Consider the following 72,089-nt stretch of genomic DNA (forward strand, 5'->3'; position numbering starts at 1 on the left):
CTAAACAAATGGTTCCAGTTTACTATTTAGGTATTGAAATAGAGGAACCAGATGCTAAATTTCAATTTATTGCAACCAAAGAAGGTCTTAAGATTTATAAATGTAATATAATTGATATATCATACGATTAAATAAATAAACAAATTTATATACCTCAACTTAAGTTTTTGTGTGTTCTCCACCCAGACCTCCGCTCAAATCCAGACCTACGCCCAACCCTCCACAACAGCCCCCCGCCGCCAGCACACAAACACGCGCACACGCGCCACTCGCGACTTTGCGGGGTTAAACACACACACACACACACACACAAGAAAAAATGAACTGATTAAAAGTAGTATTACACATTTAAATGTAATATTACTATAGTATTACTCATGATCTTGCCCGGCGTAATGACGTTGCGATTGCTAGAAAATCAACTGACTAAAACTACTATTACTATAGTATTACTCATTTAAATGTAGTATTACTATACTATTACTATAGTAGTACTCACAATCTTTTGACCGGCGAAATGACCGACGTAGTAAAGCCGTAGTAACCTTGAACTGATAACATTACTCATGCTCATGACCGGCGTAGTAACCTTGAACGCGTAGTAAACTTGAACTGATAACAGATTAGTCACGGTTTCGAGAGCTGATTTTTTTTTTTGATGAGTCACGATTTTGAGCTCAAAATGTGCCCCCGGAAGCCCCATGATTTTTTGATGAATCATCATTTAGAGCAGAAAAAGTGGCCTGGAACTCCCATATCCTACCTACTTTCGCATCTGGCCAGCCCATGGCTTATAACCACGTCAGCGAGGAGGAATCAGAGGAGGAAGAGACCTACGAGGCGGACGAAGCTTACGAGGAGGAAGAGAGCAGCGAGGCAGAGGAGCCTCGGTCTCCACCCGGCGCCTGGTCACCCCGGCCTGGACAACGTCGCGACCCACGGCAAGGACGCGGACGAACCAATTTACGTCCATCAGGTGGGCCGTTCCGTGACGTACGAGCCGGCCATCCGACCGTTTGCGGGTAACGCGCGTTGACCGGGCCGTGGTCGACGTCATCCTCCCTTCAGGGGAAACCCCCACCACATACTTCGACCTACCAGAGCAATGGAATTACCATGGACCAGCCATTGTCGACCGCCCAGTCCATCGTTTCCGCCGGCAGTACGCCAGGATTCCCCCCCACAAACGAAGAGGCAGACGCCCTCTCAGACCTGCTGGAAGCTCTGGGGCAAGCTATGGTGTCAATGGAGGAGCGCGAGGACAATGAACTAATGTCAGAGGTAGCCCGCGGAAGCGAGTTGGTGGAGGCTCCCATAAGCTGGACAGTGGAAACACCCCACCGTCAACTACCCCGGGGCCTAGTTGAGGAGGTCCGTTGTAGTGAGGGACGAGGTACGCAAACCCGTTTTACTCACACTTATCTGCATACCACCTATCAGGTGAATCGAGCAAAAACAGGACGTATCCGGGAGTGTGACGCACCATACTGCCCCCTCAAATAAATCTACAACAAAAACATATACCAGAGCTTTCTTTTCTCTCAGCCAACTCGAAAAAAACATACGGTCACTCAAGAAAAGCCAGCTGTGCCGAGTTAACAGCGCATGAGCAAACGTATGCAGAGCCAATCGAGTTAACAGCGCATGTGCAGCGCAAATAGCGCCAATCGAGTTAACAGCGCATGTGCAACACAAACAGAGCCAATCGAGTTAACAGCGCATGCTCAACGCAAGTAGTGCCAATCGAGTTAACAGCGCATGTGTAAATTTAGGCAAAAGAAAAACAAAGCGAGTTAGCAGAACCAAGACCTTGACCTACATAAAAGCGAGAGTAGGAGGGCAACCTCTCTCTCTCCTGATTTAGAATCTAGTCGTGCGTAGACCTTTACTCGCGAGTGCTAAGAGAAGTGAAGTATTCTTGTACCAAAACTACATGTGCACATAACAACTACAAATTCACCACGCAGCCAAGGCATTCTCTGCAGGTATGTTCAAGCTTGATGCTTGGTACTCGCTTTATTCATTGATTTATCCCCGCAGCGCTAGTTACCCCGGCGTTGTGACGGTTCGTTACACGGGCTAAACGACAAGGTGTTTCTACAAAAAAAAAAAAAAAAATTTCGGCACATTAAGCACATCCGCACATTTTTAAATTAAATACTATTAACTTTTCGAACAACAAATTATAAATTATTTTAAACAAGTTTTTCTTTTAATTCATGTTCATTTCACGTTATATCTTTTGAATATCTTTCTAATTTTCGATACTTATTATTGTTATTGCTTTAAACAAATATAAATTTCTTTTCTTTTTTTACAATTTATCTAATAAAATGATTTTTAAGATTCGCAAACTATTTTTTTGTTGTTTTGTATGTAGCACTCTTGTTTTCATATTTTTACAATTTCATTTTTTTTTTCATCGCACTTTTACTAATTGTTTTAATTTATTATATTTGCGATTGTATGAGAACTTGATTTTATAGATGTTAGCGCTTTTAATTTGATTCAATTAATCTAAACTTTGATTTGTGTTGCAATTGTTTTTAATTTGTTTGCAGACACAAGCGCTAATAGGTTTAACTTTAACTTTTAATTTTGTTGCGTACTTTCACATTTTTTTATTCTTTGTGTACAACAGAACTGCACTTTCGTTTTCGTTTGTTTTTAATTTTAAATTTGTTTTAAAATTTTAAATTTTTCTTTTGGTGCGAAAGCGCTACACTTTTTATCGATTGTTTAATTTTTTTTCAAAGACTTGTAAATTAGATTGCAAAGCTTTTTTTTTTATATAAATTATATGATTTGATTCAAATCATTTTTTTTTCTCACATCACTTTTAAACGAATGAAGATTGGAATCCTTAGAGATTCCACTGAGAGGTTGATACGTTGGTGGAGATTAGAGTTGGCGCCTAAAGGCGCTCCGTTGGCCAGGCGGTAGCCTGTAGAGGCGCTTCGCTGGCCACAAAGTGTCCGGAAGAGGAGCTCCGCTGGCCGAAAGACCAGTGAGGGTGCTGCGCTGGCCGAAAGGGCCGGTGAGGGTGCTTCACTGACCGAAAAGAGCCTGCAAGGGTGATCCGCTGGCCGAAAGGGTCTGCAGGGGTGCTCCGCTGCCCGAAACTAACCAGTGGTTCTTTAAAGCACTTCAAAAGGCCAAGAAACAAGGTCTAAAAAAAAAGGTAGACACAAGCCTGCAAAAATAACTATTGTCAAAATCGAAGCCTATAGCCGAGTTAATTAAACTTTTCTCTTACCAATGAAAAGAAATGGCAATGGAAAAATATCCACTAGAGCTTTATGCCCTCAGATTTAAAATTTTTTACAATTATGCGTCTCTGTAAAACCGGAACCGGCTTAAGATAAGTTGGCCGCGCTCAAGCTGGTGCACCTGGCGCAAACGTTAAATCTGAGCTTTCCAATGCAACCGATGTACAACTGCAACTTTACAACACTACTTAAAGATCAGCTTAACAGCAGCTTAAGCTAAACTTTTAAAAAGCATGCACTTTTAGTCACTGAATACAACAAAACGTGTCGTTGCTTAAATGTAGCATGCTTTTAGGCCCTGAGTAAAACAAAACATAATTTGTCGTAAATCTAGCATACTTTTAGGAACTATCTGCAACAAGATCAACCTTGGCTTAAACCTAGCAAACTTTTAGGCCGAATTCAATGCCTGTTGCTGTAGGCGCCGTTACAGGAACCACCCACTATGGAAATGCCAGCGCTTTCTCAGGCTGACAGCTGAGAAACGATTGAGAGCAGTACTGATTAACAAGTACTGCTCTAACTGTTTGGCCCACAAACATTACGGGCAATCTTGCTGCAGCGCGGAAAGCTGCAGGGTGTCAGAAGGACCACCACACGCTTCTGCACTTCAAGGAGGCACGCAGCGCTCGCCCCAGTCGTCAGCGACGACGCGACGACCAACCGGAACCGACTCGGTCTTCAACTCCAGCACGGCCACGTTCCCGCTCGCCATCCCCCCATCGGATAGGATAAGGCTGTGAACATCCTCCCGACGGCCAACATCCTGATCGACACCGGGTGTAAAACCTTCGAGATGCGAGCCTTCGACCCGTGGACCGCGACCAGCCGTATCAGCGCTGCAAGTTGAACGCACCCTCCTCCGACCTGTCGAAGGTGAGAATTCGGAGCAGTTCCGCAGCATTACGCTTGCCGACGAACGCTGGTTCCAGCCATCGATGGTGTTCCTGGTGCTCGGTACTGATGTGTATCCTCAATGGCCAATGGCCCAGAACGCCACATTGGGTTGGATTCTGTCCGGTCCATGTGGACAATAAAACCGTTTGCAACTTACTATATTGCAAGGGGGGAGAATGTTGATGCCAGATGATGGCCGTTGTGACCACTCAAAACAGCTGACAGTGTGGTCGCGATCGATTGATATCGATAGTGACGCGCAGTCACACTGATCTAGTTTCTCTCCATGTTGGTCACCCTGCCCACTTTTAGTGCTTTTTCTACATATCATGTGTTTTACTTTTTTTATTGTGCGCACTACAAGTGTTTTTTCCTACAAGTTTTAAATAATTAATAAATGTGTTACACAAAGTGCAATACTCAGTGAGAGTGTTTTGTATTCTACTTATCAACACTCCCCTACAAACAATCACCATGTCACCAATTAGGAGGTCACGTGAGGGTGACTGCCACTTATTCCGCTTATGCAACTCCTTCAAATACTCATTCTTCTATCAAACACAGAAACGCTGATGGAGAGCCTTGAGCCGTTGCCAGCGATTGCGGATAGATTCCACATCTTCCCTGGATTCTGGCTCCGCTATGGAGAATAGCGGACCCCCGATCAGTAAATGACCGGGACTGAGGGCCACCAAGTCGCGTACATCCTCTGACATGGGAGACAGAGGCCGTGATTTGAGGCACGCTTCAATCTTCGCCAGGAGGGTTGAGAGTTCCTCGTACATTACGGAGGAAAACGTTTTGTAGAAATGCGTCTTGAAACTCTTGAGGCCTGCTTCCCACAGACCCCCATGTGAGGGGCACCAGGTGGGTTGAAATGATATGCAAGATCTTGATGACTGTGTTTTGGTGAGGACCAGATTGCCGGTGCTCTCCACAAGATCTTTGGACATGATTGAGGAGGCTCCGACGAACTTTTTCCCGTTGTCAACCGGGAACCGGGGAAAAGCTTCCAAGAACTTCTCCGTTGTCAGATCCGTGGTCGCCTCATGATGGATTGCCTTGGTGCTGAAGCACACGAAGACACATACATAACCCTTCGTAATCTTGCAGCCCCGTTCGACGTAGCTCTTGACGTCGAAGGGACCGTCGAAGTCTACTACGGTGTTAGTAAATGGTCTCGAAAATGTCGATCGAGCAATTGGAAGGTCGCCCATCAGCTGCGACTGCAGCCGTCGATGTATCACACAGGTCTTGCATGCTCCAATTACTGTCTTCACTAAACTCCTTAGCTTGGGAGTCCAGTACTTAGTTCGGACCAGCCGCATCACCAATTGGTTGCCTCCATGGAGGGAAAACACGCAGTTGAACATAAGTATTATGGGATGCCGTTCATCGTACGATAAGGAGGTGGACGCTCTTACCCGTCCATAGGAACGCAGGACCCCTTACTTGTCAAGGAACGTATTCAAGCTCAGAATATCACTTGACCCGTATAAGCGATTATGGCTCCGGAGGAAACACACTCTTTCGTGTATACCCGATTCTGATCCTGTACTATCAGCTTCTCCGGAGCTTCTGAAAGCTCATGAGAGCTGAGCCTCTCTGGAAGCGAGTCTTTGGGATGGCGGCAACGCTGGGCAAACCTCCGCACATACGCAAATACCCTGATGTGGATTCCGACACAGGGCCAGTCATGATCCAACCGAAAATTGTCTCTTGACGAAGGAGGGTCCCACAAACGTTAGGATGAGAGCCGCCGAGAAGAATGGGCGGGAGGATATCAGTTCCTAGTAGCACATCAATCTCCGAACTCTCAAAGAACTTGGGGTCTGCCAACTGGATGCTTGGCAGATTATCGAGGAGTGTTTGTGGGACTGTGCATGAGGGCAGATTCCCCGCTTACTGGGGAAGGACGTACGCCGACGAGTAAAGCAGTTGTGCGCACTTGTGCACTCGGCCAAGATATGGCCTCGTGCGAAACAATTCAAACACAACTTTTGTTGCTTAATGTAGTTGACGCTATCTGAAGAAAGCGAGGGCACAAGCGAATCGGATGATTCTACTGGGAACACAATTCGCAGAACTGGGTTTTCGAAGTCACCCTACTCTCAAAGGAGTTGACCTGCTTGGTCAAAGGAGGCTTTGAATAAGTTCCGGAAGGTGGGCCAGCGAGTGTAATCGCCTCCGAAAACTTCGGTGTCGCACGGAGGTAAGCGACACGGCTTGTGGTTGTACGGGTGTAAAGGGAGTGAGCGCCTGGGATGCGTTGGCTATTTGCTCACCTAACTGAGCTGCATACTGCTCGTAGACAGCATAGCAGTAGTCGTATCTGACCTGAATAGTAGGGAGCTCTTCTGTGGTCATCTCCTCAGACATGACGCAAGAGCAAGCCTCATACTCTTTCTCGACCTTTTCCCACAACGGACTTGGCACGTATATAGGGAAGAGCTATCAGCCGAAGGAAGCTTTGTTTTAGGATCGGACGGAGGCTGAGTAACTAAGGGGACCTCCCTTTTCGATGACGAATGAATCGGCGATGTGCTGGATGTACGAAGAGCCGACTCCTTCTTGGATCTATGTAAAGGGGAGCTGATAGAGGTTCTAGCGGCGCTAGTAGAGGGCATGGACAGTCGAGCTTTACTTTTGTCGGGTTTGTCCCATAACATGCTACGCAAAGTGGATGAAAAACTAACATGGTTTTTACAGTCGGACTAGAATACGGAAGAAAATCAAGAAAATATATCAAACAAATACCAAATGGAAATTGGTTTCTTTTGCCTGAAATTGACCCAGTTAGTGAAAATGATACGGAAAGAGCGTAGCAAACAAAAAAATAAAAATTAAAAAATAACAATAAATACTGGAAAAAATACTAAATGCAGTGCTGTGGTATGGGTACGGAAGTAGCTAAGCGAACACAGACCAAGAACGCAAAAGGAAGGGGGCGGGGAAATAGGAAAAAATAGGAAAAAACGTTCGTCAAAAAACAATAAAAAAACAAACAGCAATCGTACAAAAAAATACCAGAGAGCACAAAGCTGGAAACAAAAAATGTATATATTGATATTTGGAAAAGACCGACAATAGTTTTCAATGGTTTTTAATTGCTGTTGAATCAGAAAAAAATAAAATAAAATAAAAATATTATGTGTGTATGTATGTGTGTGTGTTTTTTTTTTTTTTTTATTCGTAGTGTAGGTCAGCGAGAAGCAAGGTGTAAAAAAGTGAAAGTTTGAATTATACAAAGAGAAGAAAATGAAACTGTAGAAAACAGAGTTAGTGAAGCCGGGGTCTTGTGGGACGGCCGCGAAGCAATGCTTCAAAAGGGCATCGGCGCCGCTTACTCCCTCGTTCTTTGTCTAGACTTCGCAGCCATTCTTTCATCGATCATGGCCGTTGCCACAAATTCACTGAACAGTGTCCAGTTTGCGGACGATACCAGCATCAGTGGTACCGTCATACTTGCGCCAATTACGTCCTCAGCTCTTGCCTGAGAGTAGCGTATCTGCTGCACTGAAAAATGACGTGCTCGGCATCCTCCACAGCACTCGGAAAACATGCGGGGCACTCTTCAGCTGTGTCATGTCCAACCCGAAACAAGTAGCTCCTGAAGCACCCGTGACCACTAATGGCCTGGGTCGGGTTCATCTGACGTGTCTCCTTGTCGTCCATTCTTTTATGCACGAATTGACCCGGTGAGTCCACCGTCCTTTGGACGACTCGTTCCACCGGGACTGCTACCTGTCGAGAGCCGTCGTGCTCTCTGTTTGGCCATTTTTTCTCGGCGCTGGTTGAGGAGGTATGCCGGCAATGGCAAATGGGTAATTCTCTGGTAAATGTCGCGTGCGAACACCTTTACAGTGACAAAAAAAAACATAAACTAGAACAATTTTAAAATTAAGTGAAGGTTTTTCTTAAAGCTTTGGATTAGCACTATTTTTACAGCTAAGATTGATTTTAATAACTTATTCTGTTTTACGATAAAAATATATAAATTCGTTCATTTTTTGGTTTTGCGTACGAATTTGTTAATTTTTGCAATTATCAGAACAGAAAACAAAACAAAAAAAATCCAAAACCATTCTTAGCTCTAATTAAAGTACTAATCTAGAGCTATAAAAATAACCTTTACTTATTTTTAAAATTGTTTCAGAATATGTTTTTTTTTGTAACTGAAAAGCTGGTCGCACGCGACATCCCACAGAGAATTACCCATATGCAGTCTCATCGGAAACAGTCCTGAATCCGCTTATGATTCTAATGGCGCTCAGCGGAAATGTTGACGTCAAGCCGCCGATGTAGGAGCTTTTCAATACGGCGATTGCCCAGATAGGAGCAGCATAGAGGGCTATGGACCTTGTCACACTTGATAGTAATGCTCGACGACTCTGTTTGGGACATCAGACGAGATAACGCCCTGTTGGTGACTGCAGCCTTGCAGCTAACCTCCTGAAAATGTTCTCTAAAACAAAGCCTTGAGTCGATCATCACTCCCAGATACTTGAGTGATCGCTTGGAGGCAATCTGAGTAGCTCCGTCCTTTACAATCGCCGTTTCAATCTTTTCCCTGCTATTAATGAGCACCGCTTTTGTTTTCTGGGGTGCCAACTCCAGTCCAACGGAGAGCAGCCAGGCCATAAAGCATTCAATATCTTGGTTGCAATTTGTTTCGGCATCCTCCAGCTCTTTAGCGACAACAAGGAGCACAATGTCATCGGCGAAACCAATTATGTTTGGTCCTGTCGGCAGATCCAGTCGAAGGATTCCGTCGTACATCGCGTTCCACAATAGCAAGCCAAGCACAGAGCCCTGAGGTATACCTCCCGTCACAATATACTCTTCCGTTCGAGCGCTGGTATCATACTTAAGTACTCTTGACGAGAAGTAGCTTCTGATAATCTTTAAAAGCTGCCGTGTGACCTTGAAAAAGTCTAGCGCCCGTAAGATGCAGCTCCAGCGGGCCGAGTTGAAGGCATTCCTGATGTCCAATGTTACCATCAGACAATACTTCTTCTGGCCTTCTTTTCCAGCGAGTACCAGCAATTGCATTGGAAGCAATATCTACTACCTTATCGATGTTGTCGACTGTTGACCTGGCCTTCCGTGACAGTTTGAACCATCTGCTCTGCGCTGCCTGAAACTTCCAACACTCTCAGTGAGCTACAAAGCGCTCGACGTTTAGTTTGCTGGCTGAGAAAGTCCTCCAACGAGTTGCGGAAGAGATGCACCTGTGGCTCCGAGTTCCAATTTTGCAGTATATGGCCAGATGGTCACTCCCTGTATAGAAGTCACTAACTCCCCCCACTCGGCTGTATTAGTGAGTGAACTGCTGCAGAATGTCAAGTCAACAATTGAGCCGGTGCCGGCTGAATGTCCATTGCGAGCCTTGATTGAGAAGAACCAGATCCAGTGAAGCAAAAGCTTCGACCACTAATCGCCCTCGACTGCCCAAGCGTTGAAATCGCCTGTGACGAATACCGGTCAGTGGCCTCTCGCGTCCGCAGCTAGTTTATCCAAGATGCCAAACTGGGGTGGGTTTCTGCCAGAGGACCTGAGCCGCTGCACAGTGGTTAAGGTTCAACTGCATAACCTTCATAGGCGTAGGCTGGTCGTATGCTCTTGACTTGGCACAGCTTAGCCGGCATGCCAACTTGCTCTACCATCGCTTTAATCACCTCCTCTTTACTTACCAGTTCATCCATGCACGATGCACAGTCTCTCCCATACACTCAGCATGTGTTTAATTGACCTCTTCTCGCTGGCTGGGCCAGCAACAGACACGGTGCGTGTGACCATATCAGGCACAGCAACCGAGTTTGCTGACTCGCTACTGTCACCCGTTTGGTTATGGCATGCTACTCCTACACTACCACACGGGAACTTCGGCCTAACTGGTGTACACCAAGCGCCCTCTCCAAGTCATTTCGAAGTGACTCATACAACTTGCAGACGAACATAGTATGCTCCGCATCTTCCTGTGTGTCACACTCCGAACAGTCGCCAGAAGCTTCGTGACCAAAGCGGTGCAGGTAACTTCTGAAGCATCTGTGGCCGCTTAGCACGTGCGTCAAGTGGAAGTTGACTTGGCCGTGCTTCCTATCAGACCATTCGCCGATGTTCGGGATAAGCCGATGCGTCCAGTGGCCTTTTGGAGACCTATCCCATCGTCGCTGCCACCTCTCTAGGCATTCTTGTCGTCCTGCATTGCGAACAGAACGTGTTTCTGCGTTGCTGTTGTACCGGGATCGCAGCTGCCGATAAGTAGCAGCTCGTTCTCTAGACATTTCCACAAACATTGGTACTCCAGCGATGACAAAAGCTGCGTCATCAGAAATTGTGCGAAATCCATTAATGATGCGGATGGCACTCTTTCTCCAGCCCTTGGCAGTAGCTCCTGGTGTCCAGTGCTCGTACCCATACTGGTGCCGCAATCAAAGTTCGTCGCAATTGTTTTGGTCCTCCCGTATTCGCCATGAGCATTGAGAGAAGCCGGTTCATGCCTGCTGCTTTATTGCTCGTCGCTTCCAGGTGCTCTCGAAAGCTGAGCCTCGTATCGATCCACACTCCCAGATACTTAATCGCTCTCTTGGACGTAATAAAGGTGCATCCTACAGTAATCTTCGCAACTTCGACTCTTTTTCGGCTGCTGATCAACACGGCTGCAGTTTTGTGCGGCGCAAGTGCCAGCCCAACTGAAACAAGCCACTGCTGGATGGGCGCGATTGCTTGGTTGCACACACTCTCGGCCTGCATCAGCTCCTTCCTTACGACAAGAATAGCGATGTCGTCTGCGAAACTAATCATGTGTGTGCCCGGTGGGAGGGTTAGTCTCAGGATGCCATCATACATGGCATTCCACAGAAGAGGGCCCAAGATCGAACCTTGTGGGACACCTGCCGTCACGGCGTACTCCTCTGTTCCAGCACTTTTGTCGTACAATAGCCGCCTGCAGGATAGGTAGCTACGCACAATTTCCAGGAGATATCTCGGCACTTGGAACGCTGCCAGAGCCTTAAGAATGCAGTCCCAACATGCAGAGTTAAAGGCATTCTTGATATCCAGCGTGACCATCAAGCAATACTCCTTGGCCCCTCCAATCCACCTGCTGCCAGCTATGGCGTGTGAGGCGATCTCCACGACTCTAGTCGCTGCGTCGACTGTCGATCTGGCCTTGCGAAAGCCAAATTGGTTTGGTGATAGGTCACCTCCTGCGGCAATAGCACGCTCCAGCCAGGGTCCATATCATCTTCTCCAACATTTTTCCCGCATTGTCAATGAGGCAGATTCTTGCCTGGGTTGGGGAGCAGAACCAGTCGCTGTGATTTCTAAATATTTGGAAAAACAGCCTCCTGTAGACACTTGTTGAACATGTCGACGAAGATTTCCGGCCTCAGAGCAAAGCTCGATGGAGCATTTGCGTTTGCTCTCCTTGATGACGTGCTTCAGAGCTTTTCGCTTCTCCTTGTATTCACGCTGTCACAATGTGAAGGACGATCTAACTCGCGATCGCTGGTAACATCTTCTCACGCGGTTGCATTTCCGCCTGGCGGTGGCGATTTCCTCATTCCACCAGCACACTGGCAGATGATGGTGGGTGGATGCGGGGCATAGTATCTTTACTTTCCTGCGCTATCGAATGCAATGCTGTCATAGCCATCTGCTCGGCACATCTTACCGCTTCCATAATCTGCATGCGAGCGCTGAAGCGCAGCCCATCCATTTTGTCCGCATTGATGTTAACCCATCTTGATGGCGCGCCTGCATTGCTGGGGCGCCGCTCGCCAACTACGCACAGAATGGCGCGGTGATCGCTCGCTGTGTAGGCCAGATCAACTATGGACCCAACACCAGCTCTACTAAAACTCTGCTGCGTGCCCTCGTTCAGAAGGATTAGGTCCAGCATTTGGAATGTCTCCGTCACCATAGATCTTCTCGCATTAGTGCAGGGACTGCCCCATTCCATTGCCCATGCATTGAAGTCGCCGCCGACAATTAATGGGGAGCGGCCTATAGCATCAGCTGCGAGTTCATCCAGAATGCGCCCATACTCATCCAAAGAAAGACTGGGGGCCAGATACACGCTATAAATCCATGTACCGCCAATTTTTGCTCGCACAAATCTACGTGCAGCATGCTCGTGTCCAAATTGCAACGGTGATTTGCCACACAACCAGATTGCTGCCTTGCCAGTAGTAACCGCTTCCCAGAGTGAGCCTGTTACCGCCCTGTAGGGTTCACTTAAAATAGCTACGTCAGCGCTATTGTCTCGAACTGCTTGCTGAAGAAGGTCATGCGCAGCTGCACAGTGGTTTAGATTTAGCTGGACTACTTGCATGAGTGTGCTTTCCTTGCGCTCTTTGCTGCCAATGGGCAATTGCGGCTACCTGCCTGGTGGTTTAGCTATTTGCGCGGCAGAGGTAGCAATTCGCTGCGTTGGTGCACGTTGCGACTTTGTGACCAAGTACTCCACATTTTATACAGCAGTTACTCCTGTCAGCAGTTACTCCTGTCCTGGGCTATATGCCCAATCTCTAGGCATTTAAAGCACCTCGTCCTCTGCTCTTGCTCCACATTTCTGCAGTTTTCCTAACTCAAGGATTTTTGGAGCCCATAGCGGTGGCACCTGGAGAATTGCCAACTGTGTGCCTGCGTATGCCGCTCTCAGGCTCTTCAACTGACACAAGTTGCTAGGTACGCCCGCTTGCGCATGCAGTGCTGCCAACACCTCTGTCGAGTAAGTTCATCCAAATCACGAATTGCAATTTTCGTACGTTGAGTTATGCTGCGAACCTCTGCGCAATCTCCCAGTACATTCTTTATTGCATCCTTCAGTTTGGATGTACTGTCCAGCCCAGAGCCGCGACAGAAAATCTCCCTTGGCAGTTCTTCGCGCAATGATCACACTATCAGCGACATTTTGTAGTTTCCCATCCTGCCGTCTGGTAACCATTGAGAGCACCTCGCTGTAACTCATCTCTCCTTTCGCACTGACCACCAGTGCGTCTGGACGTGGCTAAAAGGTCCTCTTCTTCTCGGTACTCCTCGACTCCACAGTAGTCACCTCGCCTGGCGCGTGAATTACAGTTTTATTGCGATTAAGTGGAGTTTTTCTCGGCTCCGCCTCGCTATCTCTCTGTCTCTTGGGCGTTGCCGACAGTTTACTCCCGATTGCCGCCGACGGCAGCAAAGGGGACGCCTTTGCCAATGCGCCGGTGGCTGTGGCTGTGGCATGGATTCCACTTGCCTCGAGACACATCTCTGTTGCGGCTCGATGCAGTATCTGCTTTCTTATTAGCTTGCTCCTCATTTTTTCATTAATGTACCTCTGCGAGGCAAACTGCTCCAAAAGGCCATCCAGCTCCGTACCCATACGCTCCAACATATCTTTGAGCGACCTCTTCTCATTTCCACTGCCAGTAGCAGACAAAATACCTTTGTCCACCTCCGTCGCCGCTACCGAGTTTAGTGACTCATTGCTGGTGCCCACTTGTATGAGACTCGTCGCATTTGCGTTGTCGCACGGTGACCTAGGCCTCGTCGGCAATGTACGCTGCATCTTCTCCTAACCGGCAGTGCGTTTAAGATAGATTTAAGAGCAACGTATGCCACAAACGGTTTCGCATAGGATCCAAAAAACGCTCACCCTTCAAGCTTATTTCAGCTCCAAAAAGTATGCAGTATTGGATGCTTGCTGCCAGTTGATGAGAGTGGGGTCCTCGTAACCGGCTGATCTTGCACTTGTTCGAGTTAGCACTCTTATTGCAAACTATTAGAATAGTTGGGCAACAACAATTTCCCGCGCCGCCGTCAGACCGCCAGTGCTCCGAATAGAAACACAGCTCACGCACACGTCCAGCACAGATGCCCCGAACGTCCTTAAGTATCAGACGCTTAAGCGAATCTTGAACTCACTCAAGACTGCTTTTTTCCAGTGTTTCAGCGTTCTATATCCTGCACGATCGAATGGAGCGCCTTGAAAAACTGTGTGTGTATGTCTGTGTATGTTTGAACACTGGCTGGAGTAAAGCCCATATACAGACAATTGAGCTGAGAGTTGCTCTTATAGTAATCACACAGAATATATCACTTGAAAAAAAAAATTGAAAAGGGTAGGGTATGTCGTGTGCGTCTACCGCTGCCCTGCCAATTTAATACTTCACTCGCAGAAGTACTTGTGCACGCTGTTACAGCATGCAAATCAGTATGTATGTCTGCACTGCGCTGCCAAACGTTTGTGCAGGCGAAGTGCACGTATGTATGTATGTATTCAGAGAGAAAGAGCAAGCGCTGCTGCAAGCCGGTGCGCTTGCGAACAAGAGAGAATGCAAAAAAGTGTGTGTGTATGTATGTCGGCGATTATTGCGAAATACAATTGTACATACATATGTAAACGGACAAGATTAATTGAAATAAGAAATGCTTGTACACACAGCTCGGATTTGAATTATTATTATTTGAATTATATTATATTTATATACTTATGTGTGAAATATACAATATATGTTGCACTTTAGTAGCACTGTGCTTAATAGTTTTCACTTTACACTATTATGCACTTGCACTCACGAAAAACACACATGCATACGTACGCAATTGGCAGAAAAAATATAATGTGTATGTATATAATAAAGTTGCAAATCAATCCAAAAGGCAATTGAAAAGAACAGAAAAAGTAGTCCGAAGAAAAAAAGAAAGGAATTTTTCAGTAGGTATTATTTTGCAAAATATGGCGAGAAGCTTAAGGGCGGACGATCATGGAGAAGGTGACAGGAAAGAGAAAAACAAGTAAGAGGGTTACAGTCGAGTGTGCTCGACTGTGAGATACCCGCTACCCATTTGTAATAAAGGCAAAATATTGCGGTATCATTTTCAAAATACACCGAAAATACTAAAAATATACCAAATTGTATGTTTGGTATATCGATATAGTACACCATTCAAAATATACCATAGACGGCACAATGTGTCAGATTGTCGGCCAAAGCAACTCAGACCCTAGTAAATAGGCGCTTTTGCCCATACAAAAGTATTTCTTTAATAACTTCCACAATTTTTATCTGATCGCAACCAAATTTTCAGGAATCATAACTACTACAGTAATTATTGCATATACCAAAATTACCATTACCGCTACCCATAGGGTAGAAGGGTATTATAACTTTGTGCCGGCAGGAAATGTATGTAACAGGTAGAAGGAGGCATCTCTGACGCTATAAAGTATATGTCGCAGTGTGATTCCCAGTAAATGTAGCATTCTGGTAATTTGGGAATTCGGGGAATTCCCTGCTTCTGCTTTACTCGTTGATATTGAGCGAATGCACGGTAGCAGAGGCAGAGACGCTCTGCTGCTGAGTGAGGTTCGATGGTAAGATACCAAGAGTCTTGAGTAAGACAGAGATGGCTGTATACGCTCGACTTGAGTGAGTTTATGACGTGAGCGCGCAAGAGTTAATTGAGCCTGGGTATTCGAACCAAACGGAACTCGCTGTGCAGCTGCATAAATCAAAAAAAGCATCAAGATGGAAAACATACCCTTGCCGCCGACATCAGAAGTGGGATCTGCTTTGCCTACTGCTCATGCCACCGATCCGTATTTGTCAGCGTCGGAGCTACAAAACCGCAACCTTCTGGAAATCATCAAAAACATGCAGACACCAAGGGCACCGCCAGCCGATGGAAAAGCGTCATATGTGACTCTTCCAAAATTCAATCCTGACATCGCTGGAGCGGATGCTTCCTCTTGGTGTTCAACAGTTGATCTAATTTTTGCGGATAACGTGCTCGAGGGTAGCAACCTGGTGATCGCCCTAAGCAAGGCACTAGAAGGCTGCGCATCACAGTGGCTTTCCCAAATTTGCTTTGCCGGCATCACTTGGGCGCAGTTCAAGGAGCTGTTTATACAACGCTTTGTTGGAATTGAGACTTCTGCCGCCATGCTATTAAATGTTCTGAATGGTCCACCAAAGCCGGAGGAGGGCTTCGCCGAATACGGCAGCCGTATTGTGATGCTACTTATGTCAAAATGGAAAGCCAAGGATTTGGAAGAAATAGCGGTATCCGTGACTCTGGCTCACATGGCGCAAATAGACAACAAGTTGACGCGCTGGGTTTTTACAAACAACGTGAAAACTCGCAATGAGCTACAACAACAGTTACACGCACACTATCAAAAAGCGCAGTATGGACGACGATTCAACAGGCTCGGAGAGCAAGAAGTTCAAGTTTCCGACAGCGATGAAATGCAATTATTGTGGAAAGGATGGCCATAAATACGCTGAATGTCGTGCTCGCTTGGAGAAAGGCCAGAGCAAAGGCAAAATCTACAGCGGCAGCAACATGACTGGACCGAAGGATCGGTCAAGTGTTAAGTGCTTTAAGTGTGACGAAATAGGACATTTTGCATCTGCTTGTCCAAAAGGCCGAACGTATGAGAAGTGGGTAGATATCTGCACAGTAGCTCCACCGTCTGGAATAATAAGGGCATCCGGTGAGTCTATTCCATTTTGCTTTGATTCGGGTGCTGAATGCTCTTTAGTGAAGGAAAGCGCCGTGGATAAATTTAAGGGAAAAAGAATAAATAACATTGTAAAACTTAACGGTATAAGTAATGATGCCATTTGTAGTACTCAGCAAGTATTATGTAATATAAATATTGAACAATACTGCTTTGCAATTTTGTTACACGTAATTATGGATAAGTATCTGAAATACGATGTGTTGGTTGGTCGTGAAATCCTTAGCCAGGGCTTTGGAGTAACAATAGAAGCCGACAAATTCCAAATTTATAAAACAAAAAGGGTAGATGTTTTGACTGTAACTGATTACAGAGATATTATAAATGCTGATATTGATTTAGTCAAATCCGATAAAATGGCCTTAACAAATGTCCTAAAGTGTTACTCTGATTGGTTTATCAGCGGTATTCCAAAAACTCGAGCCTCGACAGGGCAGTTAGAAATCAATTTAATAGATCCACTAAAGACAGTGCAACGACGTCCTTACAGGCTAAGCGAGGAAGAAAAAAACCATGTGCGCTGTAAAATTGATGAATTATTTAAAGCAAATATTATTCGTCCAAGTTGCTCACCTTTCGCCAGCCCTATGATGTTGGTAAAGAAGAAAAACGGCACTGATCGTCTTTGTGTGGACTATAGGATATTAAATGAGAATACCGTTGCTGATAGGTATCCGTTGCCTCTTATCGCAGACCAGATTGCCAGGCTTCGCGGTGCCAAATATTTCTCGTGCTTAGATATGGCCAGTGGTTTCTATCAAATTCCAGTACATGAAAATTCAATAGAGCGAACTGCGTTTGTAATGCCAGAAGGGCAGTACGAGTTTTTGACCATGCCTTTTGGCTTGAAAAATGCATCTTCTGTGTTCCAGAGGGCCATAATAAGAGCATTAGGAACTCTAGCACACACATATGCTATCGTTTATATTGATGATGTGTTGGTTATAGCCGAAACCAAAGAAGAGGCGTTGGAACGGTTGCATACTGTACTCGAAAGATTAAGTAATGCCGGATGTTGACGTGGGGGCGCTGAAAGTATCCAAGTTCTTCCTTTTTCGAAATAATAACACTCGCGGTTTTTCTTATAATATATATAGATTTATTATGAAACTTAGCGGGTTGTTGTACACGCACAATTGGGGGGTAATTAGACCGTGTAACTAGAATCGTTGGTTTGAACTGACAAAAGAGAAAATGCCGACGGCATTTCGTCGATCTATTGCGCTGAGCCGCGCTCAGCGGTGGTGAGTTGTGGGAGAGAGAAGCTGAGAGCACTGGAGCTTGAGTGCATTCTTACGCATTGAGCGCATTGCTAGTGAGCGAAGAAGCTTTGAGTGCTTTTCGGTCGGCGGAACGGAGGTGTGCCCTCACCTACAATGCGCTCGCATCATCCCGGCCGGGAGGCACGGAAACCCTGCGAGGAGTGACCGCTGCCATCGGTGCAGAGGAAGGCTTCGTCTCCGTCCGGGATCGTTGAGCTGAAAGAGGTTTCGAGTGGGGTCCTGTCACAGGACCAATGGCGAAGTTTCGTTCGGCGGAAAGTCGAGCCGAAGGTGTCGAAAAAGTTTTTGAATTGGGGCCTAACAAAGGCTTGCGTTTAGAGGATCGTTCGACGGACAGTCGATCCGAAGAAGGATCAGAGTGGGGTCCCGTCACAGGACCATTCGAAGCTGAAATAGATGTAGAGGAGGGTCCTATCACAGGACCATTCTTAAGGGTTCGATCGACGGACAGTCGAACCGAAAAAACTGAAATAGATTTGGAGGGGGGTCCTGTCACAGGACCGATCGTAGGAGTTCGATCGACGGACAGTTGAGTCGAAAAGGACGAGATGGAGTTAGAAGTGGATCCCGACACTGGGCCGGTCAGGATCCAACCGAAAATGGTCTCTTGGCCAATTAGGGTCCCACAAGCGTTCGGACGAGAGCCGACGAGAAGAATGGATGGGAGGATATCTGCGCCTAAAAGCACGTCTATCTGCGAACTCTCATAGAACTAGGGGTCGGCCAGCGGGATGCTTGGCAGATTGTCGAGGATGGTTTGTGGGACAGAGCATGGGGGCAGTTTTCCTGCTAATTGAGGAAGGACGAAAGCCGACGCCTCAATCTGCAGATCTGGTCGCAACGGGGAGCCAATTAGGAATTGGCAATGCTTTCGGGGCTGGGCTGCTACAACTTGAGTCAGCCCAGAGACGTGGGCTTGGACGGATGTGTATGGCATCCTCAAGCGGTTGAACAATCGTTCAGAAATGAAGGTGGCCTCTGATCCAGAATCGATCAGAGCCCGAGCTGTGTGCCGAACGCCGTGATGGCAGATGTGTACAACAGCTGTACTCAGCAGAACACCTTGTGTGTTAACTGTCAGGAAAGATTGAACATTAGCTGACTAGGAAGGAGTGGACTGTATACTAGGAGAGGGATTAGTGACTGTCGGCGTCGGGTTGACTCGATGCAAGAGTGTATGATGACGACCCTTGCACGTAAAACAGTTGTGCGCACTTGTGCACTTGGCCTGGACATGGCCTCGTGCGAAACAATTTAAGCACAGCTTCTGTTGTTTGACATCCATCTGAAGAAATCGAGGGCACAATCGAATCGGATGGTTCTCCCGGGAACAGAAATTGCAGGTCTGGGTCTTAATGGTGTCCCTACTCTCAAAAGAGTTGACCTGCCTGGAGACGGGGGCCTCCTTGTGTGAGGCTTGTGGAACCGTCGGAGCGTTCGTGCTGGATGACACCTCCGCTATCGCTTCTAGGGTACGATACCGCTCTAGAAGAAAAGCGTTCATATCAACCCACGTTGGAATATCGCTCTTGTTTTGGATTGACTGTTCCCAAAGAGAAAGGGTCAACTTGGGGAGCCTCGAAGAACACAAGAAAACCAGGATGCAATCCCAATTCTCTGTGTCGATTTTCGAGTGCTCTAAGGCTGTCAGGCACTCTTGAATGGTGCTCTGCATCTCCTGAATAGAGGAACCCGACTCTTGCCCAATGGCGGGCAAATTTAACAAGATTCTCAGCTGACTGTTTACGAGCAACCGTTTGCTCTCGAATCGCTCAGTCAAGCTGGACCACGCCGACTGAAACCCCTCATTGGTCAAAGGAGACTTTGACACAATGGCATGGGCTTCACCGCTGGTCTTGGAGTTGAGATAGAAAAGTTTCTCAACTTCCGACAGTCTCGGGTTCTGTATATAGAGGGCTGTGAATAAATCCCGGAAGGTGGGCCAGCGAGTGTAATCGCCTCCGAACACTTCGGTGTCGCACGGAGGTAATCGACACCCCGTGGGCATGGATTGCACAGCTTGTGGTTGTACGGGTGTACGGGGGGTGAGCGCCTGGGATGCGTTGGCTATTTGCTCACCTAACTGAGCTGCACACTGCTCGTAGACAGCATAGCAGTACTCGTATTTGGCCTGAACAGTAGGGAGCTCTTCTGTGGTCATCTCCTCAGACATGACGCAAGAGCAAGCCTCATACTCATTCTCGACCTTTTCCCATAAGGAACGCATCTGGTCCCTTCGGACTTGGCACGTATATAGGGATGGGCTATCAGCCGAAGGATTGTTGACTCTCGTCGCAAAGTGACTGATACGATCAGTCGCGGCGATGAATTTTGTCAACGCTGTGTCGACTTTGTTTTGTGCCATCGGTGGATCGGGACGGAAGGAAACGTAGCAACTAGTAGAAAATATAGCAAAAAAATACTAGAAAAAATACCACAGGCAGTGCTGAGGTATTTTACACCCAAATGGGTACGGACTGCGGACACAGGCGACGGAAGCAATGGGACGGGGCGGGGGAAATTTCCCGCGACAATCAAACAGATGTTCGTCGAATGCAAGGACAAAAAAAAGGCACGTAAAAATACCAAAAAACACAATAGGCTGGAAAAAACACAAATGTGGTTAAAAATGTGCTGGATGGAAAAAACAATAAATAAATTGTCACAAAAAAAAACAAAAAATTATTTATATATGTTTATATGGATATGTGGTGGAAGTGTTTATATATTTATATAGGTGTGTATATAGGTGTGTATATAGGTGTGTATATGTGTGTGTGTATGTCTATGTATGTGGGACACTGGCTGGAGTAAAGCCTATACACCGACACTTGAGCTGGGAGTTGCTCTTAAAATACACACACTAAATATATCACTTGGCAAAAAAAATCAAGGAAAGGGTAGGGTATGTCGAGTGCGACTACCGCTGCCCTGCCAATCTATTACTTCACTCGCAGAAGTACTTATGCACGCTGTTAAACATGCACAACAGTGGGTACGTATGTATGTATGTATGCTTGCACTGCGCTGCTAACGTCTAAGCAAGCGAAGTGCACGTATGTTTGTATGTAAAAACTCGAGAGAGCGAGATCAAGTGCGGCTGCAAGCCGACAAGAGCGCAGTGTACAAGAGAACGTGTGTGTGCGGTGAGAGCGCGAGAGCAAGCGCGGCTGCAACCCGGTGCGCTTGCGGACAAAAGAGAGAGCACAAATATGAGTGTATGAATGTATGTCGGCGATTATCGCGACATACAAACGTACAACGGACAAGAAATAAAGAAAAAACGAAATGCTGGTACGCACAGCTGGAATTTAAGTTATTTAATTTAAATGTTTATATATGTATGGAGTATACAATATATAACATTCGCATTTTAGTATATTTCTCTCTTTGAATACTTTCCACTTATCACTGTTTGCACTTGCACTTGCACTCAGAAAAAAAAGAAAAACACACATGCATACATACGTACGTGATTGGCGGATATAATTATTTATTATATATGTATGTATATAGGCAAAAAACCATGGAAAAGGTCGTCCGAAGAAAAAAGAAGGCAATTTGGCAAAAGCTATTGGAAAAACTTTTGCGCAATATGGCGGAACTGAAGGGGCGGACGACCGTGGAAGAAGTGATAGGACGAATGGAAAAAACTTGTGATACTTATCTGCGTAGTATGCTGGAATGCCGATGATAATGATTATCCGGCTCGAAGGACCAAATGTTAACGTGGGGGCGCTGAAAGTATCCAAGTTCTTCCTTTTTCGAAATAATAACACTCGCGGTTTTTCTTATAATATATATAGATTTATTATGAAACTTAGCGGGTTGTTGTACACGCACAATTGGGGGGTAATTAGACCGTATAACTAGAATCGTTGGTTTGAACTGACAAAAGAGAAAATGCCGACGGCATTTCGCCGATCTATTGCGATGAGCCGCGCTCAGCGGTGGTGAGTTGTGGGAGAGAGAAGCTGAGAGCACTGGAGCTTGAGTGCATTCTTACGCATTGAGCGCATTGCTAGTGAGCGAAAAAGCTTTGAGTGCTTTTCGGTCGGCGGAACGGAGGTGTGCCCCTCACCTACAATGCGCTCGCATCAACACCGGATTTTCGTTTAATGTAACTAAGTGCTCCTTCCTTAAAACTCGTATAGAGTATCTGGGGTTCGAAATAAGCAACGGGGAAATTAGGCCAAACGCATGTAAGATAAAAGCATTGATTGATTTACCGCCTCCACAATCTGTGTCGCAGTTACGACAATTAGCTTCATATTTCAGACAGTTCGTTCCAAAATTTTCGGAGACACTTAAGCCTTTGTATCACATAACGTCAAAGAAAATTGCAACTTTCGCTTGGCAACCAGACCACGAGCAAATACGAGTTAAAATCATATCTGTGTTGACACAGGCACCTGTTTTGATCATATTCGACCCGCAATACGCAATTGAGTTGCACACTGCTATACTATTGCACAAATTTGATAACAAACCCCATGTCGTTAAGTATTTTAGTAAATGCAAGTCTCCTGCCGAGTCTAAATATCATTCTTATGAATTAGAGACGCTAGCGGTAGTTAACGGTATCCGGCATTTCCGCCATTACTTGCAGGGACGTAAATTTGTCGTATATACAGACTGCAATTCTTTGAAGGCTAGTCGCACAAAACTCGACTTAACGCCGAGGGTACATAGGTGGTGGGCATTTTTGCAATCGTTTGACTTTGACTTAGAGTACAGAAAGGGTGAACGAATGGCGCACGTAGATTGTCTATCTCGGAATCCAGTGCCTGAGAAAAATAATGATCAAAATAAAATACCTGAGGAAAATAGTGTTCAGAATAAAATACCTGAGAAACGAATAAATTTGACTGAGGTAACCGACAACTGGTTAATTTCGGAGCAACAGCGTGATAGTGAGATTTTAGATATATCAACTAAATTAAGAAATATTGAATTATCAGATAATTTAGATAAAACCTATGAATTGCGAAAATGTATTTTGCATAGGAAAATACAGCGAAATGGTAAAACTAAATGTCTACCGGTAATTCCAAGGTCATTTAGATGGGCAATTATCAATCATGTCCACGAATCAATAATGCATTTGGGATGGGAAAAGACATTAGATAAGTGTTGGCGCATTTGATAATTATTAGTTAAGAGCATGAAGTACCAAATGAAATTGTTAGAATTAGGGCGAAGCGAGAGCGCAATAAAGCTTTCGTTTGTTGCTCTCTGAGCGAATTCGCCTCGCTTCGCCACTCTAGTTAAGTTAGGCTTAATGTAACTTAGCATAGAATTATAAACATAGTTGAAATCGAACACTCTACAGCGCGTCATCACTCTTTTCGTTTTTCGTTGTACCAACAACAATTAGGTCCAGTCTTTGTTCGCGAATAAAGCGGAAAATATAATATTGCAAAAACTCTTGTAATTTTTCATGGCGCCCCCGGGTGGACTCTAATTGTGGTTGAACGCGAGTGCTTGATTTAAAATAGAAAACAGAAAACAAACCAAAACAAATTCGCGCCGGTCGCAAATATAATAAAATATAAACAATCAATTGTCTTGTGCCAGTGCTATGATCTCCTTGTGTTTGTCATCGGTGGATTTTTCGGCATCATCGCTGGAGGATACCCTGCACCAAGCAGAACACACAGAGGAAAGTGGCTGGGATCATTAAAGATCGCCAATTCCAGGTACTGTGCGAAAAATTGGAAGCGAAAAACTGAATTGGTTGCCAAGTTGCAAAATTCTAGTGACGCTTTCAATTCTTGGCACATACGTAATAGTAGAGCATTTGTTTTTAAATTTTATATTTTAATTTAAAAAAAAAAGTGAACCGCTTAGGCAGAATATTGTTTTTGTTTTCTAAGTGAAAGTGACTAGGGGAAATTCTTATTTCCATTGCATCGAACTTCTTCTCTTAGTTCGTTGCAATTTTCGCTTTCGTCGCCCCCTTTGTCACCAGATTCGTAGCCGCTGTAAGTTGTGTGCTGTTGCTAAGCGCACATACGTATATACATACATATATACCCGCAAGCCAACACTGCACCGGTGCATTTCGGCTCCGTGTTGTTGTTGCTTGCATTTTCGTTTCGTTTCGCGCGCTTAGAAACAGCGCACATACACACATACATACGTTAGCAAGCCAGCATCTGCACAGTGCATTGCGCTCTGTAGTCTGTGTTGTTGCTTGCACTTTTCGTTGTCGCGCGCTTTGCAGCGCTTAGAACTCGCTCCCCTACATTCGTTGGTTGAGCATATCAGTGCGATATCTCGTTTGCTCCCTCGAATTGTGTACTCCCCTATTATTGTCCGAGAAAGCTTAGTGGTTAGCTTAGGACAATTTAAAAATAATAATAATAAAAAAAAATTAAGTAAAAATAAAAGAATAGTTCAAAATAATAATTCAAAAAAAAAAAAAATAATAAATTTTTTTTTTTTTTTTTAATTTTCTTTTTCGTTGTTGTTGTTGGAAGCAACAAGATTTATTTTGTCTTTTATTTTTATATTTTTTTTGTCGTCTCCTCTAATAACCTAAATAAAAAATGAATTCGAAAGAAACTCTTGAAGGCTCTAAAAAGAAACTTGCTATTTGCGTGAAGAGCATTTGCAGAGTTAATAATCAAATTCTCGATGACACGATCGGTCGAGATTTGACAGAGCTAGAGTGCAGGCTTGAGATGTTGTCGTCGCATATTGAAAATGCTCTCAAATATCAAAGCAGAATTGAGACATTTGACGAATATGACGATTACCGGTGCGAGTTAGAAGAGATTTGCATTACTGCAAAGGCAAGGCTGAAGGCGATGGTGAAATCGTTGACCGATACTTCATCCGCCAATATATCGATTCAGCCGATTGCCGCTCCTCGTACCCGTCTGCCTAAACTCTCATTGCCAAAGTTCAGCGGAAAGTATTCCGAATTTAAGAATTTCATAAGTTTGTTTGAGACTCTTGTTGACAATGACCATTCAATTCCGCGCATTGAGAAATTCAATCATCTCATTTCTTGTCTCTCTGGTGAGGCTCTTGGAACGGTGAGAGCGTTTCAAGTCACCGAGGACAACTATGAGAAAGCAATGGCGAGTTTGAAAAGAGTGTATGACAATGATTGTCTGATATTTAATGAAAATATCACTGCTCTTTTCAATTTGCCAAAGATTTCGCAGCCCTCCGCTTCAGCGTTGCGAAACTTGATTGACACTGTCTCTGCGATATACGGATCTTTGTTGTCGATAGGTGATGATAAGAAGATTGCAAATTCAATCCTTATTCACCTGGTCATGCACAAAGTTGATGCAATGACAAAGAAGAAGTGGGATGAGCAGCTAGATTACACGAAAATTCCATTATGGAGTGAGTGTGAAACTGTGCTTAATCGTCGATATCAGCACTTGTCAGCTGAGAATTCGACAAAGTCCGATAGTCAAGCCGTTTCCACTAAACAGCTTAATAAAAGCTCGTTTTCGTGTACGACGCTCAAAGATAAGATTGATCAAAAGGCCCAAATATGCGAATATTGCAATTCCGAAGATCATTCCATCGTGAGTTGCTCGATGTTTGCTGCCTTGGCAGTTAAACAGAGATTCGACTACGCGAAAACAACTGCATTATGCATAAATTGTCTTCGGAAGGGTCACACTGTCGCCAAATGTAAGGCAAAAAAGTGTCGTGTGTGCAGCCGTTCACATCATACGTTGCTGCACATATATTCTGCGACTACAAATAGTAGAGCGTTACCACCCCCGAGTCTCTCCGCTGTTGAGCCTGATCGTCCATCCACTTCACATGCGATGCATGCGACCGTGTCGGATAAAGTGATCCTGGCCACAGCAGTCATCAAAATAAAGACGAATTCAGGCGATTTCGTCTTAGCCCGAGCTTTGCTGGACTCTGGGTCACAAATTAATTTTGTGACTGAGGAACTAGCTCAGCGGCTGCATTTGCGTAGAGAAGACTCGTGCATCAGCTTGCTTGGCATTGGTGAATCCAATTCTCAAGTTAAGAAAAAGATACACACTGTGGTGAAGTCGCGAGTTGGCTGCAATGAATACGCGATCGATTTATGGATCCTCAAATCGATCTCAGGTTATCAGCCAGATCACACTGTAAATGTCAGTGGCTGGAAGATACCTGACAATATTCAGCTAGCGGATCCCTATTTCTTTAAACCGCAGAAAATTGATCTTCTTATCGGCGCTGAAACATTCTTTGACCTATTGTCCGTTGGCCAAATCAAGCAAGGTCCAGAGTGTCCAATCCTCCAAAAGACAAGCCTTGGGTGGATTGTCTCGGGGCGGTACACTCCTGGTGAAAAATCTCACCAGAAGATGACTGTCAATCTGAGCTATCAGGAAGAAAGTTTGAGCTCGATTGACAAGACCTTGCTGAAGTTTTGGACTGTCGAAGATGTGCGCTCTCCCTCCAAAGTCCTTTCCGCTGAACAACAAAGTTGTGAAGATCATTTCACAAATAATGTGAGAAGATTGCCGTCTGGTCGTTTCGAAGTAAGACTGCCGTTTAAATCAGATTCGCACCAGCTTGGGTGCTCATTTGAAGTTGCTAAACGGCGGTTTTTGTCGCTTGAAAAACGCTTAACTCGAGATCCCGAGTTAAAGCGAATGTACTTGGAATTTATGGAAGAATATGTAGAGATGGGCCACATGTCCGAAGTGAGTCACATCCTTCCAAGTACACCACACTATGTGATTCCGCACCAATGTGTATTACGGCCCCAAAGCACTTCGACAAAGCTGAGGGTCGTATTTGATGCTTCGTGTCGCACTTCGACACATAAGGCGTTGAATGACATTCTTATGGTCGGGCCGACCATTCAAGAAGAGCTGTTTTCGACTCTGCTTCGTTTTCGATTGCATAAATACGCATTAACGGCCGACATCAAAAAGATGTACCGCCAAGTTATGGTGCACGAGGCAGATCGAAACTATCAGCTCATAGTGTGGAGAAAAGCTCCATCAGACTCGTTGAGATTATTCAGATTAAATACTGTAACATATGGCACTGCGCCAGCGTCATTCTTGGCCATACGGTGTTTGATCCAGCTGAGCGAGATTGCGAAATCCTCGCACCCCATGGCAGCTGAAGTTATCAGGCAAGACTTCTACGTTGACGATATGATGACTGGTGCCGCATGCGTCGAGGACCTGAAGACAATTAAGTCTGAAGTGTCGCAGATACTGCTAGGAGCAGGTTTTGAACTTGCGAAGTGGTTCTCGAATGCTCCTGGGTTCTCCGCATCAAACAGTACACCAAAGCCGATAACGATCTCCGAGACTGACGCAACCAAGACTCTAGGTGTGATTTGGTTGCCAAATGAAGACGTGTTCCAATTCCGGATCGACGATTCATTCATGGGTCTTAAAGCGACAAAACGGAACATTCTCTCGGTGACATCGCGGTTATTCGATCCGCTTGGCCTATTGAGTCCCTTAATTATAAAAGCAAAGATACTGCTTCAAGAGCTCTGGCTTCAAAAGTTGGAGTGGGACGAATCCATACCATTGAGTTTGGATACATCGTGGCAGCAATTGAAGTCAAATTTGACACAATTGCAAAACATAAAAGTGCCACGATATTTGTTCACAGAGCCTACGTCACCGATAGAGATACATGGCTTCGCCGACGCCTCAATAAGAGCGTATGGGGCGTGTATTTACGTTCGTACGCAAACTGCAGAAGGTTGTAAAGTATCATTACTAACCTCAAAATCAAAAGTAGCTCCCCTCAAGACTAAGACTCTTCCTAGACTTGAGTTATGTGCAGCTCACCTTCTTGCAGAACTCTGCCACCGCATCCGAAGGCTGATCCGAGCTCCAATTGAACGGACGGTTCTTTGGTCAGATTCGGAAGTCACTCTTCATTGGATCCGGTCACATCCTTCCACTCTCGCGACATTCGTGTCGAATCGAGTGGCCGAGATTCAAGAGTGGTCAGAGAGCGTGGAATGGCGTCATGTTCCAACTAAGCAGAACCCCGCAGACATTGTATCGAGAGGTTGCGATGTGACTGAACTGTGCGCGTCAATGTGGTTTAGTGGTCCGTCATTCTTGATGGAACCACACGACGCATGGCCAGTTAACCACCATTTCGTCTCTGAAGAGACGCGCAATTTGGAAGTGCGCAAAACAGCTGTTGGACTGACAGCTATAGTGGTAAAGTCAGATCTAGTGGACTCGATCGAAAGTTTTTCGTCGCACACAAGTCTGTTGAGAGTGTTCGCTTATGTGTTCCGCTTCATTCGAAGATGCAAAGACAAAACAGTTCAATTTGAACTGGTTCCAACGGCATCAGAACTGAAAGAAGCATTCAGTAAAATAATAGAAGTAATGCAGGATTTCGAATTCAGAGACGATATAGAAAGGGTTCGTAAGAGTACACGTGTGAGCTCGAGTCTACAACGACTCAATCCTTTCATACATGAGTATGAAGGATCTTGGTGTTCGTTTTCGATGTTGCGAGTCGGGGGCGACTGGTAAATGCTCCTATTTCGTATGATGCTAAGTTTCCACTCCTCTTGTCGAAGCGCTCACAATTTGCTCGCAGCTATGTGAGGTACTTCACTTGACCAACTGTCACGCTGGCCCAAGAGCGCTCGTGAGCAATCTCAGAGAACGACTTTGGTTAGTCAATGCTCAAGAGCTTTGTCGTCAGACAGTACGATCATGCATCCGTTGCTTTAAATGCAAACCTCGGCTGCTTACGCAAATAATGGGAAATTTGCCTACTGATCGACTCCGAGCGCTCCGCCCATTTTCAATTTGTGGCGTAGATTTTTGTGGCCCGGTTGAGACAACCTATAGGATTCGCGGAAAGCCGCCGTACAAGTCGTACATAGCTTTGTTCGTCTGTTTTGCGTCAAAAGCGGTTCACTTAGAAATTGTATCCGATCTATTATCTAATGCATTTCTAATGGCTTTCCAAAGGTTTGTTGGTCGAAGAGGATGCCCGAGCCGAGTCCATTGCGACAACGCGACGAACTTCGTCGGAGCAAGTCGCCATCTGGAGGAGCTAAGGAAGCGAGTCGAGGCCGAGGAGAACGCAGTTCGCGACTTCGCATCAAGAAGCGGATGCGAATTTGCGTTCATACCGCCGAGGGCTCCTCACTTCGGAGGACTATGGGAGGCAGGTGTGAAGTCTGCAAAGCACCTACTCCTACGGACGGTGGGCAACGCCCTGCTCACGGCCGAGGAGCTGCAGACAGTGGTCGTGGCGGTCGAGGCGGTGCTCAACTCCCGCCCGCTAGGAGCCGTAAGCAACGACCCCAACGACGGCGAGGCACTAACTCCAGGGCATCTACTGGTGGGCGGTCCACTGGTGGCACCGGCAGGATCGCGGACCCCGGACCAGGAGGGTCTGAGTTGCTTAAGGCGATGGCGAGCTGTCTCGTCGCTCAAGCGAGCGTTCTGGCAGCGATGGTCCCGGGAGTATGTGCTGGGCCTGCAGGCACGGGCCAAGTGGGACCGGTTGCAGCCAAATCTGCGAATCGGAGAGCTCGTCGTCGTCGCAGAGGACAATCAGCCGCCGATGCAGTGGATGGTGGGGCGAGTCGTGGCGGTATACCCGGGAGCGGACGGGGCGGTGCGCGTCGCAGACATGCGAACCAGCACAGGAGGGCTGTTTAAACGGCCAATACACAAATTGGCGCCTCTGCCAATCGGATGAAGGCACAGCCGTTCATCGGGGCCGGTGTTGGCGCATTTGATAATTATTAGTTAAGAGCATGAAGTACCAAATGAAATTGTTAGAATTAGGGCGAAGCGAGAGCGCAATAAAGCTTTCGTTTGTTGCTCTCTGAGCGAATTCGCCTCGCTTCGCCACTCTAGTTAAGTTAGGCTTAATGTAACTTAGCATAGAATTATAAACATAGTTGAAATCGAACACTCTACAGCGCGTCATCACTCTTTTCGTTTTTCGTTGTACCAACAACAATTAGGTCTAGTCTTTGTTCGCGAATAAAGCGGAAAATATAATATTGCAAAAACTCTTGTAATTTTTCAATAAGGTTTATAGCTATTATTGGTTTGAAAACATGTCAAAATATGTGCGTCGGTTCGTAGAAAACTGAATCACTTGTAAACTATCGAAGCCACCCGTAGGTAAAGTGCAGGCAGAGTTACATTCTATTCCCAAAATAGATATACCGTGGCACACGGTACATATTGACATAACAGGAAAATTGAGTGGTAAAAATGACTTAAAAGAATACGTTATTGTCTTAATAGACGCATTTAGAAAATTTGTTTATTTTTACCACACTTTGAAAATAGATGCGGAAAGTTGTGTTAAGGCCGTAAGATCAGTTGTTTCCTTATTTGGCTTGCCTACCCGAATTATAGCGGATCAAGGTCGTTGTTTTGCAAGTTCAGATTTTCGTGAGTTTTGTTCCTCTCAAAAAATTAATTTGCATTTAATTGCCACCGGTGCGAGTAGGGCCAATGGTCAGGTCGAGCGAGTAATGAGTACACTCAAAAGTATGTTGACGGCTGTGGAAACCGGTCAGAGATCGTGGCAGAATGCGTTGGCCGAGGTGCAATTGGCAATGAATTGTACGGCGAATAGAGTAACTAAGTTTAGCCCATTAGAATGGTTAATTGGTAAGGAAGCTAGACCTTTTGGCTTACTACCAATAGATGAAAAAGTTGATGACAAAATAGACAGAGAAAATCTAAGAAAACAAGCCAAACAAAATATGGAAGACAGTGCACGATATGATAAGCGTAGGTTTGATAGTAATAAGGCGAAAATTATTAAACATAGTTTAGGCGAACACGTATTGATTAAGAATGAGGAGCGTCATCAAACTATACTTGACCCTAAATTTAAAGGGCCGTTTGAGATTGTCAAAATACTAGATGGAGATAGATATCTGTTAAAGTCCTTGACAAGTAAGCGAACTTACAAATACTCCCATGAATTCTTAAGAGCTTTGCCGAATAATGAGCTAATACGCGAAGATAGAGACGGCACGATGGAAGATGCGTCTGACAATCAAGAAAGAGAACCATAAAAAAAAAAAAAAAAGTGTTAAAGGAACTACACTAATGTTATAGTAATGTGTTAAAGGAACTACACAAATGTTATTGTAATGTGTTAAAGGAACTACACAAATGTTATTGTAATGTGTTAAAGGAACTACACAAATGTTAACAAGTAAGAAAGTTACAGTCGAGTGTGCTCGACTGTGAGATACCCGCTACCCATTTTTAATAAAGGCAAAATATTGCGGTATCAATACTAAAAAATACTAAAAATATACCAAATGGTATATTTGGTATATCGATATAGTACACCATTCAAAATATACCATAGACGGCACAGTGTACCAGATTGTCGGCCAAAGCAACTCAGACCCATAGTAAGTAGGCGTTTTTGCCCATACAAAAGTATTTCTTTAATAACTTCCACAATTTTCTTCTGATCGCAACAAAATTTTCAGGAATCATAACTACTATAGTAATTATTGTATATACCAAAATTCGTAACTCTAGCTTTAAAATTACGCTTGTTATTTTTTTGATTTGCGGGGGCGGAAGTGGGCGTGGCAAAAATTTGAAACAAACTTGATCTGCGTGCAAACATAACAAATGCTGTCGAAAAAAAATTATAGCTCTATCTCTTATAGTCTCTGAGATCCAGTGTTTCATACGGACGGACGGACAGACGGACAGACACACAGACGGACAGACGGACATGGCTATATCGTCTCGGCTGTTGACGCTGATCAAGAATATATATACTTTATAGGGTCGGAGATGCCTCCTTCTACCTGTTACATACATTTCCTGCCGGCACAAAGTTATAATACCCTTCTACCCTATGGGTAGCGGGTATAAAAAGTGTTAAAGGAACTACACTAATGTTATATTGTAAGATGTGTTACTGGAATTACACAATTGTTAAAATGTGTCAAAGGAAATGCACAAATGTTTTATTTTACAAAAGAGAATAATGTTATTAAAGAATAACTAAATGAATTAATAAGATTATGTTTAATTGAAGAAATGTAATGAATACAGAAGATTTTATATTTATATATGTAAGTGATTTTTATTTTGAAAGCTTTTGTCCAATACATGAAATAAAAATATCTGTTTAAAAATAAAGAAAAGTTTAAAGTGAAATTGAGTCTCGTGGTATTGAAAACTAAACACACGAGGACGTGTGATAGGTCAGGAAGGCCGTGTCGCAGTGTGATTCCCAGTAAATGTAGCATTCTGGTAATTTGTGAATTCGGGGAATTCCCTGCTTCTGCTTTACTCGTTGATATTGAGCGAATGCACGGCAGCAGAGGCAGAGACGCTCTGCTGCTGAGTGAGGTTCGATGGTAAGATACCAAGAGTCTTGAGTAAGACAGAGATGGCTGTATACGCTCGACTTGAGTGAGTTTATGACGTGAGCGCAAGAGTTAGTTGAGGATCTCAGAGACTATAAGAGATAGAGCTATAATTTTTTTTCGACAGCATTTGTTATGTTTGCACGCAGATCGAGTTTGTTTCAAATTATTGCCACGCCCCTTCCGCCCCGCAAATCAAAAAAATCGAATAGCAAGCGTTATTTTGGTATATATAATAACAACTATAGTAGTTGTGATTCCTGAAAATTTGATTGCGATCAGATAAAAATTGTGGATGTTATTAAATAAATAGTTTTGTATAGGCAAAAACGCCTACTTACAAGCTTTGGCTGACAATCTGGTATATTGTGCCGTCTATGGTATATTTTGAATGCGGTACTATATCGATATACCAAATATTCCATTTGGTATATTTTTAGTATTTTTGTAGTATATTCGGTATATTTTGAGAAAAATACCGCAAAATATATTTCTTTTATTCAAAATGGGTAGCGGGTATCTCAAGTCGAGTACACTCGACTGTAGCTTTCTTACATGTTTGTAGTATTTTCGGTATATTTTAAAAATAATACCGCAATATTTTGCTTTTATTCAAAATGGGTAGAGGGTATCTCACAGTAGAGCACACTCGACTGTAGCTTTCTTACTTGTTTTTATTATGTCTCTTGTTTTCCTCTAGTTGTTGTTTAGCCATCTTTGCATTGTTAATAGATTTTACTATTGCTGCACTACCTGACGCCAATCTACCCACACCGCTCAGAGCTGTTAAAATTGGGACAAGTGGTAAGAAGCCACCTACCTTTGAAACATTTATAACTCGTGGAATAACAACATTTTTCCCACATCCCATCGAGTTCGATACTGCTTTTCGTGCAACTTTTATTGCACTCAAGATATCAAGCGGTTTATTCTTTTCCAATTCCTTTGATTATTGTAGTCAATGATGTTTTCACTCTTTTCTTTATCTCCTGATTTTATCCTATCCCAAATTTTTTCTTAGTCTTCATCATGTTTGTTACAAAGTATGCTGCTGCTCTCTCTCCAATAATACTGTCCAGCGTTTTTACGATTCCAAGCCTTTTCAATTAACGCTGAGTCAGCTTTATGGCGTTCACTCAACTTTTTACTGTTTAAATATGCAATATCACGCTCGAAGTACGGATAACTGATCAGGAGGAGGAATTAATTAATTTTCGAGAGGAAACTATATCAATTCGTCTTCATTTACGAGCAACAGAATGATTATTTATAATAAAAAGCCGGCACATCATCTCACAACTCAGTAGTTGGAATATCAAGTTTCTATACAAATCTAATTCTTGTGCAAGGAAGTGTTAATTAGGGTCACCTGTCATTAATGTCAATTTAGGGGTAATAAAAATGCAATTTAATTAGGGTCACCTGTTGAAATGTCAAGTGTGGGATTTGTGTGACGAATCGTACGCGACCCGAGACGGGGCGATGAAAGGATCGGGGTCGGGGGCGTTTCGCCACACAAATCCGTTATCGATCCTTCGGAGTCGGGGTCGGGGTCGAGGTCGCTTGTCCTGAAACGCCCTCGGGGTCGGGGTCGAGGTCGCTTGTCCCGACACGCCCTCGGGGTCGGGGTCGCACTCGGGCTCGCACTCGGGGTCGCACTCGTGGTCGATTCGTAGATCGAGGACGAAAACGTGTGACGAACACGTGGTACGATACGCTCTTATCATTAACGAACGTAGCGTACGAACGCGCGAGCACCCACCTCGAAAACGTAGGTCGTGGGGCAACGCATCATACTAGATCGAAACGTTACGAAAAGAAAGGACGGAAACGTGACGCAACGTGTCCCGAGACGGGACGGTGAGGGGATCGAGGACGTTATGAAACGAAAGGAGGGAAACGTGACGCAGCGCCACATCCAAGACGATCGAATACGTGAACGTCTAACACGAATCAACGTTACGAAACGTGATGAAATATGCTCGGAAACCCAACGCTACCTGAAAATCGATCGAAGGCGCCATGCACGTGACGCAACGCTACCTGTAAAACGATCGTAGGCGCCACGCACGTTACGCAACGCTACATCCAAGACGATTGAACGTCTAACATGAAATCTCAACGCTACCTGTAAAACGAACGAAGGCGTGACGCCCACTTGTATCGTCAATTCGAATGTATTCGAAATCAGAGCGGAGGAAGGATCACGTGATGAACGTTAAAAAGGATGGGACACATGATGGGATTCAGAAGTGAGCACAACACCATTTCCAAGATACTTGAAGATAAAATAGAAAATCTAAAAGAAAAGCCGAATATTATAACCAAGATGCAATGAGGGTAGCACACCATGAATACCCATCTATATTCGCCCACTATTCAATTTTCCTCGGTTTTCATCCAGAAACCTAAAATCCTTAAAATCACTTCTAGTTTGTGACTCGAGATACACATCGGCTCCGCGATTCTCCAAAGCTAACAATATTTAAAAATTGTTAAGTGAATAATTGTGCAGTGAAAATTGTTTAAACCTTCAATATTAACAATAAAACCCTCGTCGAAAACAAATTATAATTGTGCAGTGAAAATTGTTAATAACTTTCGAAAGTTTGTTTAAACAAATTGTAAAATTCAAAATTATTGTTAAACAACATTATACAAATCAATTTTACAATACACAATCAAATACTTTAAAAACAATACTACAAATAAAATAAACCAACAAAATAAAAAATAAACAAAAACATCAACATGAATCCCGAGAACACCAACAACTTAAACAACACCACCAACACCATCAATGGGGAGTATTGCTATTCCTGCCAGCATTACCTACCTGCAGGTATGCAATGGCATTTCCACGCTCGCACCGAGATACATAAATACAAGTCTATCCGTCCGGTGGACGGAAGAATCAAGCAAATTGTGAATGGATACAAGGGACGTATTCTCCAATACATGTTTGAGAACGAGGGAGCGGATGTAAGGATGCCTATTGAATTCCAAAATGAGTTGTTTGCTGAGTACATGCTAATAAAAGAGTATGATATTCAATAAGAAATAAAATCGTTCCAGAGCACAATGTCTCTGGTTACGACTGGATCCGACTTCACCCGCTTCTTTGAATCGCATAAAAATGCGATAGACGCAAAAATGAGTGAGTTTCAGGAAAAGGACAGCGGATAGATCTTGACACGAATCATTAGGTTGGAGCTTAATGTTTACAAATGTGATCCGACAAAAGGATCTAACCATTTTGAGCTTCCGCTTAAATTAAAAAATAGAAAGGCAGTTGTTAATGTACATAACAAAGATGCCTTCTGTTTTAAGTGGGCAATTATATCGGCCCTCAAACCAATAAGTAGATCATACCATTGCAATAGTTATGGTGTTGAGATCACGTCCCCAATAATTGAGGTGAACAACGTAAAGATTGACTTCAATGGATTAACATTCCCGATGGAAATTCGAAAAATAAAAGAGTTCACTCAACGAAACCCTCACATAAGTTTAAATGTTTTCGGGTATGATGAGGAATCTGACAAAATAATTGGACCGCTTTACTGCGATGGAGTGGAAATGAGAATCCACATTAATTTATTATTCGTCGACGGACCAACGGCGGGTATTCATGGACACTATGTGTGGATTAAAAATATTTCATCGTAAGTACATTCATTAAATTTGAAAATATCACAATCACCTTACAATTTAAATTTTCATACACAGTCCACTTGCCAAACAACTGGGTAAACAACGAGTTAAGCGTTGGTTCTGTAATCAATGCTTACAATACTCAACGAGTGAGGAGAGGGCAGCTCAACATACATTGAGATGCAGTCGGGTGGTTACCGAGGGACCAAGGAAGGATCAGAAGATTTCCTTTAAAAAGCATCACCGTCAGTTGGAGGTTCCGTTCGTCGTGTATTCAGACTTTGAATGCATATTGGAACCAGTAACATTAGATGTAAGTGCAAACACAAAAATTATTAATAAGCATGTGCCAGCAGCATTTGCATACTACATAAAGTGTGCATTTGACTCTGGCTTAGATAAGTTTGTTTCGAAGACAGGAGGTGATGTCGCTCCCACTTTCATTAAAAATTTAACGTCAGATTTGTCCGATTTGTATGAGAACCACATGAAAATAGTGGTTCCAATGCACATGAGTCATAATGAGTTAGATAATTTTAGGAAAGCGACCATTTGTCACATATGTAAGGGTATTTTAAATAATGATAGAGTGAAAGATCACTGTCATTTTACAGGTAGATATAGAGGTGCAGCCCATAATTCATGTAACCTTAAATACAAGACGGGTGCTTTTATTCCCGTATTCTTTCACAATTTCTCCAAATATGATTCTCATTTGTTTGTTAAAGAACTTGGAAAAATTGAGGGGGAAATAAAAGTTATTACTTTGAATAAGGAATTATATATTTCAATTTCTAAATATCTCCCTCTAAGGAAAAATACGCTAGAAATCAGGTTTTTGGATACTATCAGATTCATGCCCTCTAGTCGAGACACGCTCGCGGGGAATTTGAGTGAGGAGAATTTCAATGTGCTGAAATCACAGTACAAAAACAAGTCAGATTTTGAACTACTTCGCAGGAAAGGTGTTTTCCCCTACGAATATTTAGATTCTGTTGAAAAACTAGATGAAACTTCTCTCCCACCAAGATCCAAGTTCTATAGTAATTTAACAGAGTCAGAATGTTCAGAAGAGGATTACGCTCATGCCATCCAAGTATGGTATCATTTTAATTGTCGTTCATTGAAGGAATACTTAGAATTGTATTTGAAAACTGATGTTTTATTGTTAACAGACGTTTTCCAAAATTTTAGGGCAATTTGTTCTTCAATTTACAATCTTGACCCCGCCCATTATTACACTGCACCAGGATTGTCGTGGGATGCTATGTTAAAAACCACAGAGATCGAACTCGAGTTACTCACTGACATTGATATGATTACATATTTTAAGAGTGGAATTTGGGGTGGGTTGGTGCAATGTAGTCATAGGCATACAAAAGCAAACCACAAATACTTAAAAGATTTCGATCCTACTAAAGAATCGGAATTTTTAATTTATGTGGATGCAAACAATTTGTATGGTTGGGCTATGTCTGAACCACTACCTTACGGTGAGTTCAAATGGTTAGATACGAATCAGGTTAAGAGTTTTAATCTAGAAAATATTCATGAAAATAGTGAGTATGGGTATATTCTAGAGGTTGATCGAGATTACCCTTACTCAATTCATGATGAACATAATGATCTACCATTCTGTCCGGATAACAAGCTACCATCAAGCACTTGTAAAACAAAAAAGTTAATAGCCGATCTCGCTGAAAAGAAGAATTATATCATATACTATAAGACTTTAAAACAGTGTATGAGACAAGGCTTGGAATTAAAAAAAATTCACTCCATCCTTCAATTTAGGCAGAAAGCCTGGCTCAAGAAATATATTGATATAAACACTGAGCATAGGACCAGAGCCAAAAATAATTTTGAAAAAGATTTTTTCAAATTATTGAACAATGCTGTTTATGGAAAAACCATGGAAAACAGTGAAAAAAGGGTGGATGTACGGATAATAACGGAGTGGGAGTATCCAATTGAAAATAGGAAGTCAGGGCGACCCAAATTATGTGCCAGGGATTATTATCAAAATCTAATTTTCATAGTGCATCAAGGTTCAGTGAAACTATGTATGCAATTCAAATGAAGAGGTTACACAACATTTGTGATAAACCAATTTATTTAGGATTTGTAGATGTCAAAATACAAAATGTATGACTTCCATTATGACTACATGAAACCTAAGTTTGGGAAAGCACTCAAATTAAATTATATGAATACGGATTCATTTATTTACAGCATAAAAACAAATGATTTTTATGCAGATATTCGGGATGATGTGGAGTTAAAGTTTGACACGTCCGAATATCCAGATGAATTGGCCGAGTTGTATAAGTTTAAGAAATGTAATAAGAAACGATTGGGTTTCTTTAAGGATGAGTTGCATGGTAAACCAATGACTGAGTTGACTTATGAAAATTTCGATAACTCTGGTGAAATATGCATAAAAAAAGGGGGTAAAGGCATGTTGTTTGATGGGCATTTCATTATCAAATTATTCAAATACAGGAAAGCAAGAACGTTCTAGTATGCAGATGTAAGTAACAAAAACTACATTAGATAGTGAGGACGATAAGCGAATAATAGAAGAAGATAGAATTTCAACTATAGCAAGAGCACGTTATTTAGTAATTCCCTTTGAAATTGAGAGTTCCATATCAATTCTAGAAGCGGAGTCAAGAGTTTGGCGCAGCCAAATGATTGAGCTAGAGAACTCACACAGTAATCAAACTAGTGTGAACAAAATAAATAATCTTAAAAGAAAGTTGGATAATAATGAAAGTGCGATCAACATTTACGAAGGACAATTAGTATTACATTTCATGTTAATGGATAGGTTGAAAAAAAGAAAACTAGATGTTTAGAATAATAAAACAATACTTTATTGAAAATTAAAATGTATAAAATAAAAAATAAAGAAATGTTTAAAATTAAGTGTACATATTAGTAAATTAAGAAAAATAAAAAATTATAAATAACTTGAAATAAAATAAAAAGAAAGAAAAAAGAAAAAATACAAAACACAAAATTGTTTTCAATCTTATATTATTACAAAATTTCATTCTTATGAATCCAGCTGTCTTCGGTTTTGGGGAAACCCAACCAGCGCACTAGAGCTCTATTGCCTTTCTTTTTTAACACTTTTTCAACCAGATAAGTGTTAGGAAAACTTGTTTTTTTCAGTTCCTCTTTGTAGAATCCACCTTGAATTGGATTCCCATTGAAGTCTTGTAGTAAGTATGTTGTTGGGTAAGTATTTTGTACTTTGCTTATTTTAAAAATTTCAGTTGTCCAATTAGGAGTATAGCCTTTTTCAAATACGTGTTTGTACTTGCTGATGCGTACATAATCACCCATTTTCAATTTGCTACCCATAAACATTTTAATGTTGTTGTAGACAGTTTTCAAAATATGTTTCTCATTATTAGTGTTTACATTAACGGGTGGCATTCGTATAGTTCTATGATGTCTATTGTTGTAAACGGAAATTAGTGTTTTGAATATATCAACCCACTTGTATGTCCCATTGAAACTGAATTCACGCCACATTAGGTCTTTTAATGATCTATTAAATCGTTCAACAATTGACGCCTTTAGACTACTAAATGTTGAATAGTGGTTGATTCCATATCGTTTCATTAATATCTTAAATTGGGTGTTAAAGAACTCTTTTCCATCGTCTGTTTGAAGATTTTTGGGGAATCCTCTCCCTGATTGAAATATTTTCTCCATGGCCTCAGCAACGTCTTTTGCATTTTTAGACTTTATTGCTTCCCCCCATCCAAATTTTGAGAATGTGTCTATCACTGTTAGCATGTAGCGATACCCATTGTTTGAGTGTGCATAATTCCCCATTTCAACCAAGTCAGCTTGCCATAATTCGTTTATCCCTTTTGTTATGACTCTACGTCTAAGAAAATGCTTACGTGAAGGAGCATGTATTTCATTAATTATTCCCCGTCTAGACATATTTATTACTTTCGAATATGAGAGCGTACAATTTTATCAAGAATATCTGATGTAGTTTTCTCAGTCTTGATTATTCGCTGATCAACTGTAGTCAATTTATCGGATTATAATCTCTCATTCCTTTCTTGATGACTTGAAATCATTGATGTTAGAAAATTTCTCAGATCGTTTACAACTTGGTCCACATATTCTTTTATCGCCAAGTCGGCATTCTCAATTGGTAAGCGACCATTTTTTAAACGTCTTCCTTGTATATTGTAACTTCCATCATTATCAATGTAGAGTCCTGGTATTTTCTCACGTCGTTTTAAATGAATAGAGATCTGCTTATCATTTACATAACGTCCAAACTTGTCAACAGACATGATGATTATAAGCTCATTTCAATATTAACAATCAATTAAATATGAATTTAGTGTATAATTTGAGCCTCTCTCAATTCTTCAATTATTGACGTAATTTCATTAGTATGATTCGTATTTCCAGCTGTTTGAGAGGCAATTAAGAGTTGTAATCGTTCAACCAACTCATTTGGATCGTCCCAATATACATAATTGGGTTTATTCGTCGCGAGTGACATGAATCCAGTCCCAGAAACAATTGATTTTGAGATTTTAGGTGTAGACTCAGCAGTACGTGATTTTGTTAAGAGTGGTTTAATAATTTTTGTATATTTCTTTGCCCTTGTTCCTCTGATCTGTCCATCGAAATTAAAATTTCTCCGGTGCACATTAGTTATCAATAAAATTTCATTATATATTTCTAGATCATTTGAATTATAATTTTGAGGTAGGCTGTGGAATATTAATGAATATAATCCACTAGTAAGACGCCAGTTTTGTCCGTCATCCAATTCAATTTTTTTGTGAGTCACATTAATGTGTGAATTCCCCAACATTAATTGTCCACTTACATTTTTGTATGGACCATATGTCTTATCCAAAAGATCTTCCCGTGCCAGTTCACTGATATTCAAATTTTTTGAGTTGTCTTCATGTTGGGTTGATTGACTCATGTTTCATTTGATAACACGTTCGATGAATGAGAGGGCTCTTGACTCGTTAACGGCAATGATGAATGGGGTGAGTCTTGAACCGGTAATGGAAGCGAAGTGTGGGGGGATATTTGTTTCATAAACTTAGTTGATGAATAAGGAGAACCTTCTCTCGCTAACGATTTCGAGGTATGAGGTAAGCCTTCAAACGATGTGTCTTCTATAGCTGGTTGAGAATAGAATTGATCATCATCATCATCATCATCACCCTGAGCATTAACACTATCCATCCCCCAATCCAATGTCTTCTCAATATCATATTTAGGAGAGAATTGACTCTTAGCACTGTGAAATGTGAGTTTTCTTTTCTTGTTAGGTGGTGTGTTTCTCTCTCGGTCGGATGGAGAGTAGTTTTGCATAGTTTTTTTTCCAGTGTCAACATTATTAAACTCTGATTGTATCAATGTCTGAAATTTTTTATTATCATTCACAAGTTCATGTAATGGTTCAGTTATAGGTTTAAATGTTTCCTCCAGACCAATACTGTTCTGACTTTTGAGTTGCATTTCGGCTTTTAGTTAATTGAGTTAAAACTTTTTGATTCATTTTCTTTCAAATTTATCTCATTCAACTGTTAGTGGATTAATGATTATTTCAGTCTTGTGGTCCTTAGTGTACTGCGATCTATTTTACGAAACATAATCATATATAATCAATAAACAGATACATTAGCATGTTTTGATGAAAAGAGCTGGTTGTATAGATCAGCTATCAGACTGATAAATAGACCAGCTAGCTGTTCTTTTAAACAGACCTGGTTGTACAGATCAGGTATCTGGTTGTATCGACCAGGTAACTGTTCTTTTAAACATACCTGGTTGTACAGATAAGGTACCTGGTTGTATCGAACAGCTAGCTGTTCTTTTAAACAGACCTGGTTGTACAGATCAGGTATCCGGTTCTGATAACGGAGCTGTTTCTGTTAACAGACCTGTTTCAATTTCCCATATCCCCATTTAAAATGATTAAATTAAATTTTCAATTACATTTATTCACACAACGTAAAAAGGAGAAAAGTGGCTGAAAAAGAAAGCTGAAAATTCTCCAATTTCCCATTCCATAATGAAAATTTCGAATTAAAAAAATTTTTAAATTTATTTTGTTAATAGAATTTATTGTTTTGCTTATTTTTATTCAATTACAATTTCAATTTGAATACAATTTCTCCATCATCCTGTTTTGATAGAGTATAATTACCAGTATTTAATTCTTTAATGTGTACATAATCAACTTCATCATAGCGTGCCGGGAGGTAAATTAAATACTTTTCCAATGTTAATTTTAGGGAATTGGTATTAAATTTACTAGGAACCTTAGACGCTCCATAGATTCTGAATTCCCTATTCCTTGGTAGAGCGTGGAAAGGGAGCTTCTTCTTCTGCTTTATTCCATTCAAATAATTCGCTGTTGTTTGAACCGCGATGTCATCGGCGAGGAATTGAATGTCCTCAGCAAGAGGAGTAATAAGAGGAAGATTAACTTCGGTGAAGTTAATCTCCTCTCCCTTGGTAGCCTCGTTTGATGGGTTCATCCTGATTATTTGATGTGTGTGTGTGTGTGTGTGTGTGTGTGTGTGTGTGTGTGTGTGTGTGTGTGTGTGTGTGTGTGTGTGTGTGTGTGCAATACTCCTTGGCTCCTCCCTTCCATCTGCTGCCCGCTATGGCGTGTGAGGCGATCTCCACGACTCTAGTCGCTGCGTCGACTGTCGATCTGGCCTTGCGAAAGCCAAATTGATTTGGCGATAGGTCACCTCCTGCGGCAATAGCACGCTCCAGCCGGGTGCATACGATTTTCTCCAGCATTTTTCCCGCATTGTCAATGAGACAGATTGACCGATATGCAGCAGGTTCGCCCGGATTCTTGCCTGGTTTAGGGAGCAGAACCAGTCTCTGCGATTTCCAGATATCTGGAAAGACAGCCTCCTGTAGACACCTGTTGAACATATCAACGAAGATTTCCGGCCTCAGAGCACAGGCGAGCCGAAGGGCTCTCAGTGGAATGCCATCCGGCCCAGGCGCCTTTCCCAGCTTCATGCTTCCAGCGATAGCACTTATCTCGGCACTGGTAACCAGCTCAATTGCCGCGCTGTTATTGGATGTGGCGACATCAAGATTTCGCACCGTCTCACCCGCTGTAGTCGGAAACAGCTCACGGACAACGCAGTGCATCACATCATCCGGTGGCATAGACGCTTTGTGTGCAGAGATCTTTTTAGTGACCAGTTGGTACGCCTTCCCCCATGGGTCGCTCTCCAAAGTCTCACAAAGCTCGATGAAGCATTTGCGTTTACTCGCCTTGATGGCATGTTTCAGAGCTTTTCGCTTCTCTTTGTATTCGAGCTGCCACGATGTGTAGGACGGTCTGCCTCGCGATCGCTGGTAGCATCTTCTCACGCGGTTGCATTCCCGCCTGGCGGTGGCGATATCCTCATTCCACCAGTACACTGGCAGATGGTGGTGGGTGGAAGATCTTCTGGGGGGCATCGAGTCTTTGCATGCTTGCGCTAACGCATGCAATGCTATCGTAGCCATCTGCTCGGCGCTTCCTGCCGCTTCCATACGCTGGATGCGAGCGCTGAAGCGCAGCACGTCCATCTTATCCTCGTTGAAGTTAACCCATCTTGATGGGTCACCTGTATTGCTGGGGCGCCGCCCGCCAACTTCGCACAGAATAGCACGGTGGTCGCTAGCTGTGTAGGCGTCGCTCAAGCGCCAACGTGCCGAAGGCGACAGCGCGCTGCACACATAAGTCAGGTCGACTATGGACCCCACGCCGGCTCTACAAAAAGTCTGCTGCGTGCCCTCGTTCAAGAGGATTAGATCCAGCATTTGGAACGTTTCCGTCACAATCGAGCCTCTCGCATTTGTGCAGGGACTGCCCCATTCCATTGCCCATGCAGGATAGGTAGCTACGCACAATTTCCAGGAGATATCTCGGCACTTGGAACGCTGCCAGAGCCTTAAGAATGCAGTCCCAACATGCAGAGTTAAAGGCATTCTTGATATCCAGCGTGACCATCAAGCAATACTCCTTGGCCCCTCCAATCCACCTGCTGCCAGCTATGGCGTGTGAGGCGATCTCCACGACTCTAGTCGCTGCGTCGACTGTCGATCTGGCCTTGCGAAAGCCAAATTGGTTTGGTGATAGGTCACCTCCTGCGGCAATAGCACGCTCCAGCCAGGGTCCATATCATCTTCTCCAACATTTTTCCCGCATTGTCAATGAGGCAGATTCTTGCCTGGGTTGGGGAGCAGAACCAGTCGCTGTGATTTCTAAATATTTGGAAAAACAGCCTCCTGTAGACACTTGTTGAACATGTCGACGAAGATTTCCGGCCTCAGAGCAAAGCTCGATGGAGCATTTGCGTTTGCTCTCCTTGATGACGTGCTTCAGAGCTTTTCGCTTCTCCTTGTATTCATGGGTCGCTGTCACAATGTGAAGGACGATCTAACTCGCGATCGCTGGTAACATCTTCTCACGCGGTTGCATTTCCGCCTGGCGGTGGCGATTTCCTCATTCCACCAGCACACTGGCAGATGATGGTGGGTGGATGCGGGGCATAGTATCTTTACTTTCCTGCGCTATCGAATGCAATGCTGTCATAGCCATTTGCTCGGCACATCTTACCGCTTCCATAATCTGCATGCGAGCGCTGAAGCGCAGCCCATCCATTTTGTCCGCATTGATGTTAACCCATCTTGATGGCGCGCCTGCATTGCTGGGGCGCCGCTCGCCAACTACGCACAGAATGGCGCGGTGATCGCTCGCTGTGTAGGCCAGATCAACTATGGACCCAACACCAGCTCTACTAAAACTCTGCTGCGTGCCCTCGTTCAGAAGGATTAGGTCCAGCATTTGGAATGTCTCCGTCACCATAGATCTTCTCGCATTAGTGCAGGGACTGCCCCATTCCATTGCCCATGCATTGAAGTCGCCGCCGACAATTAATGGGGAGCGGCCTATAGCATCTGCTGCGAGTTCATCCAGAATGCGCCCGTACTCCTCCAGAGACAGACTGGGGGCCAGATACACGCTGTAGACCCATGTACCGCCAATTTTTGCTCGCACAAATCCACGTGCAGCATGCTCGTGTCCGAACTGCAACGGTGATTTGCCGCACACCCAGATTGCTGCCTTACCCGTAGTATCCGCTGCCCAGACTGAGCCTGTTACCGCTCTGTACGGTTCACTTAGGATAGCTACGTCAGCGCTATCATCTCGCACTGCTTGCTGAAGAAGGTCATGCGCAGCTGCACAGTGATTTAGGTTGAGCTGGACTACTTGCATGAGTGTGCTTTCGTTGCGCTCTTTGCTGCCAATGGGCAATTGCGACTACCAGCCTGGTGGTTTAGCTGTTTGCCTCCATTTGCGCTGCAAATGTAGCAATTCGCTGCGTTGGTGCACGATGCCACTTTGTGTCCAGGTACTCCACATCTTATACAGCAGTTGCTCCTGTCAATGAGATTCTTGCATCTGCTGGCTATGTGCCCGATCTCAAGGCATTTGAAGCACCTCGTCCTCTGCTCTTGCTCCACAATTCTGCAGCGTGACCACCCAACCTTGAGTTTGCCCAACTCAAGGATTTTTGGAGCCCATAGTGGTGGCACCTGAAGAATTGCTACCTGCGTGCCTGCGTATGCCGCTCTCAGGCTCTTCAACTGGCACACGTCGATAGGAACGCCCGCTTGCGCATGCACTGCTGCCAACACTTCCTCCTGCCGCGTGAGTTCGTCACGAATAGCAATTGTGGTTCGCTGGGTTATGCTGCGCACCTCTTGCGCAATCCCTCGATTGCGTCCTTCAGTTTGGAAGTACTGTCCAGCCCAGAGCCGCCGAGCTCCAACAGAAGATCTCCCTTGGCAGTTCTTCGCGCTGTGATCACGCTATCAGCGACATTTTGCAGTTTCCCATCCTGCCGTCTGGTAACCATTGAGAGCACGTCACTATAGCTCATCTCTCCTTTTGCACTGACCACCAGTGCGTCAGGGCGTGGCTTGGTAGTGGTCCTCTTCCTCCCCGTGCTTTTCGCCTCCACAGTAGTCCACTCGGCGTGAGTTAGTGTTTTATTTCGCTTAGGTGGAGTTTTTCTCGGCTCCGCCTCGGTATCCCTCTGTCTCTTGGGCGTTACCGACGGCTTGATGCCGATTGCCGCTGCCACGACTGCTCTTGGGGCCGCTTTATCCAATGCTCCTTCAGTGGCTGTGTCTGTGGTGACTGTGACGCTTGCCTCTTTACACAGCTCTGTTGCGGCTCGATGCAATTTATGCATTCTTGCCAGCTTGCTCCTCATCTTTTCATTGATGTGCCTCTGCGAGGCAAACTGCTCGGAAAGGCCGTCCAGCTCCGTGCCCAAGCGCTCCAACAAGTCTTTAATCGACCTCTTCTCGCTGGCTGGGCCAGCAACAGGCACAATACGTGTGGTCGCCATATCGGGATCCGGCAACACAACGACCGCCGACGAGCTTGCTGGTTCCTCGCTCCTGCTCCTGATGTCGCCCGTTTGGTTATAACATGCATTTTCTTCTATGCTGCTGCCACACGGGAACTTAGGCCTCCTGTTAACTGCTGCTGGTGGTGGTGGTGGTGTGCGCTGCATCGCCGACCCACTCTTTTTCGGCCAGACCACTTAATAAATTAAGTGTTGGACTTTTTCCGACCTTGGTGGATTCGAACCGTGGATCGCTGAAGAGTCCGCGCCTCTATGCACTGCGCCACTGCAGCTGCACTCTTTCAGCGGAGCTTATTGCGTATGTTAATTAGCAGCTCCTGAAAGTATGCAAATATTTTTTGCACTTTTTGAGCTTTGCGCTGTGCTTTTTGAGCTTTGCGCTGAGCTTCAGATTGACCGACTGGCAACGCCAGAGCGCCCAGTCTGGCTGAGCAGCTGATGATAGTACAGCCCTCGTTGTCAGCTGATCGTGGATGTACGATTGTTATTGTTTACCAGTAGTTGTGGTAAATTGTACTGGAACCAACAACAATTTCCCTCGCTGCCGTCAAATCTGCCAATGCGTCTCCTGGTGACACGGCTGCCTCCGACGTCCAGCAGCAGGTGCCCCGACCGACCGTGAGTACACAAGGATTGAGCACAGCTCGAACTCACTCGTAGTCACTTTTTTTTTGATTTTTCTACTTCATTTAGCGAATTCCAGAGCGATCAAAAGAGCGACTTCAAAACGCGACCGGCTTGTGGAAAATTCACACACTATGTCACTATGTGTGTGTGTGTGGGTGTGTGTGTGTCTAGTGCTGCTGGTGCTATTAAGTGCTGCTACTGCTCCTGCTGTTCAGTGTTGTTCGTGTGTGCTCCTGGCGCTGATGATGTTGATGACGTCTTACTAGTGGTGAGTGCTGATGACCGAATGATATTTTCCTTCGAGTGGCTAGCTGATTTTATACTTGTCACTTTCCCCTTCACTGTTGTTTTCAAAGGTTTTCATTACCTAAGGACGTTTTCCTTTGATTGGTTGACTTTCTACCTGTTGCTACCTGTAGGACTTCTCAAGTGCTAGAGAAGGACAACCATCCCACTGATAAGTGTCTCCCTACCCTTCAACCGACATACACCACATTATAAATTCTAAACACAAATGTCCACAGTTTACAGTCCCAAAATTTTGTAAACGTTCATAATTGTACTATGTTTTTTCCTAAATATCTGAGTACTTCTAATGGTGGTTGTAAATTCCCAAAACTATCAAAATAATAAGAATCTGATCCTCTCTTGTAATATGCTACCCAATGCGTTCCATTCGATATTGAGTCTGCTAAATTTATTATTCCACACTCGAAATGTTGTGGAAATTTGGGTAATTGATCCTTCCGAAAATGAGGAATCTTTCTAAAGGCAAACTTCATTATATCAAAGTTTGATAATGCTCTCTTGGGTAGCTTACCTATTAGTTTTTTTGAACGCGTTTTTGTCTTTGATTATTTCTAGCAAATGATATACCATATCCATTTTTGTATGGTTGTAAATACAAGCCAGCTCCCAATGCAACCGTTTCCATTTTTTTATTATGCCTCTTGTTTTCCTCTAGATGTTGTTTAGCCATCTTTGCATTGTTAATAGATTTTACTATTGCTGCACTACCTGACGCCAAACTACCCACAGCGCTCAGAGCTGTTAAAATTGGGACAAGTGGTAAGAACCCACCTATCTTGGGTACATTTATAACCCGTGGAATAACAACATTTTTCCTACATCCCATCGAGTTCGATACTGCTTTACGTGCAACTTTTATTGCACTCAAGATATCAAGCGGTTTATTTTTTTTCAATTCCTTTGTAGCCTTTTTGATTATTGTAGTCAATGATGTTTTCACTCTTTTCTTTCTCTCCTGATTTGATCCCATTCAAAATTTTTTCTTCGACTTCATCATGTTTGTTGCTGCTCTCTCTCCAATACTACTGTCTAACGCTTTTACACGATTCCAAGCCTTTTCAATTAAAACTGAGTCAGCTTTATGACGTTCACTCAACTCTTTACTGTTTGAATATGCAATATCATGCTCTCTACACGCTTCATCCAAACCATTAATTCCACGATCACCACGTGCTAATCGTTTCTCTAACTTTGTTCCAGGTCCACAGTAATTGTATCCAGGTATATGAGCCTCAAAAGGTAGAGAGTCTATTATATTGTTTACAAGACCACTACCCTGTTTGAATTTTGATTTTGAACTAATTAAATTATAAAAACGTTTGACCATTTTATAGCAACCTCAATCATCAAACGTTTCCCATTGAATGAAGTACTTATCTCACTAACATGCGTTTTTTAAGACATAAGAAAAGCATACTAGTACGAAACATTGAGGGTGGTGGACATGGAGAGAATAATCAACAACCTCGACATAGTGTTTTGCTACCCAATACAATTAGAGCATTAATTGTTGGACCATCAAATTGTGGAAAAACCAATGTGATGCTTAGTCTTATAGAGAGTCCCAATGGTCTCAAATTTGAAAATATTTATGTATTTTCAAAGAGTTTATACCAACCCAAATATGAATATTTGGAAAAACTTATCAAACCAATTCAAGGAATGGGATATTTTACATTCTCCGGAAACGATGCAGTGTTATCACCGCACGAAGCTAAAAATAATTCCATTATGATATTCGATGATGTGGCATGTGAAAAGCAGGATAATATCCGAAACTATTTTTGTATGGGAAGACATAAGAATATTGATTCATTCTATTTATGTCAAACATACACACATATACCGAAGCATTTAATACGTGAAAATGCTAATTTTATTATAATGTTTAAACAAGATGATTTGAATATGCGTCATATATATCGAGATCACGTAAACAGTGACATGGACTATGAATCATTTATGGAAATTTCACGAAAATGCTGGGAGGAGAAATTTGGATTTCTACTAATCTCTAAAGATGATGATATGAAAAATGGGCGATACAGAAAAGATTTTGATCAATTCATTATACTTTAAAAATATGGATATAAAACTAATGATGTGATGATTAAACAACAGTCCAAACTCAGACTTCAAAATGTCTACATCACTAACATTTGCATTAAATGGAAACACATCAGTTATAACCGAAAATTTTTTCCCACAAATTGAATTAAATCGAAATTATGAGTGTGCTCTCATTGACTTTCACATATACAATTCTATACCAAACGTCGATAGAGAGAACTATCTATTTCATATTGGAAATAAATGTATAGAAATACCTGTTGGATCATATGAACTTGAAGAGATTGCAACATATATTATTGATGTCCTAAAGAGGTATGGTTTTTATGATGCGTTAAAAATAGAAACCAACAACAATACGCTGAAAGTTCAAGTTACCACTAAAAAAGAAACAGTATTTTTTAATCGTGAACGAAGTATTGGAAAGCTACTTAGATTTGGTGAACGTATTCTAAAACCGCACAATACTGAAATTTATGTATCAGATAACCCTGTGAATATTTTAAAAGTAAATACAATTAGATTGGAATGCAACATTATCAGTGGCTCGTATGGGGGTAATATACCAAATCATGTGCTTTATGAATTTGGAATCAATGTTCCTCCGGGATAATGAGTATTACACCACGAAACTTGATTTATTTACCTATCAACACTAGAGAAATAAGCATGCTCGAAGTACGGATAACTGATCAGGAGGGGGAATTAATCAATTTTCGAGGGAAACTATATCAATTCGTCTTCATTTACCAGCAACAGAATGATTATTTATAATAAAAGGTCGTCACATCACCTCACAACTCCCATTACTAAATGTAAAGGTGAAGTGAAAACATCATCATCATCATTATCATCTCGAGGACCATCATATCCACGACATGCAGTATCATTAAAAAATAAACTGATTTTAAAATCGCTTGGATTTAATATTCAGTAAAATTACTACCTTCATTTCAAATGAATGAAATTTTTTTTGTGCAAGATAAACCTCACAATGAAAAAAGAATATCACACTTATTACCCATATTAGCAGAACTTCAAAACAAATGATGAAGTTGGTATTACAATACAAAACCAAAATTTGTATGTGTTGCCGTCTGAAAGTTTTCTCCACTTTGAAGGGACACTTAGTAAAATTACTAACCAAAATTCGGGCACAAGTACAACAAATGATGTTGCCGGCTTGCTTAAAAATAATTGTATGGCCTATTTTTTGGATGAAATAAGATATGAATTGAACGGATGCGAACTGGATAGAACACGGTTTACTGGAATCACATCTACTCTGAAAAACTTTCTTTCCATTGGTCGACAGGAGTCTCTATGTTATCGTAATGCCGGGTGGAGTGGAGGAGAGAGTATATCTTGCGGAGGTCATTTCAGCTTTTCAATACCACTAAAAATGCTAATGGGATTCGCTGAAGATCATAAAAAAGTTATATTAAATTGTAAACATGAACTCATTCTCTTGCTAGCTAAAAATATGAATGATAGTTTGAAAAAACAGTTGGAGGTGTTGAACATAAAATTGCTATACAGAGCATTAGTTGGAAAGTACCCCACATTGTTCCAAGCGATACTACTAAAATTAAAATGTTCAATGTAGTCAAAAGTGGAGCTACACTTCCACTTTCATTCCGCAGCGTGGATTGTTATATAAATCCCTCGTTGGTACAGGGGACTCATCATGTATGGAACGTTAAGCTAGCTGCAAATAGAGAACGTCCACGGTTTGCAGTTATTGCGTTTACATTAAATGGTAATCTAATTACAAACAATTTGAGAAATGCAAATGTGTATTTAAATTCTGAAGTCTATCCATATGAAGATTTAAATGTAAAATTCAATGAAAATCGGTTTGCTGCCTTGTATGATATGTACGTGAAATTCCAAGAGAGTTACTACAACCGGGAGCCTCGTCCACTTTTATCACCACTAGACTTCAAGTCAAAGGCTCCTATTGTTGTTGTTGATCTTTCATATCAAAACGAGTCGGTCAAATCAGGGCCAATTGATGTTAAAATTTCAACTGAATTAAGAGTACCAAGTGAGTTGAATACAAAGGTATATTGCCTTCTCATTCACGATCGTCTAGTTGAATATACCCCACTGACCGGATTAGTTCAACGTATCGTATAATTTTTTCTCAAAATATTTCTTCATTCACCTTTTGGCAATCACCAGAGCGCCCAGTCTGGCTGAGCAGCTGATGATAGTACAGCCCTCGTTGTCAGCTGATCGTGGATGTACGATTGTTATTGTTTACCAGTAGTTGTGGTCAATTGTACTGGAACCAACAACAATTTCCCTCGCTGCCGTCAAATCTGCCAATGCGTCTCCTGGTGACACGGCTGCCTCCGACGTCCAGCAGCAGGTGCCCCGACCGACCGTGAGTACACAAGGATTGAGCACAGCTCGAACTCACTCGTAGTCACTTTTTTTTTGATTTTTCTACTTAATTTAGCGAATTCCAGAGCTTGTGGAAAATTCACACACTATGTCACTATGTGTGTGTGTGTGGGTGTGTGTGTGTCTAGTGCTGCTGGTGCTATTAAGTGCTGCTACTGCTCCTGCTGTTCAGTGTTGTTCGTGTGTGCTCCTGGCGCTGATGATGTTGATGACGTCTTACTAGTGGTGAGTGCTGATGACCGAATGATATTTTCCTTCGAGTGGCTAGCTGATTTTATACTTGTCACTTTCCCCTTCACTGTTGTTTTCAAAGGTTTTCATTACCTAAGGACGTTTTCCTTTGATTGGTTGACTTTCTACCTGTTGCTACCTGTAGGACTTCTCAAGTGCTAGAGAAGGACAACCATCCCACTGATAAGTGTCTCCCTACCCTTCAACCGACATACACCACATTATAAATTCTAAACACAAATGTCCACAGTTTACAGTCCCAAAATTTTGTAAACGTTCATAATTGTACTATGTTTTTTCCTAAATATCTGAGTACTTCTAATGGTGGTTGTAAATTCCCAAAACTATCAAAATAATAAGAATCTGATCCTCTCTTGTAATATGCTACCCAATGCGTTCCATTCGATATTGAGTCTGCTAAATTTATTATTCCACACTCGAAATGTTGTGGAAATTTGGGTAATTGATCCTTCCGAAAATGAGGAATCTTTCTAAAGGCAAACTTCATTATATCAAAGTTTGATAATGCTCTCTTGGGTAGCTTACCTATTAGTTTTTTTGAACGCGTTTTTGTCTTTGATTATTTCTAGCAAATGATATACCATATCCATTTTTGTATGGTTGTAAATACAAGCCAGCTCCCAATGCAACCGTTTCCATTTTTTTATTATGCCTCTTGTTTTCCTCTAGATGTTGTTTAGCCATCTTTGCATTGTTAATAGATTTTACTATTGCTGCACTACCTGACGCCAAACTACCCACAGCGCTCAGAGCTGTTAAAATTGGGACAAGTGGTAAGAACCCACCTATCTTGGGTACATTTATAACCCGTGGAATAACAACATTTTTCCTACATCCCATCGAGTTCGATACTGCTTTACGTGCAACTTTTATTGCACTGAAGATATCAAGCGGTTTATTTTTTTTCAATTCCTTTGTAGCCTTTTTGATTATTGTAGTCAATGATGTTTTCACTCTTTTCTTTCTCTCCTGATTTGATCCCATTCAAAATTTTTTCTTCGACTTCATCATGTTTGTTGCTGCTCTCTCTCCAATACTACTGTCTAACGCTTTTACACGATTCCAAGCCTTTTCAATTAAAACTGAGTCAGCTTTATGACGTTCACTCAACTCTTTACTGTTTGAATATGCAATATCATGCTCTCTACACGCTTCATCCAAACCATTAATTCCACGATCACCACGTGCTAATCGTTTCTCTAACTTTGTTCCAGGTCCACACTAATTGTATCCAGGTATATGAGCCTCAAAAGGTAGAGAGTCTATTATATTGTTTACAAGACCACTACCCTGTTTGAATTTTGATTTTGAACTAATTAAATTATAAAAACGTTTGACCATTTTATAGCAACCTCAATCATCAAACGTTTCCCATTGAATGAAGTACTTATCTCACTAACATGCGTTTTTTAAGACATAAGAAAAGCATACTAGTACGAAACATTGAGGGTGGTGGACATGGAGAGAATAATCAACAACCTCGACATAGTGTTTTGCTACCCAATACAATTAGAGCATTAATTGTTGGACCATCAAATTGTGGAAAAACCAATGTGATGCTTAGTCTTATAGAGAGTCCCAATGGTCTCAAATTTGAAAATATTTATGTATTTTCAAAGAGTTTATACCAACCCAAATATGAATATTTGGAAAAACTTATCAAACCAATTCAAGGAATGGGATATTTTACATTCTCCGGAAACGATGCAGTGTTATCACCGCACGAAGCTAAAAATAATTCCATTATGATATTCGATGATGTGGCATGTGAAAAGCAGGATAATATCCGAAACTATTTTTGTATGGGAAGACATAAGAATATTGATTCATTCTATTTATGTCAAACATACACACATATACCGAAGCATTTAATACGTGACAATGCTAATTTTATTATAATGTTTAAACAAGATGATTTGAATATGCGTCATATATATCGAGATCACGTAAACAGTGACATGGACTATGAATCATTTATGGAAATTTCACGAAAATGCTGGGAGGAGAAATTTGGATTTCTACTAATCTCTAAAGATGATGATATGAAAAATTGGCGATACAGAAAAGGTTTTGATCAATTCATTATACTTTAAAAATATGGATATAAAACTAATGATGTGATGATTAAACAACAGTCCAAACTCAGACTTCAAAATGTCTACATCACTAACATTTGCATTAAATGGAAACACATCAGTTATAACCGAAAATTTTTTCCCACAAATTGAATTAAATCGAAATTATGAGTGTGCTCTCATTGACTTTCACATATACAATTCTATACCAAACGTCGATAGAGAGAACTATCTATTTCATATTGGAAATAAATGTATAGAAATACCTGTTGGATCATATGAACTTGAAGAGATTGCAACATATATTATTGATGTCCTAAAGAGGTATGGTTTTTATGATGCGTTAAAAATAGAAACCAACAACAATACGCTGAAAGTTCAAGTTACCACTAAAAAAGAAACAGTATTTTTTAATCGTGAACGAAGTATTGGAAAGCTACTTAGCTTTGGTGAACGTATTCTAAAACCGCACAATACTGAAATTTATGTATCAGATAACCCTGTGAATATTTTAAAAGTAAATACAATTAGATTGGAATGCAACATTATCAGTGGCTCGTATGTGGGTAATATACCAAATCATGTGCTTTATGAATTTGGAATCAATGTTCCTCCGGGATAATGAGTATTACACCACGAAACTTGATTTATTTACCTATCAACACTAGAGAAATAAGCATGCTCGAAGTACGGATAACTGATCAGGAGGGGGAATTAATCAATTTTCGAGGGGAAACTATATCAATTCGTCTTCATTTACCAGCAACAGAATGATTATTTATAATAAAAGGTCGTCACATCACCTCACAACTCCCATTACTAAATGTAAAGGTGAAGTGAAAACATCATCATCATCATTATCATCTCGAGGACCATCATATCCACGACATGCAGTATCATTAAAAAATAAACTGATTTTAAAATCGCTTGGATTTAATATTCAGTAAAATTACTACCTTCATTTCAAATGAATGAAATTTTTTTTGTGCAAGATAAACCTCACAATGAAAAAAGAATATCACACTTATTACCCATATTAGCAGAACTTCAAAACAAATGATGAAGTTGGTATTACAATACAAAACCAAAATTTGTATGTGTTGCCGTCTGAAAGTTTTCTCCACTTTGAAGGGACACTTAGTAAAATTACTAACCAAAATTCGGGCACAAGTACAACAAATGATGTTGCCGGCTTGCTTAAAAATAATTGTATGGCCTATTTTTTGGATGAAATAAGATATGAATTGAACGGATGCGAACTGGATAGAACACGGTTTACTGGAATCACATCTACTCTGAAAAACTTTCTTTCCATTGGTCGACAGGAGTCTCTATGTTATCGTAATGCCGGGTGGAGTGGAGGAGAGAGTATATCTTGCGGAGGTCATTTCAGCTTTTCAATACCACTAAAAATGCTAATGGGATTCGCTGAAGATCATAAAAAAGTTATATTAAATTGTAAACATGAACTCATTCTCTTGCTAGCTAAAAATATGAATGATAGTTTGAAAAAACAGTTGGAGGTGTTGAACATAAAATTGCTATACAGAGCATTAGTTGGAAAGTACCCCACATTGTTCCAAGCGATACTACTAAAATTAAAATGTTCAATGTAGTCAAAAGTGGAGCTACACTTCCACTTTCATTCCGCAGCGTGGATTGTTATATAAATCCCTCGTTGGTACAGGGGACTCATCATGTATGGAACGTTAAGCTAGCTGCAAATAGAGAACGTCCACGGTTTGCAGTTATTGCGTTTACATTAAATGGTAATCTAATTACAAACAATTTGAGAAATGCAAATGTGTATTTAAATTCTGAAGTCTATCCATATGAAGATTTAAATGTAAAATTCAATGAAAATCGGTTTGCTGCCTTGTATGATATGTACGTGAAATTCCAAGAGAGTTACTACAACCGGGAGCCTCGTCCACTTTTATCACCACTAGACTTCAAGTCAAAGGCTCCTATTGTTGTTGTTGATCTTTCATATCAAAACGAGTCGGTCAAATCAGGGCCAATTGATGTTAAAATTTCAACTGAATTAAGAGTACCAAGTGAGTTGAATACAAAGGTATATTGCCTTCTCATTCACGATCGTCTAGTTGAATATACCCCACTGACCGGATTAGTTCAACGTATCGTATAATTTTTTCTCAAAATATTTCTTCATTCACCTTTTGGAAATCATTACGAGTAGACGTCAACGGATCGAATGAAATTTAAAAATAATATTGACTGAAAACAAAACCAACTTCACAACTCATATTTCGATACAACAACTTATAACTGGAATAAATAATTTTATAAAAATTTTTAAGGATAAAATTTATCCTGAACACATGGAATATTTATCAGAATCATTGAAATATTTTAATAATAGAATATGTGATGGACCATTAGTTTCTAATGTTCATGGACAACATTTCGCATCCTGCTGTTGGGCTCATAACGATGTGGAGGATGGAGTCGATACATGTGCCTGTCATTTCTATACTGTTCGCTCTCAAAAATCAAAAAAATTATAAAAATGTATGTTAATTTAGAGAATTGATTTTAAACAATGTATTTGGAAATAAAATTATGTTACATACAGAACAATAAAAAAAAAGAATTCTATATCTTTAAGGGAAATGGAATTATGTACAGCAATATTCGGATTTCCTTTCAGATTTTCTAGTGTAGGGACAACACATTTGGATACAAAACTACTTGTTTGTTTGGTGGTGATATGGTTGTTGATTTTTGAAAACGTCTTGGAAATGGTTTTGTGCTCTCGTCTTCATTCCGTCACGTTCCCATCCTTTTTTTAACGTTCATCACGTGTGTCTTCTTCCGTTCCGATTTCGATTACATTCGAATTGATGAGATAAGTGAGCGTGGCGCCTTCGATCATTTTAAATGTAGTGACGGGCTTCCGAACACATTTGATCACGTTTCCGTCCTTTCGTTTTGTAACGTGCTTTCGTGTTCACGTTCACGTATTCGATCGTCTTGGATGTGGTGTTGCGCATCCGATTGTCAATGCAAAAGGACCCTACGTCGCTTCCTGACGAGTTTTCTCTAACGTTTTGATAACACGTTTTTCCAACACGTGCTACGAGGCGTATCCCGATCCCCAACTACGTTTTCGAGGTGGGCGTTTACGCCCCCGATTGTCAATGTACACTACGTTCGTTAATGATATGAACGTATCACGTTTTCATAGCACATGTTCGTGTCTCGTTTTCGACCACGATCAACGAATCATATGTCGACCCCGATCCCTCATCGCCCCGTCTCGAGACACGTACGATTCGTCACACAAATCCATTATCGATCCCAATTTATTTAATTTTTATTATCCCACACATGACGTTCTCACATCCTAATTATTTCATTTTTATTACCCCACACACTTCACATTAATGACAGGTGACTCTAATTAAATTGCATTTTTATTACCATACCTACTTAAAATTAATGCATTTCCTTTGCACAGAAATTAATTTTGTATGAAAACTTGATATTCCAACTACTAATCCGAGACAAGACAACGAAAGGTGCAGAGCAAGCATTGAAAGCATATAAGGTACCGCTTAACTGGGATGCCATGTGCACCCTACAATATAACATGTGTACATTAGTACAAGGTCCGAATCAATCAGTGGAAGATTTCCACAAAGATGTCTACAGACACGTGTCCCTTATCTTGAATAAAACAGGTAGCATGAACATTGACAGAAACGGAGAAGCAATGCTGACAAAATTACACAGACAAGGCGTTAGATATTTTCATTCGAGGACTACAAGGCAACATGCCTCGGCTCGTATAAAAGAGCGGCCAAAAATACTAATAATGGCCATAGCGTTCTGAAATTTATAACAAATATAAAGAAAATTTGTCTAAACAAACAAAAATTGGACATATGGGCAAAACCCAGAAACAGTCCACCAGCGACCAATTTTTAAATTTCACATTTTGAAATGTTTCTTTATATGGAACATTAAAGTAGATATCGAATTTTAAGAATTTAAAGCAAAAAAGAAATTTCGATCATTATAAATGCAAAAATTTTTATCAAACCCAATTTTTATTATAATTTTCATAATTTTACTTACATTCGTGCTCTGCTCACACCTTCAAATACCTTTTGTATTCTTCACAATTTTTTGCCTCTGCTTGGGCTCACATACTAATCAAAAGTAAATTACGTTGAAATAATTGTTAAGCACATTTATGAATATAATAAATAATGTTTAGTTTAAATAAAAAGATTTTTGTCTTATGTTAATGCCAGCGGAAAAAGTGTAGCGTGCTTTTTGTCTTCTAATATTCTTAACGTTCTTTAGGATATTAACTTTCATAGGGTTTATTTTACAGAATTCGCTAAAAATTTCGTTTGAAATAGTGACTCCAGTGAAATTGAATCTTATACCCTCCGAAAGTACTCTCAATTCACTCTAAACACATAACAAAAGTTTACGGTAAATCTTTAAAAAACCCCCCAAAAAATTGATTTTCATTAGCTAAAATCGTGCGAATGTAGCGTGCGACACGTGGGATTTGCCCATATCGAACGGCTATAGATCCCATAGGAACAATCAAGCAATAAAAAAAAAACATATTTATTTAATGTAATTTATTAAGATTTTATTTTTTATATACATAAAAGTAATATATTAAGAAAGAATGGAAGATATTTTTTATAATTATACATATTATCAAAAAAAATGTTCTGCGTTGGTTTCATTACCTGCGCACCCCATATTAAAAATATAGAGACGTGGAAACACACTCTTTTGCCAAGTACCTACCAAAATCAAATATGATTTAAAACGGATTATAATAGGAATTTATAAATTAATAGTTTTGCAAAAACATAAACCACGAAAGACGAAGACAAAGCAACAGCACAATAGGCAAAGACTCACTTTTATCTGCATTGATCTTTTTACAAGTAAACACACATCTGCAAGTTTCTGCAGCTAATTTTAAAACATTTCACATCTTAAAAGATAACACAAACACAATGACATACAAACCAAGTTCTGGATTTTCTTGGAACATAACTAAAAGTTTAAATAAACATAAAATAGACTTTCACAAAATACACAAAAAAGGGATATTCGATCAAATTATTTTTACGAAAAAACTTTGACAGGAAAGTTAACTATTAATATCTAGATTCAAAGTAAAAAACATACGTTCAATTTCAAAATTCATGTTAAATAACTCAATTCGGAGCACTCCAGCTAACGTGTGATCTCTTTAAAGGGCAATTTGAACTAGAGAAATAACTTCCTGAGCACAGCTGCGTTGCCAAAATTAACGATTGCGAAGCTATTTTTAGAAAGTACCGTTAGATTTTCAGTAAAATCCGGTATGCCAAAGAGAAATTTAGACATTTGGAGATAATTTCTTTACATTTTGTTTAAATAATACGCCATCACATTTTTTGATTTTTGCCTCTGACGGATCTACTGTGCAGTGCTGTGCAATGTTTGTGTTCCTGCATCATCGCTGGAGGATACCCTACATCTGCAGCAATACACAGAAGAAAGTGGCTGGGATCATTTTACAGATCGCCAATTCCAGGTACTGTGCGAAAAATTGAAAGCAAAGTTGCAAGTTGCAAAATTCTAATGACGCTTTCAATTCATGGCACATACGTAATAGTAGAGTTTCGCGCGCTTAGAAACAGCGCACATACACACACACATACTCTAGCAAGCCAGCATCCGCACAGTACATTACGCTCTGTAGTCTGTGTTGTTGCTTGCACTTTTCGTTCTCGCGCGCTTAGCAACAGCTTTGCGGTGCTCAAAGCTCGCTCCCCTACATTCGTTGTTTGAATACATCAGTGCGATATCTCGTTTGCTCTCTCGAATCGTGTACTCCCTTATAATTGTCCGAGATAGCTTAGTGGTTGGTAGGACAATTAAAAGTGAAAAAAAGTAATAATAAAAAAAATTTAATAAAATAAAACATAAAATAAAAAAATAAAAATTTTCTTTTATAGTTTTTATACCGGCTACCCATAGGGTAGAAGGGTATTATAACTTTGTGCCGGCAGGAAATGTATGTAACAGGTAGAACGAGGCATCTCCGACCCTATAAAGTATATATATTCTAGATCAGCGTCAACAGCTGAGACGATATAGCCATGTCCGTCTGTCCGTCTGTGTGTCTGTCCGTCTGTCCGTATGAAACACTGGATCTGAGACACTATAAGAGATAGAGCTATAATAGTTTTTGGACAGCATTGGTTATGTTTACACGCAGATCAAGTTTGTTTCAAATTTTTGACACGCCCACTTCCGCCCCCGCAAATCAAAAAAATCGAATAACAAGCGTAATTTTAAAGCTAGAATTTTGGTATATACAATAATTACTATAGTAGTTATGATTTCTGAAAATTTCGTTGCGATCAGATAAAAATTGTCGAAGTTATTAAAGAAATACTTTTTTATGGGCAAAAACACCTACTTACTAGGGGTCTTAGTTGCTTTGGCCGACAATCTGGCAATCTGTGCCGTCTATGGTATATTTTATAGTGTACTATATCGATATACCAAACATACCATTTGGTATATTTTTAGTACTTTCGGTGTATTTTGAAAATAATACCGCAATATTTTGCCTTTATTAAAAATGGGTAGCGGGTATCTCACAGTCGAGCACACTCGACTGTAACTTTCTTACTTGTTTTAAATGAATCCGTATCCATATAATTTAATTTGAGTGCTTTCCCAAACTTAGGTTTCATGTAGTCATAATGGAAGTCATACATTTTGTATTTTTTCATCTCCAGCACTACAAATCCACTATGAAAATTTCGATATTGAATCCCTGGCACATAATTTGGGTCGCCCTGACTTCCTATTTTAAATTGGATACTCCCACTCCGTTACAACATTCGGCTTTTCTTTCAGATTTTCAATTTTATCTTCAAGTGTCTTGGAAATGGTGTTGTGCTCTCGTCTGAATTCCATCACGTTCCCATCCTTTTTTAACGTACATCACGTGATCCTTCCTCCGCTCCGATTTCGAATACATTCCAATTAATCAGATTAGTGAGCGTGGCGCCTTCGATCGTTTTACGGGTAGCGATGAGCTTCCGAACATATTTCATCACATTTCGTAACGTTGATTCGTGTTACGACGTTCACGTATTCGATCGTCTTGGATGTTGTGTTGCGCCACGTTTCCGTCCTTTCGTTTCGATCGTCTAGGATGATGCGTTGCCCCACGACCTACGTTTTCGAGGTGGGTGTTCGCGCGTTCGTACGCTACGTTCGTTAAAGAGCGTATTACGTTTTCGTAGGACGACTTCGTCTCACGTTTTCGAGTACGATCTACGAATCGTATTTCGACTGCGACCCCGATCCCCTCACCATCCCGTCCCGTCTCGGGACACGCGACCTCGACCCCGACTCCGACTACGTTTTCGAGGTGAACGTTCACGTGTTCGATCGTTTTGGGTACAGCGCTGCGCCCCTGATTGACAATGTACGCTACGTTCGTTAATGATAAGAGCGTATCGTAGCACGTGTTCGTCACACGTTTTCGTCCTCGATCTACGAATCGTTTTTGACTGCGACCCCGAGGGCGTGTCGGGACAAGCGATCTCGACCCCGACCCCGAGGGCGTCTCGGGACAAGCGACCTCGACCCCGACCCCGACTCCGAAGGATCGATAACGGATTTGTGTGACGAAACGCCCCCGACCCCGATCCTATCATCGCCCCGTCTCGGGTCGCGTACGATTCGTCACACAAATCCCACACTTGTCATTTCCACAGGTGACCCTAATTAAATTGCATCTTTATTACCTCACACTTGACATTTCAACAGGTGACCCTAATTAAATTGCATTTTTATTACCTCACACTTGACATTTCAACAGGTGACCCTAATTAAATTGCATTTTTATTACCCCTAAATTGACATTAATGACAGGTGACCCTAAATAACTTCCTTGTACAAGAATTAGATTTGGATAGAAACTTGATATTCCAACTACTGTATCCAACTAAAACCACAAGCAGTGAGGAAGTTCTGCAGAAGCTGAGGAATTGGTCCGACGCTGCATTTGAGTCGTATGTTAAGGAGAATGGAATCGAACACATTTGGAGCACCACCGGAGTCCCAAGAGGAAACGGCCAAGTCGTTAATCGCTCAATTTTGGCCATAATCTCAAAGGTAAATAAGCCCGACAAATGGTTTAAGATTGTACCAAAGGTGCAGCGAGTCATCAATGGTACCACGCACAAGTCTACGAAGCGCTCACCATTCGAGCTTATGTTTGGCGTTAAGATGAGAAATGAGGCCGATTGCAGAATTCTACAGATCTTAAATGACGAAATGTACAACAGCGACAGAAGACTCGGCAAGAAGCGAAAGATGAAATACAGCATGCACAGGATAACTACAAAAAAGCGTTCGATAAGAACAGGAAGAACTAACATGACTATAAGATTGGAGATCTCGTTGCCATTCGCCGTACGCAGTTTGCGGCTGGTAGGAAGCTAGCTAGCGAATATCTGGGGCCATATGAGGTCACAAAAATAAAGCGTAGCGGTCGATATGAGGTGCGTAAAGTTGGTAACACAGAAGGGCCTATTAATACCGCTACAAGCGTCGACAACATGAAGCTATGGCGTTATGCTGAGGTCAACGAAGAAGCCTGGTCATCAGAGGCTGATGACTGAATCAGGGTGGCCGAATGTAAAATGGAAAGGGCGATATATCGGTGTGAACGGACATCGATATATCGGTGTCAGCAAATATCGATTGCTCGACGTGAGGAAGTATCGAGTAGCCGGCGTGAGCAGAAATCAGAGTCGACAGAAAGGAACAAGCAGTAGTACGAGAACAGGCGGCAATACGAGAACAGCAGCAGTACGAGCAGAACCGTGATCAGCAGTAAAGCAGAACAGCCGTGCGTGTCATCGTATTCAGCAGTATTTAAATTATCAATAATCAATTATTCTAAACTTACGTTATACTTAAACTTACGTTATAACTTACTATATTATAGTAAAACTAAGGCAACTAGCCTTATAGATATTCTTGATCACCGTCAACAGCCGAGACGATCTAGCCATGTCCGTCTGTGTGTCTGTCCGTCTGTCCGTATGAAACACTGGATCTCAGAGACTATAAGAGATAGAACTATAATTTTTTTTCTACAGCATTTGTTATGTTTGCACGCAGATCAAGTTTGTTTAAAATTTTTACCACGCCCACTTCCGCCTCCGCAAATCAAAAACATCGAATAACAAGCGTAATTTTAAAGTTAGAGTATATTTTTTGCTATATACAATAATTACTATGGTAGTTATGATTCCTGAAAATTTAGTTGCGATCAGATAAAAATTGTGGAAGTTATTAAAGAAATACTTTTGTATGGGCAAAACGCCTACTTACTAGGGGTCTTAGTTGCTTTGGCTGACAATCTGGTATATTGTACCGTCTATGGTATATTTTGAATGCGGTACTATATCGATATACCAAATATACCATTCGGTATATTTTTAGTATTTTGAGTATATTTGGTATATTTTAATAATATAACCCCAAAATATATTTTTAGTATTTTTGTTGTATAATTGGTACGTTTTGAGAATAATACCGCAAAATATATTGATTTTATTCAAAATGGGTAGCGGGTATCTCAGTCGAGCACACTCAACTGTAGCTTTCTTACTTGTTTAGTTTCAAAGTGCGATTTCAAGTCCCACATCTTTGCATTTAATGTGCATTTGGAATATTTGCAAAATGCTTTTGATTTGTTAGTTAAATCTTTTGCAATACAGTCCTTAAATTGGGGATCCTCCAACCAAGCATCGCGAACTTTTTGTTTATACATTTTAAGAAACAACCGCACAAACACAATAATCAGTGAATTTGAATGTAAAGATGGTAGCATTGCGAGCGCGAAACGATGTTGAGAAAATACCAAGTACCCAAAAGCTACAAAGGGGTAAATAATATTTTAGTATTTAAAATACACAATTCCATCACGCTGGGCGGTAAACGTGGTGTGTATATATCGATAGTCACAAACAACGTCTCTATTGCCAATATACGATTTCCTAAAATTAAATTTGAAGGTCCACTTTTTTTTAGTCGACTTTAAATAAATAAATATAATCAAATATTACAAATTATTTAAAATAGCTAAAAATAGCAAATTTTTTTTGTGAAATAGCCAACATAACAGGCTCCTGCAAAATTGAGTGGTTTCTAGTTTTAGGTCATTCAAAATAGCCAAATCTGGCTAGAAAATAGTCAAGTTGGCAACACTGGTTGTAGTTGGCTTTCGTTCTATTTTGCGTCTCGCTCGACCTGTGCATGATACAATTATACAAGGTAGTCTCGTCGTCAAAAAGCTGGTACCCTGTCTATGTTAGCAATGAGTGCGAGTGAAAGAGGCACAGCGTGGTAGTGTGAACGAGACGACAATGAAATGCGCATTAACCCTTAGACGATGATATTCATATTTACATATTTTGAAGCTAATATTAATGTCTCCTTGACTTATTTTTAAAATGTAAATTGTTTATGAACAATATTAATAATATATATGAGAATTTTCTAATTCTCTAAATGTTTTAATTCTATCCGTGTCTACGGCATACATACATTACAAAATGTATTTTTGCATAAGGGTTAATTGCGCTAAAAATTCGTCCGCAGACAACCTTTTGCGTCGAAATACGAATGCGCACTAACGAAAGCTTTTTTCCGACGAGACTACCTTGTATAATTGTATCATGGACCCATGATAACACAAGGTAGTCTCGTCGTGTGCCTTTTCGTTCGGCTTCGAGCCGTTATCGCTCAGTGCGCTCGTGCTTGTTGAAGCGAAAGGTTGTGTGCGGACGATTTTTTTGTGAAGATTAACCCTTGTGTTACAATGAGATATTGCAATTTATGCCGAAAGCGCGTGGACGGTGTAAAATTTATAAATGCACCAAAATGTTTGAAGAGGAGGACACTGTGGGAGCAAATCCTTGGCTGCAAACTTGGTGAAAACTCCAAGCTTTGCGAAACTCATTTTGATTCTTCGCAATGGAAGTCGGCACCAAACAAAGGAAATATTTTCAAAATAAGACGATTAATTAATGATGCTGTCCCTCACAAAGAGACGGGCCCAACCCAAAAATTTTAAAATTAGGCTACTCGGAGTCTGGCACACAAACAGAGTAAGTTTACTGTGTCAAAATAAACAAGTATATATATGCTAAAACTTAATTATTTAAAATATAGGAACAAAGATATAGATCGTGCACTAGCTTTGGAGAACGAGAACCAGCGAAAATTGATTCGTATATTGGAGAAGGATCTTGATTGTTTGCGCCAGCAACTTGAAAAATATAAGGAACTCGAAAAATCTCTTTGCAAAATTTTTACCGAGACACAAATTAATATGCTAAAGAATGGAGGAAAGAGAACCTTATTTAAGTCAGCAGACATGTCTTCTGCAATTTGTCTTCATGCCGCTGGACCTCGTGCATACAATCATCTTTATAGAAAAGGATTCCCTTTGCCAAGTCGGGCAACATTGTACAGATGGTTGGCAGAAGTTCAAATTAATGCAGGTCCCCTTGATGTGGTAATGGACCTCATGGAAAATGAGGATATGTCAGAAGTCGATAAGCTGTGCGTTTTGTCCTTTGATGAAATGAAGGTGGCTGAAGCTTTTGAATATGACAGCAAAGCAGATATTATATATATATATATATATATATAGCAACTATGTGCAACTGGCTATAGTTCGAGGCCTTATAAAATCGTGGAAACAGCCAGTATTTTTCGATTTTAATACTCGAATGGACGTGCAGTTTTTACATTCAATTGTAACCAAACTCTACAAACGAGGATATCCCGTAGTGGCTATTGTTTGTGATTGTGGCCCTGGAAATCAAAGATTATGGACAGAACTTGGCATATCGGAGAGTAAGTTGCATATAAAAAACAATACAGAAGAGAAATTCAACATTTTTTTTTTTGTAGCAAAGACGTGGTTTAGCCATCCATCTGATGGAAATTTAAAAATATTCGTTTTCTCGGATACACCATACCTGATTAAGTTGGTTCGTAACCATTATGTCGGCTCCGGGCTAGTGGTGAACGGGAAAAAATTGACTAAGGCTACAGTCCAGCAGACAATTAGCCACTGTTCAAAATCAGATGTGTATATGTATACTATTTAAGATCACTGATAACCACCTTAATGTTGGATCATTAGCGAAACAAAAGGTCAAATTCGCCACACAACTATTTTCCAATACGACCGCCAGCGTTATTAGAAGATGTTATGCGTTTGGTAAGGATGTGGATAATGCATGCGAAACCGCTGATCTATTCAAACTCCTCAATGACTGGTTCGATATATTCAATTCGAAATTGTCTACGGAAAATTCAATTGAAACCACTAAGCCTTATGGACAGGATATCGATATCCAAAGAGGAATTTTGGCTAAAATGACAGAGCTCATGCGCACAAGTATAATCGGCAAACCCCATAAACTGCCCTTCCAAAAAGTCATTTTATATAATAACGCATCCCTAGACGGCTTGTATGAATATTTGTCAAAAAAATACGATATACTTTATATTTTAACAAGCCGCCTGAACCAAGATATCGTGGAGAATTTCTTTGGTGCGATGCGTTCAAAAGGTGGACAATATGACCACCCGACACCACTCCAGTTTAAGTATAGATTAAGAAAGTATATAACAGGTATGATAAAATAAAATAATACAAAAAATAAATTAACTAAATAATACTAATCTTTAAATATTTATCTCTATATTCCAGCAAAGTTTGGATCGTGATTGTTTGTAGCTCTTATCTGTATTCGCTTTTTATTACCTTCACTTCTTATGCTTAGTTTTTTTTTTTATTAATAATCTTTATTTCTATTTAGCCAAAAATACTGAGATGTTGTCAAACAATCAAAATGTTGATGAAGACAACACCGATACATGGTTGAATTTAGATCTAAAATCGCAATCAGATCAATGTTCAGACACAGTGCAGAACGAATTTGAAGATTTTGATAAACGCTTACCAGCTGCTATAGAAGAGATAGATGAGTTGACGGAGGATGCCATAGAGTACATAGCAGGCTATGTTATAAAAAAATGCGCCTTTCCAATGAGATTAAAGAGAAGTCATCATTTAGTTATGTAGACGAAGTTTCGCATGGAGGGCTTATAAAACCATCGAAAGAGTTCATTAACCAAATTAAACAACTGGAAATTATGTTCTCCAATATAGTTTCAAATTATTTTAATTCAAAAAAAAATATAAAGGAACAATTGTTATTAGCTGCTAGCGATATAATTATAAATTTAGACATAAAACAATTTTACTTTAAGATCCGTATATATTTTAAAATTAAGTACCTCAACAAAAAAATAAGTATTCAAAAACAAAAACAACGATTACTATCCAATTCCAAATTATTAAAAATTAAATTATAAAAAACATTTTAACTCTTTTTAATATAGTGGAACAATTAAACTCTATGCACCATTTAAGGGTTAATCACAAAGCTCTACTGTCGATTCTTTCGCACTCACTACGCGCAGTCGTTTCACTCGCACTTATGTATGGTATAGATAACGGACAGCTTTTCCGACGAGACTACCTTGAGTTATTGTCTCATGCATGGACCTGTGCATACTCTCTGTGTTTTGTGCTCTTCGTAAGTTCAGATCATATTAGTTTGCAATCAATTTACCTTTTTTGATTATATTTCTTATTTTTATTTGTTGGTTGGTATAATAATCTTTGTTTTAGCAATATGTTAGTCTGCTATAACAAGAAATGCCAGGGTCCGGTTGGTGCCAAAATGGGTTTTGTTTGTTGCTGGTTATGCGACAACGTAGCACATGAGAAATGTGCTGACTTTAACGGCCGTATTTTTGACTTCATTTCAGCCAAGTCAGGATTGAGATGAACTTGTGAACACTGGAGGGACTCTGAACGTGATATTGCTGGATTTATACGGCAGACGCGAAATGGTTTTAAAGATGTATTGGCGGGCTTTAAAAAACTCTCCGATAGCTTTTCCGCTTTGGATTCTGGGTTTAAGAGTATGAAGCTCTTGACCGAGTCTCCGAAGCGCAAAAAGGCCAACACGCGTCTGTCGATTGCCCCGATTGAGCTTTCTGTCCCTGTTGATGTACCAAGTTTATCCGTACCACCTGCTGGCGTATTAATGTCATTTAGTTCTCCGTCCCCTCAACCCTCGGTATCTCTGGAAGTTCCACACCGTGACATTACGCCATTAAGTATGGAATCTATTGCTACTACGTCGATTTTGGTGTCGGCTGAGATGGAGATGGTTGAAGAAATTCCACCACCACAATCCTCAGTCGATATCAGCAACGCTGTAACGATTGAAGAATCGCCTCCAGCTCCTGCATTAACTGTCCGCAACACGTTAATTGCGGTGCCACCGCTTAAGCAGATTTTTGTCTTGCAAGGCTTGCCCCTGATACGACATCTGATGATGTTCGGGCTTATATTAATCTCAAGCCAGTATTAAGGTGGACAAATTTAATTTCTCGTACGAACGGGAGATTTCATCTTTTAAAATAAGTGTTCCCGCTGAACAATTTAGCATGATGTGCAGTAAAGAGTTTTGGCCGGAACACCTATTAGTCAAAAAATTTGTTGCTAAAAAGAAAAATCATTCTCCGATTTCGCTTCCTAATAGTAGCAAGAATTCTACTTCAAAGCCTTCTTCAATGCCTGTCAGTTCAAAAAACTAACATCCTCTTTACTTCTAGGCTATCAGAATGTAAGAGGCATTTGCAGTAAACTTACTGACCTGAATTTAAATAGAATATCTTTCCCTTTCAATGTCATTGCCTTCACTGAAACATGGTTAAAGAATGACATTCTTGATACGGAAATCTTTTCTAGTAGATTTTCCTTATACAGACGTGATCGCAAGGTTCGTCGTGGTGGTGGTGTTTTAATTGCAGTAGATGCTCAATTTGCTTCAGAATTGAATGACCTCACTTCTGATATTAAGCTAGTGGCTGTAAAATTATCCTTTGGCAGTTTTAACATTTGTATTTCTTGCTCGTATATCCCCCCTTCAGATGATGCTTTGTATTTAGCTAATTTTTCTATAATTAACAATATTTCTAACATGCTTCCTGATCGTGATCACTTTATAGCCCTTGGTGATTTCAATATTGCTGGTATATCATGGCATTCCGCCAAGAATTTTAATGGACTTTGCCCCTCTATATCCCATGTTTTTATTAATAGTCTTTTCGGCGTATCATTGTCTCAGATCAATGGTATTCCAAAGTGTTTAAACAGGTCTCTATACCTTATTTTTGTTTTAGACCCAGATTCGTGTTCTCTGTCGAGAACATCTCCCATATCTTCGCCCGAATTCCCTTACCATCCCACTTTAGAAACTTTCTTTGTTTACGAACTTGGATATAGCGGTTGAAATTTTTTTACTCTACTTTGAACTCGCTACGTGATGCATGTGTTCCATCAAGAATTCCACATTTGTCCGAAAAACCCTTAGGGTTTACTAAGAAATTATCGAATTTAAAAAATCGTAAGTCGAGACTTTACAAAAAATTCAAGGAAACTGGTTCTTCTCTTTTTTTCTCCGCTATTCTGTTGCTCAAGCTGCTTTTCGCACTCATAACAATGAGTGTTATAATAATTATTTGAGTAGGTGCAGAATAAGATTTCAGCGTGATCCAAAACGATTTTACGACTTCGGTAACTCGAAGCGTAGATCTGCGTCATCGCCATAATTTATGTCTTTGGAGAATATGACAGTATCTAATGGTCCTGTTTTTGCCGATTTATTTGAGGACTTTTTCCAAACGACATATTCTGTTCCAAGTTTTCAAAATTTCTCTTCTTATCCTTATCAGTTAAATTCATCTAATTGAATTTTTGGTCCTTTAATTACTGAAAGCTCCATTTTAACGGAACTATTGGCTATAAAACATGTTTTTTCGGCAGGTCCGGATGGAGTACCTAGTTGTGTGCTAAGGTATTGTGCTAGTAGTATCTGTAAACCGCTTTTTAAATTGTTTGAATTGTGCGTAAACTCATGCTCTTTTCCAAAAATCTGGAAAAAGTCATACATTACACTTATCCTAAAAAAAGGGAACAAATCTAAAGTTCAAAATTAGGTTTAGGTTTAGGTAGGACCGGCTGCCCCTGTACGGGGCAAAGCATAGACCAGTGGTGGTCCGTAGCTGTACCGGTAGCTTATCTACGTCTCAGAAATCGCGCAGTATGGATGCATTTTTGGTAAAAGCCAGTAGCATCCTAGGAGGTAGCCGTGAAACGTCCCGAAGATCGTTGTGGCGTTGTGGAATTAAGGTATTTCAACCGGAGTCGGGATAATGCTGGGCATCTACAGAGAAGATGCTCAAGTGTTTCCTTCCTTGCATTTCCTGCACTGATCACTGTTCGTGATGCCCAGCTTTACAGCATGGACAGCTGACAGACAGTGACTAGTTAAAATGCCTAGCATTAGCCTGCAGTCTTTCCTTGAAAGCTGCATGACGAATTTGGTTAAGTTTTTGTTAGTAGAGGCACACATCAGCCTTGCAGTTTTGCACGAGTTGGCATTACGCCAGCTAGCGTCCCACTGAAGTCTAGAGCGCACCTCAATTTCACTGCCTAGAGTTCGCAGGGATATCGGAACATTGCACATGTTACCGACATCGAGCCCCACTCCCTCTTTGGCGAGAGTGTCTGCGGTCTCGTTGCCATCGATGCCCTGGTGGCTTGGGATCCAATAGATACGCACGACCGCAGATGCGTTCAGCGACTCTATTGCTCTTCTGCTGTCCAGGACAACTTTGGACTTGACCACATCAGAGTGCATTGATCTTATTGCAGCCTGGCTGTCAACAAAGATGTTAATAGAGGTGTGATTACGCTGTAAACCCCGAGCCGCCTGGAAGATGCTGCAATGGTCTGGGATTGTTTGGAGACCGGGTCTGGGCAGTATACGGACGCTCCGACACCATCATCCATCTTCGCCCGTCGGTGAAGAGGTTGAGGGCTTCGGGAATGCATAACCCTTCCCGCCAGCACTCCGGTTCCAAGAATATTGTTTTAATATGGTCGGTACTGGTAAGGGGGATAGTATAGTCCAAGTCTCTACTAGTCTCCCTACCAATGGCGCTGTGACCATAGACCCAGATTGCCAGTTGCGGCAATCCGTAGGGACGATTTTGCGGCTATGGATTGCGCGTATAGGTTTAATGGTTCGACACCAGCTATTACCTCGAGGGCTTTAGTTGACGTCGACCTGAGAGCGCCTGTGATACACAGTAGCGCTTGACGCTGTGTCCTTTCCATGATGGATAGGTACGTCCACCACACTAGAACACCGTAGGTGAGGATAGGGCGAACAACTGAGATGTATATCCACTGCATTAGATTAGGAGAGAGGCCCCAAGTGCAACTAAGCATCTTTTTCGCCATGTACAAGGCTCCGGTGGCCTTCTTCACCCTTTCTAACACATTGAGCTTCCATGACAGTTTGCTGTCCAGGACCACACCTAGGTATTTTACTGCTAGGCTCGGCTTTAGCATAGTGCAGCCTATTTTAGGGGGGGACCACGCAGGTACCTTATACCTCTTCATGAAGAGGATAAGGTCCGTTTTGTCCGCGTTAATGCTGAGCCCGGCTGATTCGGCCCATGCTTTAACTTCCCGCAAAGTAAGTTCCATTACGGAACTAAGGGTGGTTGGGCATTTCCCAGTTATCAAAATGCTTATGTCGTCAGCATAGGCAATTAACTTGGGGGCCCGTCTAGTAAATTTTAGAAGTAGGCTATTTACGACCAAATTCCAACTGAGGTAAGGCCCTTCATAATAGCGTCAGTGGTGACGTTA

The 72,089-nt window shown here is 41.6% G+C and overlaps 2 protein-coding genes across 2 annotated transcripts; one reads left to right on the plus strand and one right to left on the minus strand.

Moving 5' to 3' along the window:
• Positions 1 to 4,720: 4,720 nt before the first annotated feature.
• On the minus strand, positions 4,721 to 6,545 carry LOC127565052 (uncharacterized). The gene is made up of 2 exons (XM_052002061.1): positions 6,452 to 6,545; positions 4,721 to 5,508 (listed from the first exon to the last, which is right to left on the minus strand). Exons 1-2 carry the CDS (start codon positions 6,543 to 6,545, stop codon positions 4,721 to 4,723), a joined length of 882 nt encoding a protein of 293 aa, XP_051858021.1.
• Positions 6,546 to 22,987: 16,442 nt separating this feature from the next.
• LOC127565054 (uncharacterized) lies at positions 22,988 to 29,853 on the plus strand. Its single transcript, XM_052002067.1, has 3 exons — positions 22,988 to 23,010; positions 23,465 to 23,665; positions 28,916 to 29,853. Exons 1-3 carry the CDS (start codon positions 22,988 to 22,990, stop codon positions 29,652 to 29,654), a joined length of 963 nt encoding a protein of 320 aa, XP_051858027.1. The 3' UTR covers positions 29,655 to 29,853.
• Positions 29,854 to 72,089: the final 42,236 nt, after the last annotated feature.

The sequence above is a fragment of the Drosophila albomicans genome, chromosome 2L, assembly GCF_009650485.2.
Source record: "Drosophila albomicans strain 15112-1751.03 chromosome 2L, ASM965048v2, whole genome shotgun sequence".
NCBI lineage: Eukaryota > Metazoa > Arthropoda > Insecta > Diptera > Drosophilidae > Drosophila > Drosophila albomicans.

What these genes read in the sequence shown, in the direction of transcription:
- LOC127565052 (XM_052002061.1), bottom strand. Translation starts at nt 6,545, where the DNA reads ATGTCTGAGGAGATGACCACAGAAGAGCTCCCTACTATTCAGGTCAGA. An exon ending in GCAGTATGCAGCTCAGTTAG is followed by an intron (nt 5,509 to 6,451) that starts GTGAGCAAATAG and finishes CCCTCCATGGAG; the next exon opens with GCAACCAATTGGTGATGCGG.
- LOC127565054 (XM_052002067.1), top strand. Translation starts at nt 22,988, where the DNA reads ATGGTAAAACTAAATGTCTACCG. An exon ending in GTAAAACTAAATGTCTACCG is followed by an intron (nt 23,011 to 23,464) that starts GTAATTCCAAGG and finishes GATTTAAAATAG; the next exon opens with AAAACAGAAAACAAACCAAA. An exon ending in TTAAAGATCGCCAATTCCAG is followed by an intron (nt 23,666 to 28,915) that starts GTACTGTGCGAA and finishes GGCTTTCCAAAG; the next exon opens with GTTTGTTGGTCGAAGAGGAT.